Source organism: Clinocottus analis, unplaced genomic scaffold (assembly GCF_023055335.1).
Source record: "Clinocottus analis isolate CAN_PGR_092001 unplaced genomic scaffold, fCliAna1.0.p SCAF_4, whole genome shotgun sequence".
In the NCBI taxonomy this organism is placed as follows: domain Eukaryota; kingdom Metazoa; phylum Chordata; class Actinopteri; order Perciformes; family Cottidae; genus Clinocottus; species Clinocottus analis.
The window spans coordinates 17723860-17794818 of NW_027176153.1; the positions used below are offsets into that span (position 1 = coordinate 17723860).

Sequence of the window (70959 nt, forward strand, 5' to 3'; positions counted from 1 at the left end):
CTTCAACACTATACGACTAAGCGTTTTGCATGATTTCATGTAAATCCTGCACCCAAATACATGTTTTTAAACATGAAACTACTTTTAGCATCCTGCAATTTAACACCAGCAGGAAGTGAATGCATGAATATTTCTGAAATTATTAAGTGAACTGCTAATTTATATGTTTTCTGAATGCAGTTTAGCTCCAGTATCCACTGTGTTTCTGGCTCTGATCATTAGTAGGTATGAAAGACAGCTTTTCAAAGATCCCCCCAAGCACCCGTGCCCCCCCTCACACACACTCTCTCTCTCTCTCTCTCTCTCTCTCTCTCTCTCTCTCTCTCTCTCTCTCTCTCTCTCTCCCCCCTGTTGCTCGACACGCTATAACTTTGCGGACTGAAGCAGCGACAACAGAAGCTCCTTAATTTCAGCACATCTGGAACAGTGGAGAACCGACAACACAGTCTGAGTCTATTTGAGTCATCACTGACTGACAGCACCTAACTGCAGGTGAGAAATGTTCACAATTTACAGCACGCTTCCGCTTCCTGCTTGCCTCTTTCTGTATCTTATTTGCTATTCTTTTTACTTTCCTATACTACTTCTAGTCATGTTTTCCTAGTTGGGCTGCTGGAAAGATCTAAAAGGATATTTTTTACCACAAAAAAATGTCAATCAAGGCCTTTCACTTTCCTCTGTTTCACATCCTACTTCTTCAGCTTCACGTCTGTTTCTTTGAACCATTCTCAGTTCAGACTTATAGGTTGTTTTTTTTGGCGTATTGTTTATTGATTAATATATTAATGAATTAGTTTCCAGTAGAACTATATATGTGACCGACTTATTAATTAGTGAATATGTGACATTCCTGATAAAGTGATTATTTACTATTGTATTGTATACATGTTTTTAATATAATATCAACATATATGTATCCATCACCAGAACATCACAATTGTGGTGTCCGCAGTGAATAAGTTATGTTTGAGTTTGTGGTTAGTGTTACATTTTCTTTACAAAGAAAAACAATAGGGAGAGATGTAATTTGGTGTGGCCAAGCACACAAAGGAAGTGTGTCTATGTGTGATGAAAAATGTCACTTCCATATTCCATATAACACTACAACTCAGACATAGAGTCAGCAGTAGTGATGCAGAATGAGACAGACAGGCAGGGAGGTGGGAGGGTCTGCATGTCAGGAATGTGAATAAGGATGGACTGAAATGGGAGGGTCATGCTGGGAAACAGGCTGGGTAGAAACAGGCTGGGGTAGAAACAGGCTGGGGTAGAAACAGGCTGGGTAGAAACAGGCTGGGTAGAAACAGGCTGGGTAGAAACAGGCTGGGTAGAAACAGACAGGATCGCCCACATTCCACCAAGTTTAAGACTCCTCAGGAAAGTCACATTTCACATTACTTCCACACGGATGTCTTCAGTTTTCAAAAGAAAGCAAATAGCTTTGATAGCTAACAAAAAAAATGAATTCTTCCGGTATTTTCTGCTTTAATGCTGGATTGCTTGTCCTTTACAGAAACCACATAACCGGCGCGAGAGAAAATAATGTCTCAAAGCCAAAATTACAGGCCACCAAAGCTGAATGTTAAAATAGAGCAGTGTGTTAGAGCAGAAACTCACATGTGTTTGCTCAATGGTTGTGAAAAGTAATTAGTTCATTGGTTTATTTTTGTTGTTGTATGTAAAGCCTACCTACACATGTAAAAAGCTTTTAAACCACGTCAATGAAATGACATTTTAACTGTATTACTTGAAAGAATACACTATTGAAGCAACGTTCACAGCATTTTACTGTTTCTTTACCATCTAATTCTCTGTTAGCTATCCCTCTCTAAAACATAGTTGGAAAGCTGTTGTCACAGTGTGTTTTTGTGTCTGTGTTCATGCTGCATGCAAATACTAAAGGATGCCATCCTTTGGTGGAGGAAACAAGTGTAGCTGCTGTAAGAAGACAGTCTACACCGTGGAAGAGATCATCTGTGATGGGAAGAGCTTCCACAAGTCCTGCTTCTTGTGCAGTGAGTAAACTCTTTGCTTCTTCCTGTCATTGTCAACGTGGTTGCTAAAAAAGAGAAAAAAAATAATTAAGGGAAATGTTAATGTGTGTACTTATACGCGGGCGTCAATGTGAAACTTATATACTCCTGTTGTAGAAACACTAACAACATGTTTATATGTCTCAACTTGACAAATGTAGGTTGAGTTGTGAGAGTTATTTGTGTTGTAATGAAACATTTCTGTGATGGAATCTAGATGAGAATATGTTTCTTAAAACTGTTCCATAAAAGGAAACTTTTAGGAGCTTATATCTAAATATATCTATCTAATAGATGAACATGCTCAAAAATATGTGCACAAATATGCAAGAGAAAAAAATACATGTAAGTGTGTTTGTGTGCGTGCTACTGTTTTTGCAGTGGAGTGTAAGAAGAACTTGGACAGCACAACTGTAGCCGTTCATGAGGAAGAAGTACGGGCCAAAAGAGGGTACCACTTAGTAGAGAGCAGACCACTGAGCTCTTGTTGACATGTTTTCAGAAAGCTGCGCTGACTGTCTTCTTACAGCAGAGGGCAGAGTGCTGCCTGTAAACACACCTGACTACCTCAAAGTGGAGATAGGTCAGGGTCTTAACCCATACTTAATACTGAAACATGTCTCATCTGTTTCACGCTGCAATGAGTTGCAACTTCAGCTTTCTCCTCAATGAAAATGTCAGTATCGTATTAACAAGAGTGGATAAGTGCTGCTTTTTTGTGTTTTGTTATGCTTTCCACAAAATGAATGATAATAAACACAGTTGAAAGATTTTTGTGCCAATGTTTCTTCTTATTTGGGGCAGAAATTACACAATGACATATGAGGGAAGCTGTGTGTGTGTGTGTGTGTGTGTGTGTGTGTGTGTGTGTGTGTGTGTGTGTGTGTGTGTAAAGAATGTCACACTCTTATTGTATCCATTCTTCTCATTACATCATAGTGACACATCACGGTGCTGGTACGATAAATGCAGTATCTTGAGGGAAGTTGCGGGAATTACAGTTTCACTCCACCCATGAAGCTCATCGGTCACATGCCGTGCAGCCATCAAGGATGTGAAGAGTGACAAGACGTTGTAATGTGTCGTAATTAAGTTTTACCTCCAATGCCGACAGTGAAACTGCAGAGGAATCATCCAGGCCTTGAAGCTTTTAAACCAGTTTATCCACATCATTAGTTAGCTAGCTGTCATTGGTTTCAAACATGCCTTCATTTCAGGAGGTGTAGTCGTTTACTGTATAATGTATACATACATATACATATATTAAAGCATTTCTCAGAATGGAGATTGCACAAGGGAAAATACATTTAAGATTTTTTTTTCTTCTTTTCGGTTTATGCTGAACAAAGACATTTATTTCTTACATTGTGTTTCTCCCTCACACTCATACGTTGCAACATCTGACTTCTATCCGCCCTGCCACCCACTCGCATTCCAGCTCTCAAAAGAGACACAAGATAATGCAGCGAGCGTCAAATGTGATTTCAATATGATAAAAAAAAAAGAGTCTACTCAAAACTAATTTGAGTTACTATAAATAAACAGGTGCACTATGACCTGGAAGTGCAAAATCCATGACAGTATTTCACACAAACACAACGCACAGTGCTGTAAAATCAAACTCACTGACCCACGCGCGCGCGCACACACACACACACACACACACACACACACACACACACACACACACACACACACCCACACGCACCCACACGCACACAACAGGGAATTTCATTAACAGCCCGGATCTCCTCCTGCCGTCACCAGGAGGAGGCGGGGAAGGTCCACAGAGGAGCCGGGCATGTTCAAACATATCCAGGCAGACCAGCCTACCATCCTCCACGGAGTGTTTTCATTGCGCATGGTTTGACTTTATGGACACAGAATAGGATGTGTTGTATCGGCTGTTATTATTCATGACACAGCTCAAGCCGATATGTTTTCAGGAGTGACACTTCGCGCCGCACAGTGAGATATGTGTGTTTCATGGATACATCTTGGGACGCATCACTGCTGAAGACTTCCTAAATTTCGGCTCTGTCCGAAGACTCCGGCTCAGTGTGGCCATGTCTTTCACGGCCAAAGTGATGCGAGACGGGCTGCTGGAGAAGCGCAGCAGCGGGCTGCTCCAGCTGTGGAAGAAGAAGCGCTGCGTGCTTACCGAGGAAGGGCTGCGCCTGCATGACTGCAAAGGCGGCGGCGGCGGCGGCGGCGGCGGCGGTGATGCTCCGAGCTCGGCTTGGAGCGCCAAAGCCAAGGAGCTCCGTTTTGAGCGCATGGCCACTGTGGACTGCGTGGAGTACAAACGAGGGCTGGTGTATTTTACCGTGGTCATGGCTACGGGGAAGGAGATTGACTTTCGGTGTCCGCAGGACGGCACCGCGTGGTACGCGGAGATCGCGTTGGCACTGGTCCGCTATAAGAACCTGCAGGCCGTGCAGACGGGACGGAACAGGCACCTGTCCACAGCACACCTGGGCAGCACTGGGGAGGATGAGGAGCTCTGACATGATGGAGGTGAGTCGTCCGGTGAATTAGACTGGGGCTGTCATAACAGTTGGAAAATAGGTTTGAGGATGTTATTCTATGTATTGACTTATGTAGATTTACAAATGTATTTTGGGTGTGAGGGACAGTGTGGCACCACACACTCCCTTATAGCTGCAGTGTCTCAGGTTCAACTTTGTGTCACTGAGATTAACAGTGAGACCCAAGTCAAAGCATCCCTCAGACACATCAAGGGCAAGTGTATACGTTTTATGAATTGAAAACATGACAGATGTTCTTCACCATGTTCCATAAAACCTCCCCAAAAGTCTTGATTTCGTTCCACCACTGACTCCCATGATTATCTCCCCTTGAGACAAGGTGCAGATTGGATGGAATGAAAACAGCCAGACTCATGGGAAATGAGGTGGCACACGACTGAGAAGCACTCAAGCTGAAGGTCATTTACAAGTAGTGTTTGTGTGTAGATCGATGTAGATGTTCCACTCTAGTGTGAGAGTCGGGTCGGCTTTCATTACGATGGTCATCGGCCTTAACCGCACCACAGTCGTCTTAGGACACAAATGCTCTCTCACTTGAGGACATAATTAAGACGCAACGTGAGCCTCCAAAATAACATCTGCCTTCCTCTCCTTCACTAAGCAGCCAAGTATTTTTAAACACACACACACACACACTTAGTCTTATCTTATGTATTTAGTTGACATATTAGACAATTAGATTTTTGTGGTGAGGAGAGCTAGCCGCCCATACTTATATTGTTCTGCTTTCCCACATTTTGAACACAATCACTGGTGCCATCACATGACAACATGACACAAGTACTGAAACTGGTCACTGAGGTCTGAACTATGAGCTCATAGTCCAGGAATCCACAGCGATGCTTCCTTAAGAGAGCTGCAGTAGTCAAGTGCCCAAATTAACTCAGTAGCTGTGGTAACAGTGCAACAACTCACGACAAATGCACTTTGTAGCCGCCCCAGTGTCTAATATAGGAAGTAAGAATTGAATATTAGAACTCTGCTCTTGTCCTTTTCTCCAGGCGTTCTACTTTTTGGGAGTTAACCAATCAGAGTGGAGAAAGGGAGAGGACGCCAGACCCATCAGCTTGATTCTGTCGTGCACAGCATGACGGGATGTGCAGAACGGCCATCAGAACACGGATCGAAGGGCCGTGAACAAGTGCCACAGACACGCTTCTTGTGTTACTTCAAGAGCTCATCACACTGTCATACAAAGCCTAGGAATCTGATACTGCGTAAGCACTATATGGATAGAAGTATTTTTCTGAGGTCATTGTGAAGACCGCTGCATAAGTTTTAAAAAAAACCTAGCGTTGTTTGGACAGAGACAATGGAGCCGGGAAACTGTTCAACCTTTGTGCCTTGAGGTTTGAAAAATATATTCCAATTTTCTTCAACACTTTCAAATGTCTTCTGAAACAGGAGTCACTTTATTTTTTAAGTCTTGCTTTTGATGCTAACACATCACTGTTGGAACGGCTTGAAAAATAAATGTTCAAGACTGAACAGATCTACATGCTTTCGCTGAAGTTAAACATAAAGGAGAAATATTTTGCTCATATCATTGCACATTTTATTTTATATATATATATATATATATATATATATATATATATATATATATATATATATATATATATATATACATATACGTATAAATGTTGAAACCATGTACAGTATTACACTCTTAAAAAGATTAAATAAATGTTTTGTCAGTAATCCTGAAGTCTTTCTATTTCAGAACAATACTTCCAGTCCCTGGAACATATAATGACTTTCAGAGCTAAACAGTCAGCTGCAATTTATTACAGGTTCAGCCCATTAATTGCTAAGCTCGTCTGTTTCCAGTTGTGGTGGTGTAACCTTGCTGTTATAGCCTCTGGAAAATACACACATCCCCAGATATACACACACACACACACACACACACACTGTGGCACACACTCCTGCTCTTGCGTGTGTGCTGAAGTCAGAACACTTTTTGTTCTGAGCAGTGTGGAGGACTAATGAGAAGCACAGTGAGCCTGAGGCATGTGCACACAAACATCCACCCACACAGACTCACCTCCAGGATCCTTATGTGCACACCCAGCATGAGATTCAGCATCAGCAAACTCTAGTTAGGAGAGGCCTATATATATATATATATATATATATATATATATATATATATATATATATATATATATATATATATATATATATATATATATATATATATAGTTCATTCATGCATGTGTATGTATGTGTCAAGAACATAGCTGCGTGTGTGTGTGTGTGTGTGTGTGTGTGTGTGTGTGTGTGTGTGTGTGTGTGTGTGTGTGTGTCTGTGGAGCTCAGTACAGGTCATGAATAAAGGGTTGATTGTGTAGCGACTTCTCCCGTTACTGTGGAAAACCCCAAAGCTAGCCACACCACATGAGTCAGCAAGGGACCAGGAGCACCACAAGGAGCGGATACACCCAACGTTGGTCTAAACACACAAAGACACAAACCGAAACACAATGTTTATTGAAGATTCACAACTGGAAAAACTCAAATCAAAGCCCAGGTTTCCAGCTTTTCAGATGATGTATACCATGTGTATGTGGCATCAGCTGCTGAAGTGCTAGACCTGTGAAGATCACCTGACCTCCGTTAAAAAAGTCAAAATATATCCAATATATGGTAAAAGGGGTGGAATACGAGGTCCAGTCCTTCACAGTGTGTATGCTGACACTACTCCGTGGAATGCCCTGTCTAAACACCATAACCTTTGTCCAGGGTGTCTGGCTTTCTCAGCAGATAAACACACAGGCAGCGACTTACAGTTTCATAAACCAAATCCCTGGAACGTGAGCTGATCTGGAGTTGAATGGTTATTAGAGCAGGACAGACATTATGGCAAATCTGATCAGTTTAGTTTAGTTTATCAGTGCTTGTAGAAAGAAAGAAAAAAAGAAAAATGTGTGTCTGCGCACTTCTTTAACAAAGACTCAGAATCACTCTGTAAAAATGTTTTACCCGTCTTCTTCTGAGGCTTCAGCAAACAGAGCTTCTGTCTGCAGTGTGCGTGCTTAACCACTAGAGGTCAGGCTACCTCTAGTTGGGTAAAGATAGCTTCTCTCGTCACTGCTGTTTGGCTGGATGTGTGTGAACATTTTTGGCAAGTTTTCAGGTTAGTGCAGCCTCATAATTGCTGTTTTGACTACTATAATTTGTCTTTGTGTATCATATGTTTTGTGTGCGTCATTCTTTTGGTTTATATTCTCTTCAATCCACCTTCACCTACTTTCCAACATACTATAAACCTGACATGCTAGTGTTAGAAATGATCACACTTTTGTCCCTCGTTTTTCCTCTATAAGGTTGGTTGGACACTGATCTGTGATCTTTATGTTGTAGGTGCAATACGTTTGTTTATAGAATGAAGAATTGTCTCGCCAGCACACAAAAAATGAAAGATACCATGTTAACGTCATACAAATTCCCATAACTAAGTTAGCGTTATGGAATAATTTGAACATACACCTAGAACGTAAAATGTAAACATTTATGTTGAAAAGCATCCTAAAAAAAAGAATAAACCTCACCCCTAACAAAACTAACACAATGTCATTGCAATTCCAGCTTTATTCATTTGTGGATGTTAAGATATTATCAGCCTTTTTAATTGCTGATATTGAAATCTATTGAAAACATTGAGTTCAACAGTTCAAATATTCAATAAGTGAATTTTACTTTCAGATGAAACAAGCATTTCGTCTGGTCTGGATGGAAACACACCATCCTCAGAAAATGTAGAAACTGTAATTTAATTGTGATAAACAGCCAGCCAATTTGAAACGTTTAGCAAGTGTCAATTCTGTGGTCTGCGTTGCGACGGTGGGGCTTTACGTTGGTTTTCATTTGAGTTCGACAATGCAGAGAAGTTTCCATTTGTCTGTCAAGAGAGTCTGTCTGGCAGGCTTGATGTAAAGCATACAACTCCCAGGGGCCTTCCTGCAAGCATGTCTAGCATTTTGATCTTCCCTTTGAGGATTAAGTGTGGATAAACAAGACTACGAGACTACGGCCATGCCAGCGGCTCTGTGAGCTTGTACTTGGGCACAGCAGTGCTTTCAGCCAAATGCTAACGTCTGCTTGCTAAAGCTCACCTGGCAATGTTTGCTATGTTGGTCCTCTTAGTTTAGAGGGTTGCTGTGCCGACATTTGCAAATTAGCGATAAGCACGCAGTAAACAGCTGACACTATTGAGATTAGTTTCAAAGGTGTGTGGCCATAAAGTTTTGATCTGATGATTGCTGTAGACATACAAAGTCAGGGAATCACATGTGTTATTCCAATTAATCCTGAGGGAAATATTTCTGCCCCATGTTTCATACCAATGCCCCAACAGTCGTTGAGACATATCACTCGAAACCACAAAAGATAACCTCACGGTGGCACTACAGGATAAGTCAGGTGGTCATCAAAGACTTTATAATTCATTGCCTGGGCGTCATGAATGTCGGGTCAAAACTAAACGCACTTATTAGACATCAAGGCATTTAGGTAAACAGCAAAAAAAAAAATGAAACTCATGGTGGAGCGAGTGGAAAAAGTAATGGGATCATCAAAGAGTCCTCATGAGGCTCACAGATGTCTCCTCAAGTTGCATTCCATGTAAAAGCCGTCGAGATATTTCGGTCTCAAAGTGGTGGACTAACAGCAGGAAGTTGCAATCCATGGAGCCAGAAGTGTGGCTAAAAGAATACCACAATAACATCGGCGACTCCTATCATTACATGGCACAGGTATTGTTCCTCTTGCTCTCTTCAAGCACTTCTTACTGATTTACTCAAAAGTGTAAATTAGACTTATAGTTCATCATCTGAGTTGCCTTCATCAACCTGTGTTCATCTCTAACTCCTGGCCTCTGTAATGAATCTGCGAGAGACAAATGGACAGGGCAAGATTAGGCAGTAAGAGAGATGGGGTTGACTAATTATAGCCTCCAATAACAAAAGAGAAAGAGCAAGTGCAACAATAGGGTGGGGAGGGGGCGAGGGTGGGGTGCTTTTAAATAGAGGAACATCAGTTCGTTGGCCTCATCTCTGATCATCCTGCCTCTTCTGTGAACACATCTTTCTCTCTGCTGCTTCTGACATAGGTAAGGTCCCTTCATGTTGTTGTCTGTCAAGCTTTTGAGGTTTAGTGTTGTTTTTTTCCTTCTGTGCTCATATGGGCCACAAACTAGAAATATGGCAGTTTAAAGTGATATAAATGTGTCTTATACAACCATTTGTTTTTTTGCAAATGCGAAGCCTTTTTACAAGTTTTTCAAAAATTCCGGATGTATTGATTTTCGCAATGGAAATCTAATCCAACAGGATGATCAGTGCACAGAATGTGACGCCAATTCAGTTAATTGATATTAGCAGTGAACTTATATCAAGTGTTTGGATGTGAATTTGTCAATGGCAGGGGTCTTGTCACCATCGGGGCTGTGGCTAGACCTAAACCATAAGTGCGTCAGCCAAAACAGGATGATTAATTGAAACAAGCTGTTTGGTTTAAATCTGTACCAAAGCATCTCTGTTCAAATCCAAGGCTGACGTGAACTTTCCAAAGCCCCTCGGTCAGTTTTTTTTACTGCCAAATTGGCTGCACCACAGAGGCTCATGAGCATCATAAGCATCCATGAGTTACTGGCGGTAAATCCCTGATCCAGGCTGGGCACCGTAGCACACAATCACCCTCCACAGCTGTCTATCAGATGCCCCCTGGTCTATTTGGGGAGACAGGCCACTCTAAATTCTTCTCCCCGAGATAATCCCAATGAGAAAGATGGGGATGAGAGATGGAGAGATGTACGGGGGATGGCTATCAGTCTGGAATTTTCCTAATCCGTTGAAGCTGCCCCATCATGCAAGGAGGTCTTATGTGCTCTCATTCTCAACTGGAATCAACAAGTAAACTGGAATAGGGACATTAGGAGAGAAACAGTGAGAAGAGGCGAGACAGGGAAGGGTCGAGTGCTGTAAATCACTTGTTGATGTGATAAAGGCCAGCAGGCCATGAGGCTCTAGACAGAAGGGCTAAGATAATGTGAAAACAACTTTAGGAATGAGCTGACAAGAACACTTAATTAAATGGCAGTCTTATCTTATGGCCTCTTGTCAGGTAGTCAATATTTTCCAAGCAAAACGTTCCACCGTGAAGTCCAAGAATAAGTTTGAAAAACTGGGACATTGACTCCTGATTTCTTTTGCATTTTTCTAATACAAAAGAGTACAAAAAAATGCTCTTCACCTCTATTTCACGAGGGTTGATACAAGCATCCGCAGCAGTGATCTCATTTCCCTTAATACTTAACGTAAGAGCAGTGGTTTCAGATACCGTCACCTTTTATTTCAACCACGTAGCCTTCATTTTACCTCACACTTTTTATCTATTGGTTTAAAACATTTAACCAATATGTTAAGATAATTACATAAACTCTATATATTTATTTTCAGTTACAATGTATATCCATTACTTTTAGCTAACTGTGAAATCCATAACATCTACTTTCACATTTGACCTTCAACTGATGGTTAGAGGCAAAGATGAAACCATCTTTGCTTCAAACCATCATTTGAGCCACTTCCCAATATTTCCATCGTCCCCTCAAGCATCTCCAGAAGCAACCCCCGTGTGGAAAGAGTCCTCTGGGACTCAATGGATAGTCCAATGTGTGATTTGGGTGAACTGACTTTTAAAATCTCATCGGTCAAGAAATTCAGTCATGTGAAACTATGATTTTTCTACAACATGCAGAAATTAGTTTTTCTGAGACATGAAATGACACGCCCCACTTCTATGATGTATGACAAGATAGAAGTAGCTGTAACACTTATGAGAGCATTTAGAAACAGCTCACAAACATTGAAACAGAGCGCATCTGAGAGCGCGATCATAAGCGTGGAAAGATGATCTGGCCCTCCAAAGGCTACAAACAATGACAGATGTTCAGTGTGTGTGTGTGTGTGTGTGTGTGTGTGTGTGTGTGTGTTTCTAATCTCTTCCATGTCTCCTCCAGTTACATCGCATCAACAAGATGCCCGAGAATGTGTAAGTGATCGGGCCTTGTGGTCTCATTTTATGTGGTCTATAATTCACTCATTCATACACATGAAAGCATAACAAATATTGTTTCGCTTTGATTAGAAATAATTCCGTTTTTTCCTTTCCATTGAATCTTTTCTATTTCTCTTTTATAGGCAAGAGGTAAGACAATTGTTATCCCTACTAAAGTATTTCGGATTGCTAAAATGTACAATTTGTGTATAACTGTTTACATACACACACATATTCGTCTGTGTCAAATGTGTTGTCATGAATTATGCTCTCCATCCAAAGAGGAAGCCAAAGATCTCAGCTTCAAGGAAGCTGATGCTCAAGGTAAGAGAGATCATGGACCAAATGTGTCAACCAAACTATAATGCAGTACATGTGTTTGACCACAGGAGAGCAGCAGAGGTCACATTCTCAAACGCTGATACTTCTTCTGTACATGTAGAGTCTCTACTGCGAGACCTGTATGTTCAACAAAAAACACAAGTTACTTCCATAAATGTAATGTGCTGATGTACTTAACCAGAGCAATGTAAAAATAAAAACATCCAGTGTTAAATGTCGATTCATATTCGTGCAGAGTCTGATGGTGGCAAAAGCCAAAGAAGAATTGGAGCAGGAGGCTGAAGAGAAAGAGGGGGAGAAACAGAACTACCTGTCAGAGAGAGCTCCTCCTCTAAAAACCAGCGGCCTGAGCCTTGCACAGCTACAGGTAGCTAACCAAAACAATGCTGCTCCAAACAGAGTTTTCTACTTCAGCAAATTCTCTTAAATTGAAGGAATTCCAGGCCTGCAGTTTAGAGGATATAACAGGATGATGCTGTATCTGAAAGCTTTCCAGATGCACACATTTTAGGTTCTTTTGGAAATTAAATACAAAAGAGATTTGATCACTTCTATAAAAATACAAGTTTGTAACTTTAGTGTTTCATGTGTGTATACGTAAAGGACCTCTGCAGAGAGCTCCATGTCAAGATAGACGTGGTGGATGAGGAGCGCTACGACATTGAAGCTAAAGTCACTCTCAACAGACGTGAGGTATACACTTCCTCAGCCCATTTCCATGTGGGGCACGTAAAGATCATATCAGCAGATGCAGTGTCATAACTTTCGCCATGAGAAAGGTACTGATGGTAATTGCCATTCAATTATCCTTTCTTGATCCAGATTAAAGACCTAAACATTAAAGTGTTAGACCTCAGGGGGAAATTCAAGAGACCTAATCTTCGCCGTGTTCGCGTGTCTGCTGACGCCATCCTTCGCTCGCTGCTGGGCTCCAAGCACAAAGTGTCCATGGACCTCCGGGCCAACCTCAAGTCTGTCAAGAAAGAGGACACTGAGAAGGTGTGTGCAGAGGGAAATAAAAGACCAAATACACTCCGGCGTTTCACTTACAAAACACAAGCAAACCAGTGCAAGCAAGATGCGCACCTTCCTCAGGGCAACTGGAGCGTGTGTGAAGTTTCAGATACAAACATGAGGTCACAATCCAGTGCCATGAAACACCAGCAAAGTGTGTGTGAGAGGGTGTGTTTGAGATACCGAGCGGTAGGTCAGTGCAGGGTGTGACTCCGCGTGCTTGTGCGTGTGCGTATCTGTGTGCGTGTGAGAGACGAAGGACGGTACACAAAACAATGATCCCATTGTATAGAGAAGACTAGCTTTTGTGAGCGGTTCTGCTCCATGGAGTGTGTGTGTGTGTGTGTGTGTGTGTGCGTGTGTGTGTGTGTTCAGATTAACCAATGCAGGGGTGTATCTGTGCGTGTATGCCTGCATGGACGTGTGTTTCTCAGAGTGTATTAGGTGCTGTAAACTAGTTTTACTAGCCGGTTATGAAGCACTCTCAAAGGGAATTCCCAGATGACACCATGGGCCTTAAAGGCTTAGACACAACAATGAGGATAATACTTCCTCTACTCCACAGTCTTGTTAAAGAGAAACAGGAAAATAACTGCTCTCATTCTTGTATACAACTCATTTTCCACTGTATCCGTGTGCAGAAGAGGCCAGTCGAGGACAGTGACTGGAGGAAGAATGTGGAGGCCATGTCAGGGATGGAGGGAAGGAAGAAGATGTTCGATGCTGCTGCGGGTCCCGCCCAGTGAAAACAGAAGCTGAAGGGCTGGTGTTGTGTCAGCGGTGTCACATATCCTGCACCTGCTGCAGCTTCGACATTTCTGTTTAATGCTGTCCTTCTTGTGTACGGTCCTGCCATGTCCCCACACTCCTGAATGCTCTTCTCCACGTTCTTTAAGAACTGATCTGTTTGCGGTTTGTGGTTATATTGTTAAACATGTGTGTGCTATTTTCTATTATTTGTATTGTTCTCAGAACTGAACCCCAGAGATTTAGACTTATATTTGTACAGCAAAGTTTAAAAATAATGGGCTTGTATCTTTAGAAGTTAATTGTGGGTAGTATTGTAACTTAATAAGCAGTCAAAATAATATTATAGTTAATAACAATAATGTGACCTGACCAAATTGAACTGCATCTTTGATATTCTTGCTTAGTGATAAACTGTAAGCATGGTCTGTGGTTCTGTGAAGTGTAACAAAAGGGTGTGCATCAGCTGGATTTACAACAACAATTAAACACCAAAAGTATCTTCAATTCTTGGTGTTTTTCTCTGTGTAAATGTGTGCTAAGCTAAATGATCAATGTTCTTGACATGAATGCAAAGAAGGTAATCAAAGTCTTCTCATTACCGCTGTCTTCACTTTGCAGTAGAAGAAGCTTCGTATGTTGAAGATACACATCAAATACATACCATACAAATACAATAATACTGTTTCATACAGGATTTACCATCAACAGGTCAATACTTTGGTTAATGACCAAATATTTGTCAGAAAATGTCAGCAGATGGTGAACACAGTAACTGCTATGACAAAGCAACTAACATAGGACTTTGCAGATACTTTATATGAGAGGAATATAAAAGGAACATGAGGACAAATATGAACTCACGAGAGAGAACATTCCTGCTGATAGGCTCACAGCTGTCCACACCGGCATCCTGTCCACAGCTCCGGCTCCTCTCTCTGCTTTGCATGTCCATAAAACACAACGTGACAAGTGCTTCTGTAAAGCTGCTTTAATCATTAATGACTTAATCCTGCCGGATGCAAAGAAACTGCATTATTCCTGTGTCATGAAACTTTCCCCCCATATGTTCACTGCAGCAACACAAAACACAGACGCTTCACTTTCAACAATGACAGCACTAATGCGTGCGTTGTTTCTTTAGCCAGGGAGTGACGTAACAAGTCTTAAGCCAAATGTCTCCAAATGCTGTGTGAGTGAAGCAGGTTCATGCTTTAGTCCATTCACACAAAGGAAAGGATCTGAATAAGCATCAAGGAGCTTCCTCTCCATGACAGCAGCCCATCCTGTGTATTGTGGCCTCATGGTCTGCACTCTGCAGATCATGAAAGAAACAGGTACAGGTTTGGTAATAAAGCCAGGTGAGGTGAAAGGTGTGTGCGTAGGACTGAGCTCAAGTCTGGGTCAGAGTCCGACACACTGGGCCCAGAGGAGAGGACAGGTGTGGCCTCACTCAGCAGAGCAAACAATCTGAATCATACTGTAAAGAGACACACTGCCCAGTGTAACAAAGCATCAAAACGCAGTTTGACACACAACATAGTTACATTATTTTACTAGTGGACCATTCAAATCAATTGCCATTTCTTTAAATATATATATATATATATATATAATATATGTATATTCACAGATTGTGCATGTGTATTTGTATATAGAGTCTAATTTGTTGTTAACGTCCTGTGTGTTTGATATTGTGTGATTAATTGCTATGCAATCCTTTTTCTGAAGTGCTATAGAAAGTGCGAGACAACCTTTTTCTGCTTTGAATTTTAAATCACTCTTAAATTAGTGATTAATTAGTAATTGTGAGTAACTGTCTTCTACATATCACTTCTCATTATGGACATTTTACTGTGTTAAATTGTCATTACTGCATATTGTGTTAGCTCTCATGTTAGCGTTAAGTGTATTGCAGCAGCACGTAATAATCTTCCTCCCCCTTCTCTCCCCTCCCTCTTTCTGTCTCTCTCTCTCTCCTCTCTCTCTCTACCTCTCTCCTGGGTAGCTTACCTTTGTGGTCATGTGACGCCTCGGTGAGCTGCAACAGGGTAAAGGTGGACTGCTTTGTGCTGCACTGACTGTAATTCGACTGCCAGCCACAAAGTCAGTCGACTCTTTTCTGTCTGTGTAGAAAGTGCTCCTGGAAACTTTTATATTTGCAATATGTCCATCAGTCGGAAGAATTGGTCGGCCTTGTCCAGGTAAGATTACATCTGGATCACCTTTGTTTCAGAATAGCTGCAGCTGCTGCTTTTAGACAGTAGATGTTATGGAGTTTTAACTTTAGTCACTGGACTAGCATTAATGTAGCCTACTCTCAAGTAGAATTACTTTTTTAGACATAATATCTGTAGTTAGCAGCATTGTAAATCCACAGGAGCATTATGAAACACAGCTGTTTTCTCCAATAGTGTCATTATTACAGGCACTCTATCTTTTCTGTGATGTTTGAAGACTCCTATAAAGTCACAGTTGTCTTTTCTTCAGGTTAAAGTTGAGCGATAACTGGTTTTACGCTTGAATTTACGCGTTCCTCCAGAGGGAACATCAGCCCACTGAAACTGGCTGCACCACTAAACGTATAAATGTTATGTTGTTTTCTCCATACATCCCTGCATAATACTAGACTGACTGTTTGGTTTATTTAAAGTTGTTCAGACAAGCACCCAACTGTAACTCTACTCATAAACATTCGAAGAACAAGTATAGCAGGTTCTTTGTAATCGTTATAACGGAAAGCTCTCTCTTCCAACAGCCAAAACAAGCAGCTTACTGGATTCATTTCTGTATATTTCATGATGAACCTTCATGTTTAGTTTCTGACACCATTTTGTGTATCTCTGTCTCCATTTCATTTTCGTTTGTTACTTCCACCATGTCTGATTAGTATTTGCATCTCCTGTGTGCGTTATGACTCTGTCCTCAGCCTCGCGCGTCAGTGGACAGTGGAGGATGAGGAGGAGGTGGAAAGAGAGAAGAGGAGGAGGGTGAAGAGCTCCAGCAGCACCGCCGAACCCGATGCTGACTTCAGTCAAACGACCGGAGACACGCCAACAACCGACAGCCCCTTTGGGACAGATTCCACGAGTGGGATGTCCCAGGGCCCCAGCAGGTTATTCTCCTGATGTAGTAAAGTGCTTTATTCAACTTGTCAAAGCTTGATTTATAGATGTCTGAACAGGATTCTAACCCTAACCCTTTATGTATATGCTATGCTCTTCTCTCTGCTTGTTTACTATACATTGCTGATATCTATCTCTTCTTCGGTCTTTCTGTTTCATTTTCTCCATTCTTCCTCGCTTGTTAGAGGACCATAGACATGCTCATACGTACCCATCTACTTCAGTGGTACGCCTTGTTGGCAGATGGATTTCAGAGGCAGGCAGAGAGGATTCTTAAACGTTTGCCCCGTGGGAAGGTGTCATCTGTATACTTTTCAAACATATGAATCCTGATACCATGTGTGGAAAGTATCAAAAGCTATCAAAACACCACCAGCTGAGATCCTGGAGCAGAAGCCGTCTTCAAAGAGAGAGAGAGAGAAACTGTAGAGCCTTTCATTAGAGAAACCTGATCACACGAGACTGACAGGTCCTTTCCCTCAGTAGAGACCATGCATCATATCTATCGGTCATTCACGCGTGTGCATTTACTGTTTCTTTTCAGTGTGGAGCAAATGCAGCTGGACTTTGTGGAGATGCTGCGTGTGCGAGATGAAAAGCGGAGGATGAGGCACGTGGAGACGCTGAGACAACAGAAGGAAGAAGGGGAGGATGAAGCGGAGGCCTTCACCGGAGAGGCCAGGGTAGAGCTGCTGGGGGACGTAGATGAGGGTAGTGTGTTGACCTCTGTGAAAGCCTCATCTGGACCAAAACCACCAGTCAGAACCGTCTCCTCCAGCACCGCCAACAGCAGCGCCAGCAATACCAGCACTTACATCACAAGCAGACAAGTAGGACTGGAGTCACTTGTTGCCTTTTACTAGAGTGAAATACATATCTTGTTATCGTGGGCATTGTAGTACAACTCAACTCGACAAAGGCTGCACTAAGGTACAGCACACTTTGAGCTAATTGCTAATACGCTCACAATGACAATGCTAACATACTGGTACTTAGCTGGTGTGATAATTGCCTTGTCCACTACCTTACAGTCGGTTGGCATGCTAGCATTAGCTAATTATTGTAAAACACAGCTGATGGGAGTTTTGCAGACTTTTAAGCAACACTTTAAACAGATTTGACCATGCTGGATCACCAAAGTGATGAGGATAAGTCATCTGGGAATCAAATATGCTAATCTCGGCAGCAGATGTTGAAATATTTCAGGGAACATGTAAAAACGTTGGCTTGCCGGTGATGCTAAAGGAAAAGTCACAGAATCACCAACGTTTCTTGCGATTCATCCTCGGGGGCCATGAATGGCCAAGCAAAATGTCATAATTCAGTCTGTACTAAAGTGTTCGACTGACTGACCCACCTTCACTAAAATGATATGTACCGCCTTCACTGACAGATAAACACTCATAGTCAAACAACCCATGCTACCAGTAGTGCCACCTCGCAGTGTGGTAATCACACTTACCAGCTACCCCACGCAGAGGGAGAGTCAAGTTAATCATTTTCTAGATTGTACAACAACAACAACAGTTTTTCCGCTCAGGGTATACCGATGTTGCATGTCCTGTTACGATAGAACGACTCAGTGTGCATCACTAACAATATTTAGGCGAACAAAGCCAGATAGAGAGAGTGTAAGATGCTCACACACACATACATAGCCTACATATTTGCTAGTTATTAACAACTTCTGTATATTTTCTTTCAGTGTAAAGGCATCACAATGTAAAAATGATTGATAGAACTTGAGTTAATTAAGGAAAAGACTGTATGGTTGTATTACTGAACTGGACTGGCTCTCTTCCCGGGAATCAAGTAGCCATGCAAATCATCTATAAAACTTTTATATAGCATGCTTCAGGTCATAATATGAACTTTATCTTTTATTACACTCACAGGCAACTCTCATACAGTGTATCTGCAAATTAGGTCATAACTGTACAGTGTTATGTAATGTTAGGCGTGTCTCAGGTGGCTCTGTTCAAAAGCTTTTATGCTGTGCGCTCACATTGATTGTCTCTCCCGTTTCTTTCTTTGTTAGCATGAAAATGAAGAGTCGACGAGCAAAGAGCCCGATCCCAAGCCATCGTCCAACCCAGCTCGCAAGTTTGTCAGGTTAATGAGCACAATTTTCTGTTTATTCTTCTTCTCGTAGATGAGTCATCGGTAAAAAAGATCAAACATTTCTTTCAGATAAGATGAAGGTCATTGATTCCACACAGTGAAACTAAAGTGAAATTAAAAAGAGCAGTGTCGTAGAGCAGTAAAATGGCAACCAAAAGCAGACACACACACACACACACACACACACACACACACACACACACACACACACACACACACACACACACACACACACACACACACACACGTCCAATATTCTCTATGGAGTTTGGATAACAAGACATTGAGGCAGCATTGGTATCTCTGGTCTTCGGTTTGGATACAGAGAAGTTCCCCATGGCAAAATGTTATTGGTTTTAAGTATTATGAGCATTATGGGTGAACACAGATTGTAGAAAACAATATTTCAAAAGGTTGCAGTGAAGATTGTAATAAACTCTGCAGCTTTACTGTATTTCTGATCAATTGTTGCTTCCTCATATCTTCAACGGATGTTTTTGTTTTGATGTTGCAGTTCCGTTTCCATCTCATTCGATAAAAGCTCCTCTGCCAGCGGGTGTACAAGTCCCATGAGCCCTCTCTCCCCCACGGCCGCCGTCTCGCCACGAGAACACTGGCCATCGCCTTGCCAGAGCCCCTCTCCTCGTGGGCCTCAAAGCCCTGTCCAGAATGGACACACACAGGAGGTATTTACATTTACTAAATAACTATCTGTGCTTCATGCTTTGCTCGTCTCAGTTTGGCTGCAAAGTCTCGGCGCCGCTGCTCATCAGTTCAACACAGCAATAGCATCCTCTGGTGTTCAAAGAGTGAACGTAACAGTAGTTGTGCCCATACAAAATACTGTGTTATTGGCTCCATAGTTTTATCTGAAGCTTGCTCAAAGGAAACAGTTTTGAAGACCACAGGATATGCTAACTGGAGCTCATCCTCATGAAAATTTATAGATGTTATCCTAATTAGCAGTAATTTATATTTGACTTTTACTCAGACCACGATGAATGGCTCTTCCTCCAACGGCAACTTTGAACAGACGACCAAACCTGCGTTTGTCAGACAGAGCTCTAGGACTATATCTTTCAGGGTAAACACATCTAACACACACACACACACACACACACACGCATGCACACACGCATGCATGCACACATTCTCCCTTCTCAATGCCAACATTAACTTTTGCCTATTTGACTGTTAAAACCCGGTTTAATCTTGCATCAGCTATTGGACTATCAGCTCAGGGTAATTTGCTTGTATCACTCAAGCTTCTGGCTTATGCTGAAGCAACATTTACCAGCTTTTACTGCTGACTAGTTGCTTTGTTAACACATCACACAGACGACTGTCTGGTAACGTTCACATGCGCTTGGTTTCACACAGATGATGAGGAAGAAAGAAGAGGAGAGTGCACCGCTGCAGAGGAGGTAAGGAAACATTATTGTCTTTATTTTGATGCTCTTTATTTCCATCAATAGCCTTTTGATTGATGTCTTCTTTATTCTGTTGTAGTGCGAGTGTGAGGATGGCCTCCAAGAAGTTTGAAGCTAACACAGTAAGATTGTTGGCGTTATAGTTTTTTAATTTCTGAGTGAGATTTTCAGTCATCACTCCGCATGTTGGACAGGATGGGGTGCTTTCATTATTGGTTGAATAAAAGGATTGCAGATGTTTTGATAATAGTGAACCAAATTATCATTGAAAATAAAATGTATGATATTTGTTTTAAACTATACACAAATGATTTACAGTGTGTTATATGTTAATTCTTCAGGACCGAGAGGAAGATGAAGACAAAGCATCATCTTTCCAGAGAAAGTGAGTTTGTTCAACTAAATTATTGTTTTGTACTTTTCCGTGAAGTTTGAATTATTGTTATTCTAGTCAAAGTAAGTGTACAGAGATCAAACCAGGGATATGTTCCTTCTGCTGTGTCCAGCTCTAAGCAGAGGATTTCATCCAGGTCCATCCAGGAGAAGATGGAGAGACTGGCTCAGGCTGCACAGGTTAGACTCTCCACAACAAAACAGAAGTCAACTTAAATAATCTATTTCTTGCTTTATATTTTCCTGAACTCCTCAACTCTTCTCCGCATCCTATATGTTCGTAGAAGTCAGAAATGATGCGATCTCCAGACGTGACCCAAAGGACTCTGTTCCTGCTGGACGAGGTGTCTCGGAAGAGAGGCCTCTTTGAGAAGGAGCAGCAGGCAGCGAGCCTCACCAGCCCGGGAGTTTCCAGAAAGGTACAGTTACGCTCATCAGATCTGCATGTGGCATCAATGCAGCCGTTGAAATCATTAGCTTGTAGGGGTTATAATTATTTCACATCTCTGTCGGAAATTCACAGGAATTTAGGAGCTTCACATCAGGAATGTCAGACCGGATCAACCGCTGGCTCACCAAGAGCGACCACTGTGGGTCTGCACACAATCCAACTGTAAGGCATTTTGCATAGTCTGTGAAACTGCGTCATGTAATGAGGTATACAGGTGTCACATCTGGCAGCTAGAGGGTAGTGGTGCTCTGTAAACTATACTGTTTGTGACTGTTGTTCTGAGCGGGTATGTTGTTGTCTTCCTGCTTACATAGGATTAGTTAGCCCTGAAAAATATGTTTTCTCCTTTAGTTACAGCCACTGCGATAATTTATGATTAAATTCAAATTCATTATTATCTTTTATTCTGTTCTCCTATCGTCAGAGTGTTTGACTGGCTGTTCAAAAACGTGACATACTGAAAGCATTTGTGTTTATTTTATCTCTCTGTTGTGTTGAGGGTTGATTGTCTTGTAGAAATAAGTCTGAACATCTTACGTTTTCTATTTGTAGGACTTGAGACATGTGGACATCATCGGTAAGAGGAGCCTGTTTGAGAGCCGAGAGGAGGGCAGTGCCCCAAACACCAGCCCCGGAAAACTCTGCAAGTGAAAGATGTCCATTCATAATTCTCAACAGGTAAGATCAGATCACTGTCCCACACTGCACTTTAACATGACTTCATATTTAAATATACAATTAAAATGTGTGTAATGCTTTCTTCATTTTCTGTGCCCTTGTTTGTATTTAGTTGACGGTGAGACTACACAAAGAGAACTGGAAAATGAATGCCCTGACTGACTGATTATTTTTTTCATGCTTTTTTTCATCCTTTCCTGCCAAACTGGAGGAACAGACATGCCAAATAAAGAAAAAAGTGAGTTTTAGTTTTTAACTGAAATGGAGATCACTGCTTTTAAAGTTAGGATGCTTCAATCATACTACTGCATTGCTTCTTAATGTACAAATATGTCTTCTTTAAAACATCAAAACTATTTAATGTGAGAGGAAGAGTGAAAAGAAAAGTAGACATGAGAGGATATATTTGTTTTAAAGCTCTTTTTTGCCTTAACTTTGTGTAATTTTAAGCACTTTAAGCAGGTGAAGGTCTCTAGGCTAATAAAGCCTATTTTAGTAGTGAGAATTCTGGAATTGTAATTTTATGTTTTTGTGTAATCTGAAAAAATATAGTTTTTGTTCGCTGTCATTGTGGTCAAGAGGCTGCCTTTCTAACAAATAAAAGGTTTTATTACCACAAACGTCTGTCATAAATGTCTTTTGATTGCTCATTTACTCAACACAGAAACACTTTCTCGGCCCTAAAGCATACATACTCTGTCACATCACTTATCGCGGCAGAGGCAGTGTGTAGATAAGAGTTGGATGCCTGCGTTTTGTCAGCGACAGGTTGCGTTACAAGGGTCAGACAATGTGTATGTGGAACTGAAGCACTGTCTGGGAGCAACTGGGGCTTTATCTGGATCCTTTTGGCACCGCAAGCCACACTCGTGCACACAGTGGCCTTTTTTGGGAATGGTGATAATGGAGAGTACATGCTATCTAAAAAGTTATTAATAACACATTAGAGGGTGCTAAAGCATCTTCCCCACGATGCAGCCTGTCCCTTTACCCTCTGAGACCCACCTCACTTTCCTTTTGGTAAAAGTCACCTCTCCTCTGCTGCACACGGAGTCTCTTCATCAGCTTTCTCTCCTAATAACTCAGGTACGTTTCACTGATTATAAAGTTCCCTGCGTGTGCAACCACAATGATGTGTTTGTGCCGTAAAATGTGGTAATGAAACGGTGAAGAATTAGAAGGTGAACATGATTTCCAAGTGAACATATGGACTTGTGTTTCACGCTTAGATTCGCCGGAACGCTCCTCGCCATGTCTGACAACGAGGAAGTGGTGGAGGAGTACGAGGAGTAGGTCACATGTTTCAACGCTTCTGCTGGAATATCCTACAAGTGTCTTGTGTAGCTGCAAAAATAATCTGTTACATAACTGTAGTGTACATTGGCAGTAGTTTCTTGTATTGTGATGACAGTTTTACGTTGAAATGTGATGACAATTTGCTGTATTTTTAGTGTTTCTTCTACCAGCATAATAATGTATCTATGTGTTTGACTTTCCTAGGGAGGTGGAAGGTAAGAGTGTGTGTCATAACTCACCACATACATGACATGTACATGTACACGATCACTAACGCACTGAAAGATGCGATCTACGGTTGAAACTAAAGTCATGGGGTTTTTGCCAGATGTTTCTTTAAGTAATCCAGTGAGCTTAATGTAGTAAACCTGATACCACTCATGCTTACACACGGTGGATTTCAAAGGAATGTAAAGACATTCATATGAATGTCAAATTGATTCATAAATCAAATGTAAACGTGCAGCCTGTTTGTTGAGCTTTCTGCTTCCAAAACTGGGAATTCACAAAATGTAAATTGAAGCTTTTAAATTGAAGCTTTACAGAAAACGTTGTTGGATGTATATAACATGCATTGCTTTCTCATTGTGATTATTACATTTGTAAATCTCCTCTCTTGTGTATTTTCTTGGCTGTGTGATTTAGAGGAGGAGACTACTGAAGGTACGGGACTTGAATTTAATGAATGAATCTCTTGGTCATCGATGAATGATTTGTGGTCATATTTCAGTTTGACTTAGTCCGACAGTCTGTGGTTAAAATATCATTGCTGTGACCAGTAGTGAAAAAAAGTATTAGGATCCTAAAGTAAAAGTAGTAATATTCCAAGTAAATGTTCTGTAATACTATAAAAGTAAAAGTAAGTATAATCAGGAAAATGCTCTGAGGAGTATAACAAGTAAAAGTACTCATGCAGAAAAAAAGGCCACTGTAATAGATATATTAATATATATCATATCATTAGAATGTTATTACTTTGTTGAGCTATTTTTTTTACACTATTTTGTAAAGGATAACTATTTTTTATTTATATCATGGATCTAATCTGCTGATAATTTTCTCAATTTAATGGATGTTTTTGAAAATAATGATCACAAGATCCCAAAGTGACACCTTCAAAATGCATGTTTTGTGCAACCTATAGGCAAGAGTTTAAAATAAAATGATTGACAATAAAATAAAACTACTGCATTGATTGAAGATAAGGAACGAATCCTCACATTTGGTAAACTGGAACTATGAAGTGTTATTATTAAAATAGTTGCCAATAAATAATTCTGTCAATCTGCCTATCAATGAATTACATAATCAGCTCTAACTGTATGTATTATAGGGGAGCAGGGAGTAGAGGAAGAGGAGGAGGAGGCGGCAGAAGAAGGTATTGCATGTGCTCTGAGTCAAAAGCATTTTTTTTTAAAGATAAACCATAAAGTCGGCAAATGTCGCATGTTTTCCAGGACATGGTGAAAGTCCCAATGTTTTTTCTAAAATAATTCAGCATTCATGAACATGTGTATTTCTTTATTCATGATGAATAATTGTCATAATTTGTCTCTGACACAAAGTTTCCGGCTTGGCAGTGAAAGCTGCCAGAAGCCCAAACACAACATTGTCTGAGTCCAGGAAGGCATGTCTCCATTTGTCTTCAGTGATGTTTTATCACATGATTTTATAGCTCTCATGTCAGAGTTAAAAAGAAAGTGTGTCATCACGTGTACGGCTGCATCACATCTACAGCTGCAAATACACACATGCATGGCCCGAACGAACATAACAGACACACACACACACACACACACACACACACACACACACACACACACACACTCACTCAGGTGCTGTCTGCTTTAAATACCAGAGGTGGGTAGCTCATTCTGAAACAATCCCTTGTTATCTCTTGCAAGGCTTTCTACTCTGGGACACGAGGTCAATCCAACAACCAAACTAACATGATGCATTTTGGGAATGACCCCTCGCTACCTCTCAAATCTTCTGCACATTTCTCATAGCAACTGCCGTTTTAAGATCCAGTGACTTCATTAGGCTCATCATTCCAAAAGTCCATACTTTGTTTGGTCATAACGCCTTTCATTTTGCCGCTGCAAAGGACTGGAAGTCACTACGAAACACACTCAAACTAACAACTCTCACCTCTTAACATGTTCAAACAAAAGCTGTCATAGTTGACTGCTGTACTTCACTTCTCTCTCTCTCTCTCTCTCTCTCTCTCTCTCTCTCTCTCTCTCTCTCTCTCTCTCTCTCTCTCTCTCTCTCTCTCTCTCTCTCATTTTTACAAAGAACATCCAGTAATCCACCTTTTTTTGTACAGTTTTTATTTATTTACCTATGTTGTTTTTAGACATTTTCTCATGTTTGTCATACTGTATTGAACCTGTGCTGTTTGTGTCACTTGTGTGGACTGTGCTACTGCCTCTTAGCCAGATCATCACTGATTTTACCTGATTAAATAAAGGAAAAAAAAAATGATGTGAATACATCTCCAAACAACTCTAACAAGCTCCTGCATTAGCAATATTGACGAAAAATGAAATTAGGTTCAGCAGCTGTTGTCTCATTTAATTCCTTTCACTGTGAACTTCTGAAAAAAAAAAAAGACAGGTCACTGATAAGGAAGAGTGATGGCCCCAATAAGGCAAAGAGTCAATATCACACCTTGTGAGTGACAAGACTTCTCACTAATGTGCAATTATTTGCTGTTCAACTGTCTCCTCTGCCAGAGGCCGGGCAGGAAGTGGACGAACCTGCTGCAGAAGAGGAGGCCAACGAAGAACAAGGTGAGGAGCTGAGGGGAAAAACAGTGTTGTCTTGAGTGCAGACATGTCGTCATTGTGTTAAATGTGCCGGCTAAAGAAAACCTGTTGGGTATGTTTTGGCAACAGAGCAATTATGATAAATATATTCTGTCTGTAATCAATCAGAGCCAGACAGGGACTCACGTCATGTTGTATGTGTCAGTCTGCTGCAACTTGACAAGGTCCTATCTTTTTGTTTTCCCTTCCCGCTCACTCTTAGTCACACCACACATAGCACATGTTGTGAAAAAGCAATTCATGGCCCTCCCATCCCTAGTCCAAATTTGGTATTTTCTGTTCAACCAAATCAGCAATGTTAAGGCGTTTCTCTCTCTCTCTTGTCACCAGTCACATGAAACGGGAGGAACGTTAGTCATACTCTAAGTAATCTTTCTGTCTCCTCTTTGCTTTCAAATCAGCAAACGCCCTGTGAGCCACCTGTTAACTGTCACCTAAAGTGTTGCACAATGGGCAGGAGAGAGGGACTATTTTAACTTACCATATCATTTGTGCAGTTTTTATTAGCCATGCTCAGGCTGGCGTTTTCAATCCAACACTTAGTCCAGGCTGAAATATCTCAACAATCATTTGTTGGATTATCATTCTTTGCAGCCATTAATGGTGTCCAGGTGATGAGTCCCTCTCACGTTGGCGATACCCTTGACTTTCCCGCCATCAAGTTTTCACTCATCCAGTGAAATATCTGAACATCTACGAGTAGGACCAGCCCAAATTTTGCAGTTTTCAGACAATGCATACCAGTATGACTTTGGAGATATCCTGACTTCTTATTTAGAGCGACCATTGGCTCCATTTTAATTTGCGCAGTATTTTGGTTTCAACAAAACCTGAAAAAGTTACCAATTTCAGCCTCTTCATTTTGCCTTTTCAGCATTTTGTTTAACATTTTTTGGGTGTCATTGCACGGTGGTGTAGTGGCTAGCACTGACGCCTCACAGCAAGAGGGTCTGCGGTTCAGATCCTGGGCGGGGCGGGGTTCGGATACTGGTCTGGCAGGTCCTTCTGTGTGGAGTTTGCATGTTCTCCCCGTGGCAGCGTGGGTTCTCTCCGGGTTCTCCGGCTTCCTCCCACAGTCCAAAGACATGCTGCATAGGTTAATTGGACTCTAAATTGCCTGTAGATGTGAGTGTGAATGGTTGTCTGTCTCTATGTTTGCCCTGTGATGGACTGGCGACCTGTCCAGGGTGTACCTTGCCTTCGCCCCTTGACAGCTGGGATCGGCTCTAGCGCCCCGCGACCCTAATGAGGATAAGCGGTTAAGATAATGGATGGATGGAGGGTGTCATTCAGAGGTCACAGATGCCATACCTTCTTTAGTGAGTGGCCTATTAAGACAACTTGCTAATTAAGATAAGTATGCTAATTGTGATTGGTGACACTTTAATTCTGAGACACACCAACACATATTAGCAAACACTACCTGACTTTCTCAGTGCTTTATTTCGGCCTCTCTCTGCTTTTCATGGTCAGCATTCCTAAAGTACAACTATTTACTGTCCTCTATATCATTCAACACACACAAATTCACACAACTCTCTTAAGTTTCTTATTTTGGTTGCAGATGGAGAAGAGGAAATGGAGGAGGGAGAAGGTAACATTTCACGATCAATGTTGGCACACCTTAATACTGCAATATGTTTTTCTTGGATGTACTTAACATTAACCTCAATCATACCAGAGTTCACCTCAGTTGAACTCCCTGGTGAACACAGTCTCCATTGTTATAACTTGTGGACTATGTATTGGTGTGCTCTTGAGAAGTTTGTGTTATCTGTGTTAGCTCATTGTTTTTCAAACAGAATCTCCTATTTTCTTTCTAAACAGAGGAGGCCAAACCAAAATTCAAGTGAGTAACACTCACTGATGTATACACGCACGCCATTGAATTAAATTTAACATTTGGGGAAATGCATTTATTGGCTTTCTTCCAGAGAGTTATATGAGAAGATCCACGCCACTCTCATATGTGTATGTTCATGTATCATATTGCCAGCAGCCGGTTAGCTTAGCTTAGCACAAAGACTGGAAACAGGGGGTGCAGCTAGCCTAGCTTTGTCCAAAGCAGATCCAAAAGGTAACAAAGTCCTTCAAACAGCTCTAAACCTCACTTTCGTGGCTAATTGTCACAATACACATAGTTAAATAAAAGTAAACTAACAGCAAAGTGATTCAGATTTGAATGATTCTAAGTGTTTGTTTTTTTCCAGGCCATTTATCATGCCCAACCTCATCCCTCCTAAGATCCCAGATGGAGAGAAGGTGGATTTTGATGTGAGTGCCAGACTTACAGTAAACACCATGCATAGGTTTCTGCATAATGATGCAAAGCCAGTGACACATAGACCAATACCATAACATATATAAGACACACTGAACCCCTGTTTCTGTAGGATATACATCGTAAAAGGATGGAGAAAGACCTGATGGAGCTTCAGACTTTGATCGTGGTTCACTTTGAGAGCAGAAAGAAGGAAGAAGAAGACATCATCCAGCTCAAGGAACGAATTGTAAGAGCCTCACGCTGCAGTAACTCAAATGAGATCATTCACAACATTACATGTCTGGTTCAAGATTTGCTAAGATGATGATTTGTTGAGCAGGATAAGCGGCGTTCTGAGCGATCGGAACAGCAAAGAATCCGAAGTGAGAGAGATAAAGAGCGACAGAAGCGTCTTGAGGTATAGTCATGTTTAAGCTGCTGTAATGTTATGCATACTTCCTGCATCTACTGAATGATTCCCATTCTAACATGGCCCTCCTTGTCCTCTCTCTCTGGATTCATGTTTTTTAGGATGAGAGAGCTCGCAAGGAGGAGGAGGAGGCCAAGAGGAGAGCAGATGAGGATGCTAAAAAGAAGAAAACCCTCACCAGCCTCCACTTTGGAGGTTACATGCAGAAGTTGGTGAGTAGGTGGAGGGTTGATAGTAAAATGTTAATTCAAAAGTGAAGGATGAAGACCAGAGCTATGTTTGGTTTCACTTTCCTACAGACAGAAAAACGGAGTGGTAAGAGGCAAACTGAGAGGGAGAAGAAAAAGAAAATCCTGAGTGAGAGACGCAAATCTCTGGACATCGAGAAATTGAGCCAAGACCAACTCAAGTAGGTGGAAACACATCGTGACATTTTATTACAAGAAAGTTCTGATTTCTGATACACATGAGACAATGCAAATATTCCCAACCATACTGTCCCATGTATCCGTGTCTCACAGGGAGAAAGCTAAAGAGCTGTGGGAGTGGATGCAGGAGCTGGAGGCAGAAAAGTTTGAACTGCAATACCAGCTCACTGGACAGAAATATGAGGTGTTTGCAACAGGACACAACGTCTTAAATGTTGGCATAAGGCACAAGATATAGTGGACCTCGTTCAAGTAGCATTTGTGTGTTTGCTTTCTTCCAGATTAATGTACTGAGGAACCGCGTCAGCGACCATCAGAAAACGTAAGAATTAACTTTATATCAAATATTTTCTCTCTCTAATGCCACAAGCTTCATGCTCATGGGCGTCTGCCCACAGACTATGTTCATGAAGTAAACCTGAAGAGCCTCGCTGAGAGGCCTTTTCACTTTAGATATTTTGCCTTGCTAGAAGAGGGAAAGCTCAGGTGGAATAGATGACATTAATGATGGCTGCATTCATTTAGTGAGCGAGTTCCAAAGATCTGATATGTGAACGTTCACTTACTGGTGTGGTTTCTATGTACACTTAATGGAATGAAGCCATTGTTAAAGTTATTGTTTCCTGCTTTGCTAAGTCAAAAATTAAAATGCCAAACATTCTCCTAGTATTTCCCATAATGAATAAACTAAACTTTATGTGTAAAAATTGGTGGAGTGCTACTTTAAAGTTGGAGTTATAACCGGAGTAGTTTGTAGTTTTAACTAAATTAAAAAGTGTTTATACTCACACTTGATGGCGAAGTGAGTAAGTCATAATATTGCTGATGCGAAGATAAGTTATTTAAGGTTTTAGGAGACCTTGGATGCTCAGTTTACAAAATGTGTAATTGTGTCTTGGAATTTGTGTTCTAAGAACATATAAGTTCATGCTGCAGTTTTGTAAATAAAGGATCTGATAACAAGAATAATACACTTTCTTCAGACATAAACAGTCACATAGACATGTAGGAGAGTCACAAACACCACAGTTAATTGATCCACTGATGACAGCAAGTAACCCCACCTCTTACCCCTTCCCTGTCACAGCCCAGCTCTCATTTTGCATCACAGGCCCAATCTAAAGTAAATACATAATGTAAAATGACTTCTCATCTGTGAGGAAGACGTTCAAATCAGTGAATACAAAGAATAAAATAAATACACAATTGTACACAATATGTTTTTATGTAAAGCAAAGTTTGTCCCATTCGTGTTTACACCAGGTCAAGCCCTCACAGACTCTCACACTCAACCAGTTAGCAGCTGACGTCAGTGAGTGCCTGAGGGTTCAGGGCTTGAAGGTTTAGGGTGGAGATTGGGATCGGGCCACAGGCTCTGTGAGGCGTTTCACTCACTCAAACTGGGAGAGCTGGCTGTATGACTGGGTGTGGCAGGAGGTGTCACAGACTCACTGAAAGAGCACCTGTATGCCTCATAGTGTGCTGATAGCCTTGTTATCTTTACAATGGGTGATAGGGGATTCTGCACCGTCACAATAGTAAAGTGAAATGTTTTTGTGGACAGACATGTTGTCTTATACCTCATGTGTCCTTTTCTTGTTCTCAACAGATCGAAAAGAACCAAAAGAGGCCTGAGGAAATAAGTGCAGACGTTCAGATTAGGCAGTGTAACCATCAGTGTAACCATCAGCCCTGCAGCCACCGCCTCAAACCAAGCCCTGGCTTTCCTGCCACACCCTGGTCCCACCTGTTTCCTCAATACTGTCACGTACCAATTATATCCAGTTTTCCAGCTCCATCTCACTCTCCTGTATTCCGTTTATTACCAAACAATAAACTAGATCCTCTGTGTTTAAGGGTGTAAATAAAAAGGATCTTAGTTCAATCAAGTGCTATTTGACCTTTCAGACTTGTGTGTGTGTGTGTGTGTGTGTGTGTGTGTGTGTGTGTGTGTGTGTGTGTGTGTGTGTGTGTGTCCATGAGTTTACTGGCACTCAAAACTACACAAAGAGTTAAATTACATGAATGCAGAAAGCCTCAAGCTAATACAGGAAGAGACATCTTCTTACTCAGAGACAGGCTCTGACATGACTGAGACATGATGCTCTGCAGGCTAACGCCCAGACCTCCACCCAACAGACACATTCACACTAACTTTGAAGAGAATGAATCATTTCAATGTAACTGAAATCCAGGTGGAAACTCATTTAAAAAAAAACAAAAAAAAAACGCAGACAGTCTTCAACTTCTTCCAACCTCTTTTCAGAGTTAATCACAAACTCAAAAGTTGCCAAACCAAACACTGATTAGGACATTACTGTGGCTCTGATGTGACACCAGATATGGGAAAGTTACCTATAAGGAAACAAGCATACCATTCATAGGACGTGTGATTATGAATTTGTGGCCAGATTTGAGTATATTTATCACAAGTAATTTAAAAAAAAAAAAGTACTTGCTGTGGTCTTTATTATGCTCTATATCATTTCGCACCACTCAGGAATGGAACTATTTGCAAATCTACTCTATCCTAAAATAATCTAAATCCAACTCCACGCGGAATATTTCTGGTTCGAATTGATTTAAATCAATGAAACAATACCAAAATTGGCTACAACTGTAAAAAAAATATGAGGCACTGATGATGTGATTGTTCCGTAGCAGACCATGGCGTCAATGATAAGTGAGTCAGCAAACTGCATCTGCTGATTTCTTTCACTCCATTTCAGGACAGCGGTTGACGAAGGTTTACTGGAGCAAACACAATAATTAAAACTGATTTAGTGTTTCAGTGTTCAGTGTTTATGTTGGATAGTAGAAAGACGAGTGTGATTCACAGTTATTCACATTTTTTGTCACTGGTTTAGTCAACCTGAAAACAAAAAAGCTACCAGGACAAAACTATCAAAATCTAGATAATGTAAAATAGAAACAATTATTTTCAATGTATTGTGAATAAAAGAAATGATTGATGGATGTATTTTGTGAAAACAGTGCACATTTATGCTCAACTCGTGGGATTTGAATCTCACCAAACCTGCTTCGATCAGACCCTCACAGACAAGTTGGTAATTGGAGCTGAGAGGCTTCTCATTTTGTCTGCATACTTTTTCCTTTGTCAGAGAGCGCCATGCACACAGAATCCAGTGTTTTTCCAACATCCCTCGTCTACTTACATGGACATAGTATGAACCTTTTGTTGCACATTTATTCAATTACATTGGTTGTTGAAGAAAAGACCACCACTTACAATGCTGTCTTCATATCTGTTATTTATTCTATGTACAAAATGAGTGACAGGGAAAGCTCATTAATATGCCACACACATATCTTTCAAAACATACATTCCAAGCAATACTGACATCAACCTTCCCCGAGGCAAATGAGCCTGAGCAGGAACATATGTACAGGAAAACAATTTGTCTCAACCGTAAAAACAGTCCTCTGCGGTAAAATTGTTGCAGCCGTGAGAAATCCTCACGGCTGCAACCGCCTCATGTCTCTGCTATAGTGATTTGTGAGTTTAGTATTTGTTTCAGTAAAAAAAAGACTGTAGTTTGATTATGAGGACATATACCCTGTAACATGACCTTAAAACTGTAAAGGTAAAGTAGCAAAAAATGCATTTAAAATGTTTAGCTGAAGCATTATTAAAGCATTGGAACATATTGGAATGTGCAGCTCATCTGGCCTGAGGCGATGCATACAGATCAAACTCATTTGATTTATGTTTGAGGGCGCAGCCCCTTCGTCATCTCCTTAGTGACTTCTGTAAAATTACATTACACAACACTTAAACGACTATCAGTGTGCAGCCAGTAGCTACTCCTGTACATAGATGTGACATGTTGTGTACAACGTTCCAATACTTCTCTTCCTCCAATTCCTCAGTTTATGCAAGAAAACAATCAATAATGAAAAAAACAAACTAAACACACAGTTTGTAAATTTCAAGAGGCAACTTTATGACAAAGCGACAGAAAATACCAAGACTTTTAGTACTGCACTGTAAATGAATATTTTGATATTTTGAGAAATGTCCTGATTCACTTTTTCATTGAGAGTTAGATGACCAGATTGATGTCATATCTGATGAATATGAAGCGACTGCCAGCAGCTGGTTCGTAACTTAGCATGAAGCCTAGAAAGAATGAAAACAGCTCGTCCGGCTATGTCCAAAGGTAACATATTTCCAAGCCTTAACACCTTACCTCTTGTTTGTATAATCCACAAAGAAATGTGTGTAGACGTGACACATTGTGGTTTTACAGGGTCCATAAGGCCTGTAACACCACGATCTTGATAAAACAAACAAGAGTGCATGTGTATTGTATTGGGTTTGCGAGGTGCAGGGAGGTGGATCGTGTTACCTTTGGACAGAGACATACTTGCTCTTTCCTCTGTTTTCCAGTCTTTGTGCTAAGCTAAGCTACCTGGCTGCTGGTTGCACCTTTACATTCAATGTACAGAAATAACAGTGGTATCAATATGCTCAGCTACTCTCAGCAAGAAAACAAACAGGCCGGAAATGTAGAACTATTCCTTTAACTATTTAGGCAAGCTGTTCGTTCATTTTCTTTTTAAAAAACTAAACTTTGAACCCCAGAATGAAACAGAACAAAGTTAAAACTGGATGTACAAGAGTATTACACATACACAATATATTTTTGTTTTTAGCTTTTATATATTTTGTTATTACTTTCATTTTGGCTGCTCAGACTTCACAAAACTTCAAGATATTTGCATCTTTCCGCCAGTGCTGACACATTTGACGACGTCATTCACAAATCAAAATAATCACTGTGTGACTTCGGTAACTTTAACTGCAGATACCATTGTAGGGTGTATTGTAGCTCTCAGGCCAGAATTACTGAGTTTAAGCACATGCACACATCACCTAACAAAAACAAACTCGCCCCTTTATACACACAGACAGAAACATATCCAAGTGAAATACATAACACGCTGCAGGATCACTCATGACTCACTAAAGTATGTACAATGTATGATTCATTCTTAATTGATATGCTCTTTCAGCAAAGCAAGTGTGTGAAGAATATAATTTTACTCTTCTCGTTAAAAAGGGTGTGGCCACAGCAGTGTCTTAACATGCTGGTTTTCATCTGACATGCATGAGAACGTGCAGGAAAAGGGAAACACAGAGGGAAAAAGCTTGAATCCTCGTGACACAAATTCTGCTCATTTTGGTCCAACTGAGCCTTACAATCTGAACATATCCAGACACAAGCATTCAGAAACAAGTTATACCTTTCAGGTGCTGTGGTGCCGCTCCACTCATCCAGCACGCTCACTCAATAACTTGCATCGACTTGTACACTGCTGTGGTTTGGTCGTTGACAAAAAGTGATTTCCCCAACCCGAGCTGCAGATCAAAAATAAAAGGAAATGTATTAGTTGAAAGTGTCTCACAAGTACGCACACACACACACACACACACACACACACAAACACACACACGCACGCACACACTCACACTCACGCTCTAATTAAAAGGAAATGTACTGTGTCAGCAACTTAGAGGCGCCTTGCGCCAATCATGTGTAAAAACTGGGGTGTTTTCCTTCTTATGCAAACTGTTACTTTCCTTCTTGATTCATGGCATGTAAAAGTGTTGCTACTGTTCATATCATACATGTAAGCACCCTTGCTCATCGTCATATACAAACTTATGGAATATCTTTCATGAATTCTGATGAGCCTCTACCCTTCCTTTCTCTTCCATGTGTTACTCCTCCCATAATAGACAGTGAGCATCAAAAACCAGTCCGCCAAGATTCCTATGTGACTGTTTCTGTATTCACTAAACGTCTGGGTGTGGCAGGAGGGAAGGGAAAGTGATTGTGTGCGCCAGAGGAGTAATAATAAGCACACTCATTGCAGCTGGGCTCTCCTCCTTTTGCTCGTGTGCAGGTCTTAAGACTAAACTAGATAGACAGATACAATAGGTTCGTCTTGTGCCTTGAAGATTTAAACAGACAGTCAGTATCACAGCGTTCAGATTTACCTTTTTCACAGCGCCTTGAAAATTCTTCTCGTTCCATAAGCTGTAGAGCAGCCCGGAAGCTGCTTTGCTGGCTTTGGGAAAAGAGCTAAGGGGAAGAAAGAAGGGCAGAGGTTATTCAGAATGAGCACCAAAGTAAGGCAAACCTCCCCCAATTCTAAAGAAAAGAAGCACTTTAAGCACTAAAGATACCACCCGTCCAACTCATATTTGCAATACTATGACAGCAGAAGACAAAAGTTGACCGAGTGGCAATTTTTGTGTTGCAATAGCAACTGCATGCCGGTAGATTAAAAAGTTGCTTGATATGCACATATTGGTAAGAGGAAGAATGCCAGAAAGTGTTTACATTACATTGCATAGCCATAGAACATGCTGTTCAAAGTGATTCGAACACAAACAAATGCATTTAAGTTTGTCATAGCTGTGAAAGCTAAATCTTTAATACAGATGAACAATAAATAAAAACTCACTTGTTCTCGCTGATGTCAGCCAATGATGACACAAGTCCCTTGTTGATGACCTTCTTGCTGACCTCAGTGTCCGCTAACATTAAACTCCTGACTGTGTTGCAGGCTGTCACTATAGTTTCGTCTGAGTTTCCCAACTCTCGTGGGCCATCGGAGAGGAGGCTGGTGAGCTCAGGCAGGATCTGCTTTGCTGCAGCGAAGACAAAGGTAACATACACCTAATCAGTTTCATGTGGACTTACTCCACCTTCATGCTTTGTTCCTGCTGAATGCAAAACATCAATACTTCATGCTTTTCCTTACCCATGGAGGTCTGCAAACTGCTGGTCCGAGACATGTTACCCAGCAGGGACATGGCAGTCTTCTGCAGGCTCCGGTTAGGAGACTTAATAAGAGGGGCTATCTGCTGCAGACCCCCCAGCTTTTGAACCAGAATCTGACTCATTATACTGGAGCCCTGAAATAGACGTAAACAATTCAGAAGGAGGAAAACATGTTCGCTATCGCCCCCGTAGCGGTCAATATTTGCATCGTGATACTAAATCCAGCTGACTTTGTAAGTGTTTGACATTTGCATGCATCTCCCTTTCCCTTGTTCTAACTTCTTCTTTCTTTCTCAAGTAACCTCTGAATCCTTGGAGACAGAACTCCACCCTTTCTCACAAAACAAGTCAGTTCCTATTGCGAGTTCTGCTGATGTGACATTACTCCCACCACATCTCCGTCATTGTTGCTTCTCCCCTTTCCTTAGTCCATCTGAGGTCAGCTTGAATGTCCGTTGACGCCACACAAACGGTACGCCTAATAATGATCTCCTTTGTACTCACCATTCCCTTGTTGGCAGTGAGGTTCTGCAGGGCACCACAGCAGGCTTCCAGGGTCGCATCTTTCTTGGACGAGGACAACAGAGACATGTAGGCCTGCATGGCTTTGGGATGGCACAACCACTTCACACCTGATGGGGTGCTGTCATCCAGCATCCCCCGAACCGCGTCAAATGACAACTGAGGAGAAAGAAAGAGAGATTTAAGGAAAGGAAAATGCTGCCTTGATTCAAGGAGCATCATGATTTAGTCAACAAAAAAAAACATGAGGTGGAGGGTGTGGTGGTTGATGGCTACCTCTTTTTGAGCCTTGCTGCTCTTGGGGCTGAAGCATCCGACTGTGGGGCTTTTTCTACCCCCAGCTTGGCTCTCTGTCTGAGGCTGGAACTTCTTGAAGCATTCAGGGGACTCGTCCTCCAGTTGGTAGGTCAAATTATGGAGGATGCATGCACAGTTCTCCACAGACTAGAAGAGAGGAGATGTTAACTATATTGGTAGTACACTTCATAGCAAGCAGCTGTATGTCTTAATTTACCTGACATATCTACGTGCATTTGACAGTGTGTTTGAAGAGAAATTGGAGCAAATATGAGGATTACTTTTTGCAAGTTTTTCCATCTGCAAAGATGATTGTCATGTGTCATTATTCAATGCTATTGAATGAAAGAGAAGACTGGTTTAGTGGTTAATTATTCTATTCTCTGGATATCAAGGATATTAATTTCTGGATTTAAATCAAAAAGTAAAGTAACCAATTACATTTAAAAGTTGAATAGATACAGTGTATACTACTGAAACATGTATAGCATTAGCATGCATAAAGCTCAGCAACTGTCCTCATATATTACCACAATTGCTACAAAAAGATACCTTTACACTGTCATACTCCACTACTTCATTCAAAGAAACATGTGTTCCAGAGCAGGGTTTTCAACCTTTTTTGAGCCACAGCACATTTTCTAATAAAAAAAATCCTGTGGTATGGAACAACCAAAGGAGTTATAAAATGTCCCGTAGTAATAGAGCATAGGTAAGTGATTAATGCGCTACCTACTGGCATGGAAGAGTATTTAATTACTAGGCCCACCACTGTATTGCAGGCTCAGACGCTCAACAATGGAATAGTATCTGTGGCAACTAAATAATTTTTTTTTGGACCGATTAAGTGAAATTGGACATTTTCCCACGGCACACTGGTGTGACACGGCACAGTGGTTGAAAATCACTGTTCCAGAGTACTAGCACAAACATAGAACCAAATCAATGTATAAACATGCTGAGTCGGCCTGCAGCTTGTATGGACCTGCTTATATATGGGTGTGGGTGTGAGTTTGTGAACTTGTATTGTATTTGTGTGTGTGTGTGTGCTTAATAGTTTTAGTATTTAGACTGAACATATTTCTGGGTGAGAGACACATGAGACATACTCCACAGGAACTATGGGGGAAGCAGAACGTGTCACCAGACATACATCCAACAATAGTTGTTCTTGTCTGCTCACACATCCACAATTCAGTGTTAAAGGGACTGAGCAGTGGCTGAGAGCCAGAAAGACAAGCTGTGGCCTGATAAACAGACTAATCATCCATTGGCCAGTTGATTTTTACTTATTTGTGTTTTTTGTTTTTTTTATTTAATATTGAACCTCACATCTCCCTGTTAGCATTGTAGTAAAGATAAATGCAATTCTCTCTTCTCTGAAGCCCTTGATAATGATCTACCTATATAAAATATCTGAATGAAAATTAGATTTTTAAATTGCTAGTCCAATGTATTGTCCAGAAAACGGAAGATAGATAGTCTACAAAGATATAAAACAAAGAAAATTTGTAAATTGTGAAGGTGGAGTAAATTATTTTGAAATTTAAAGAATCAAGAATTTCAGTATAGACTAAAACAATCTTACTCTCGAACTTCCTCTGTAGCAGACGAACAGAGTACAACAAAATTGACCAATGTGATGGGTTAAAAATGTGTCTACCGAGCAACTCTGATGTCGTCTGTGGGCAGAGCGTTTTAATTTAGACAAATACTAGTGGTGGATGGGAAAAGGTACCTTACCTTGTCATCAGGGTTGTCCTCCGCCACACAGGACTGCATGTAACTCATGAGGGAGTCAATGAGGCCATGACACTCTCTCATTGCATTCCTCTCCTTCTGTTGGGAGCAGCTCAGGTTCCTAAACACACATTTAAATCATTTATTTAAATCCAAAAGGAAACACTTATTATATTCTAGACACAACATGTCTGGAATATAATAGTAGACACAGATCCCACCCTGTAAGCAAACTCAATCAAGGAAATGAGGCACCAGGTGCACATACGTTTCTAAAGCAGTACTAATAATAAGTGAGTTACAATGATAACTATTGTCAATAAGGACGCAACCTCTTCAATTCAGTCGAATGTTCAGTTGTGAATCACAAACTACTCAAGTAAAAAACTTGAACAGGTAATGTGTAAAAATAAAAAAAAATAAAAAAGAGAGAACTCCAGTTTGCCGGTTGTATGACTCCACCAACGTCACTTGTAGTTTCAATCTGTCCAAATTGTCATCACTTCCTCATCCTGATTCTATTAGCCAAACAAATCTATCATCAGAAGCAGTGATCATGTAAATGATCTCACCTCAGGCACCCCGTGGCGCTGTAAAAGACGTCAGGGTGTATGTTGTTGTTGGCACAGTTGTCCGACCAGCAGGTAAATGGCACCACCACATTCTCAGTCAGAGCAGGCAAAGCTGTGGCGATAAGTTCCCCCTTCAGCTCATCAGAGGAGGACAGGTTCCATAGCAGGCCTTCACATGGCAGGACAAGTACAGATTAAAAAAAGATCTGTATTTCTGATTAAATTTGTTTTTAAAAACAGAATGTTTTATGAAGAAATGGCTGGTCAGAGAACCTCAATCAAAAGTGAAGCGGATTGTGACTGTAAAATAAATGTACAATTGACAAAATGGTTGCTGAGTCCATGATTAGCTTACTCCTTGTTAGCATTAATAGCATACACACACAATGTAAGCCAAAACTTCAGCTAGTTAGCGTAAGAAATACAGTTATTTAGGGATAGGGCTTGCTATGTTTTGTAAACTATGTCACTCTTCTTCCCAATGTTTTGTCCCAATAAAAATATCCTACCGGTGATTTGTTTCTGGGTGTCAGTAGAATCCGTCTCCTTTAGTAGCTGCAGGGCCTTAGCTATTCCGCCAAAGTGCTGGACCTGCAGCTTGTTGTCCTTGTCTTTGAACACCAGGTTCCTCAGAGCTCCAGTAGCGGCCTGGTTCACTCCAGGGTTAGGGCTCCGCATCAGGGCCACAAGAGGGGGGATACCTCCGAGTTCGAAAACCTGTAATGCGAAAAATGTGGCAGGAATCTTTGTTGAAAATGGGGCAATGTATTTCCAACCAAAACATTAAAACATGCGTGGGTATAAGACAGGTTACAGAAAAGGTCTTCACCTTGCCTTTTCACTAACTGTATCGTAATTACAAGCTGGCCGTCACACAAATGTGATAGGAATAGACAACATCTATGTTAACATGTTGGGAGGGTGCGTGTTTAAACAGTTTATTTGAGTGCGAGTGCTCGGACCTCCTGTTTGGTGCCTTCCTCTTTAAAGGTGGTGTGGTGGATGAAGCTGGCTCCACACTGCTGGTAATTCTCTTCTGGGTGAGACAGGAACTCTACTGCTTGACTTAGTGTCATGTCTGACATGTTCACAGCGCCGTTGATCCTGCAGTAACAGGCACAGGAATAGAAGAGAAACTTGGAAATTAGATACTAAGAGTTAAACTCTGATGTTGTCACATTATATTACAAAATCCCAAACAAATTCAGGATTTATATCTTTTAGATACTCTTGGCTGCAATGAGAAGAACAGAAGGCTGCATACGAATCATCCAGCCAAAAATAACCTCCTGGTATGCGTTATCAAACTAACTGGTTGTTTTGGGTTTTTTTTAGCCGATTAGTTGTTCTTGCTTTTTTTTAAAAGATGAATTACTTATTTTCAAGACATTTGAGAACACATCTCTGGTAAACACTTTTTTTTAAAGTCTGGCTTCTGCGTGATTCTTTGCGGAGAAACTTTGTTTTACAGATTTGTCAATTAATTAAAACAATTGATTAGTTGAAAAAATTGCTAAGAGTGATAATTAATTTTCTTGTGGAAGGCTCGAGATTACTGAGCTGCAAATCAATGATAAATGAAATACACTTAATGTTAGAATTGGGTGCCACCTTAAGACATAAAAAACATATAAAATACCGCAAAAATGTATTAAGAGATAAAAGAGAGATACGATGAAATAAGATAATCCTTTATTAGTCCCTCAGTGGGGAAATTACAGGATTACAGCAGCCTTGCTCACAGTAAATTAAGAAAAAGATCAAGTAATATAAATAAACAGTAGAACAGTAATAAAACATGTCTATAAAATGTAACCCACTCTTCTTCCAAGTCCATACCAACCTCTTCTTATTGTCTGAAAATGTCAATCAAAGCCAGGGAAGTAGGTGAACTCACGCGGATGGCTGCTCTATCTTGGATGGTTTCATGGTGCCCATCTTGCCCTCAGTGCGAATCTGGGCAGAAGGCGGCTGGATGACGCGTGACTGGCTGTTGGTCAACTGTGTGCTGTTGGTGATAGAGTAGCTGCTGTTTCTATTTACTCGACTCTGGATGTTGCTCTGGCTCTGGTACCCCTGCCCTTTTGATCTCTAAAAAAAAAAGAAAAAGTTTTCAATGGTTATATAGTATGGCACTGTGGATAGCTTGTGATATTTGTTTGAGAAATTGGGTCCCGAAAAACAACATGAAATGGAACTTCAGGGACCCTGCAAATTAACATCAAAATGATTGATCACCATAACGGGTGCAGCAGAAAATGCAGGAGCCAAAGTAGGGTCACTGCGAGCAGATTTCAACCCATTGGGACTCTGGAGCCTGGAACCGTTGACTTGCTGTTCCCATGTGCTCGAGGAGCTGAAAAGTCTTCCTCCCGTGGCGTTACTGGACATTGTGCGACTTTTAGTATTTACCTAAAAAGAAGAAAATAATCCTCAGGAGGTTTTTACATAAAGCATTTCATGTGATATGGGAAAATCAAATATCACAATAACTTATTGTGACCAAATACTTCAATATTGACATTGCAACATTATGGTAGGGTAAGCTTTGGTGCTTTCACGAAAACAATTACGGAATGATATGTTTGACAAATAATCATCAGTAATAGAAAAAGACACATTTTAGGAAATATAGACTAGTCTTTGCTGGCAACGACAAACAGGAATACTAAATCACTGCATCAGTGTAATGTTTTTCCGTATCACAAATGCAAGTTACAGGGGAAAAAAACTGAAAGTACAAAGCCACTTTCCGCTTGAACAATTTCCAAAGAAGACAGTAATTTGACCCGATTCAAACCCCGCATACCTTCTTTCTACCTGCTGAAAGCAACAGACTGCAGCACACAAACCAAAGCAACATAATATCCGTCATTGGAGACCAACTCAAGCTGTTGTGTTAGAAGACGGCTGGCACGGTTGAGCGCTTTCTCACAGTGGATCTTTGTGAGTGCAAGTCAGACACAGGACCCGTTCAACCTTTCTTCCCAATCTTGACGCCACTGAGCCCCTTAATCTTACGCGATTACGTCGTGTTTGTGTATCAAATTATTTTGACTTGGATTGTGTTGCTTTGTCTGTGTGTAGGAAGCACACTGTTTAAGCTTCATAGCAAAAGAGAGAGCAAGAAATAAACTTGGCACCGCCTGAGCATAACGATAGGACATGTCGAGCTAATGCTTCAAAGATGAGTCATTCTCACAGCCAAGTCTTGTTCTCTTATTGGTGTATTTGAAAAACTACAGTCGAGCAACAATGCCATCACACACGCACACACACACACGGTTCTGTGTGACTCCTTCTTGTTTCAAACTGGCTTGTTGCTCATTTACCATCCAGCCGGGCTACAAAGCGGCAAAACCTTGACAGAGGAGGAATCTGTCAACAACCTGCTTGATAAGAACTAACTGTGCTCTCTTTCAAAGCAATAAACGCTTCCATTATTGGCTGCAGCCCTGACTCAGCCACATTCCTCATGTCACAGACAAGAGAGACGGATGTAAAGTCAGCAGGGCAAGAAGAACAATACCACATTAAGGAACACAAATGCAGTAAGAAACACCAACACGTGACTATTTGCTGTCATTGTTGCATTATTTCGATAGGTCGATAGGTCAGTAGGCCACAAACCACTCTGAACACTTGTGAGCACAAATCACTTGAGCACTATGAACACTTTAATTCATGTCCTGGTGCAATATTCCCTACATTTAAGTATATTTTACTACTTTTATACAAATTATTTATTCCATCTGTATATTTTTTATTCCTTCTGTATATTTTTTATTCCATCTGTATATTTAAAATGTTTTTTTACTGCTAATTCTTAATCTGTTTCTATTACCGTTCTACTGTTATTTATATTACTTGATTCTTTTTTTCTTATTTACTTGTGAGCAGTGCTGCTGTAGTCCTGTAATTTCCCCTCTGAGGGACTAATCAAGCATTATCTTATCTAATGTAAATAAGAGCAGGATATACCTGGAACTGAAAAATCCATTACAATCACTAATGTATAATTCATAATTGAGTCTGTTATAGTTGATTACTTGTGACGTAGTAGAAGTGATGGTGATGCAACGGAGGCACACCCACAGTACATGGCAGCCATACTTAAGGAAGAACAACATCCTTTAGGCTCCAACAAAATAACTTTTTTTAGTTTAGATGGAAAAACACAAAGTGATGTATGATCATTATGATCTGGATCACGTGCCGTTTACATTGCGTTTCTGACTTTTGGTTTGTATTGTGCTAGCTAAAGTGGCTTCTGGTGGAGCGTTATGACGATACGTACGTAAAGATGACAGTTAACAGCAATTTGTCAACCATCAAAGACTTTCCTATAGCGTTTAGACCCAAATATTATTTTTTTCAAGTATCTAACTGACAGACATTCCCTCTCATATTCATGGGGGTCCGGTACCTAGCTCAAGGGCAGTGCCCAGAAGATGAACTCACACTTCTCCAGCTATCACAACACAATCCCTTCTTGAATTTCAACTGGCAAACAGTAAAGAGCTCAATATTGAACATGTTATAACAAGTTTTTTTACATCCATACAAAAAACAAAACACAAAGGCCTCTTCAGTTGACAGTGAACTCAACAGAAGCAGAGTAACACAATGAAAACACAATGTGGCGCTAGGTGGGATAGCATGAAATGGTAAGTCACCACACTCCCTCGACATGCCTCAACTCCCTGTCAGTAGGTCAGGCCAACCCAGAGTAAATGCATTCACACACTCACACACATGCAAAGCTTAGTGACAAAACTGAAATTGAGTGACAAAAAAAAAGGATCAGAATATTTTTCCATTACCAAAAGATAGTAGTTGTGATTATAGTAAAACCACTGATCTGGTCCTCAAGAGATCTGTTCTGGCTTACTGTAGAAAAAAGCGGTACAACCTGGAAGACCCTGTGAAAAAGAGCCACTGTCTGAGTAGATATGACAGATTCATAGCTTCAGGTTTTAGTTTCATACGCCAATGAAAACAGAGTTATATAACAACATTATGCTGCACACTGCACCTTAAATGTTGAGTCTGTGAAAGGGATGGGCACTTTTGCTCTGACTATCTGTAAAACATCAACCTGGGCTTATTCATGAGAGAAACATTTACCGATCTGTTGTAGCCGCTTGACAGACTGGAGTTGTTGCGGCTGAACGTGCCATTTGATTTAGTCGGAGAAAACTTGAAGGCTCCAAACTCGTATGTCGGAAGTTGGCCTGTTGGAGGAGGAGAAAGACAATAACTGAAATAAACAACGGAGTCACACAGAGAAGAATAAGAATACAAGATTGTCTATCTATTAATCAACCAGATGTTACTCAGGCCTGTATGACAAAAACAAAGACATCTGGAACACGCCTAAACTGATAAGGTTATCACGGTGATAACACCTCTAGTAAGCACACAAAGAGTGTTGCCGAAATTGTTTATGGGCTTCAGTTTTACAATGTGTGTTTTACTCGCCATTCTGTATATAATTTATATAAAATAAATGAGTCCACCACAATAATAATAAAGATGTGAATTGCTCTGATAAAGAAAGATGTGAATTGCTCTGATTTGAAAACGTATTATAAAGTTAACAATATGGTTATATATATATATATATATATATATATATATATATATATATATATATATATATATATATATATATATATATATATATTTTACTTAATTTTAAACCGATCTCCAGATAATGTATTAAACTATAATAGGTTCCAAACATTTTTATTTTCTGTTTTCCAACTTTTTATATTAAATGGCTTTGTTTTGACAACATTTCCATAAATCTGCCCAAAGTAGTATCATTATATCATAGTGCATGATTTTTTTTTTTATTTCAGTCATTTATGAATCATTAGATCAATTAATTTACTGATCGATTAAAATATTTTGTATTAGGCTTTTTATGAAGTTGCAGTCTAAAATATACAAAGCTGAATTGGTTTATCATTGGCACTTTAATGTAAGTTCATAATCAAGTAATGAATGGCAAATACTTATCCTCTGTGTCATAAAAAACAGCTGAGAAAACCTTTCCACACACACATTACAGGTGTTTGTAGACGTGACATGTCACTCACAGGTCAGAGGCTTTGCGTTGCACCATGTGTGTAAACTTAGGAACAACCCGTCTTTACACAGCCAACATGTTTTACCACCTTTGTTTGTCTGACTCGTTGGGTGATTCATGGGAAGGGGAGACCCGCAGCCATATTGTGTCAAAATGTAAGTCTGAGACTTCACCATTACAGGATTATGGTTGTCAAAACAATGGCACATCATCGTTATCATACCTTAAGACGGCACAGAAAAGAAAACAGAAACTTGAATTCAATAACATTGCTTAACGTGTATTACAATTAAGAGCAGCCTCAGGGCCTGTGTCCAACACTAACGTTGTGGTTGTTTATTTCTTAATTTTAGTGTTTGACTACAGTCATGTTTTTGATAGCAATTAGCCCTGGGCAAAGTATTGCTAGATCATCAGCCTACTTTTAGGTAACTTACTTTTTAGACTATTGACTTTCTCCTAAATAAAGACTGTTGAACAAAAGACAGAATGACAAATTAGTAGCTTTGGGGGAAAAACCAATAAACGGGTAATTTCGAAGCTCTTTCTTTTGTGGACTACAAATAAAAGCGTGTCTTCAGGAAGGAGTTTGTCTTCTGTAATGACTGTTTGCTGTAAGCTTCTTGTGGGCAACATTTTCCTGTCTCTACTGGAAAATACAATCATTAATGGAGGGCCAGCCACCTTTTAAAAGGCCAGAGGTGTCCTTATCGTGCGCACCACAAACTTCATAATCACTTTAGGCGTCGTCAGTAAAAGAGTAAAATAGCATGAACAACACAGCTTGCAATACTTTATAGATAACACAATCTACTGATAAATACCTGTGTTTCTATTTAACGTGCATCCATTTCACAAGATACACATGCTTAATGTCTCTTTTTTTTGTGGATCGTTGTAACGCCTGTTGCACTAAAAGCCAAATGACAGAGTTGTGTTGACTTCAATTTTGTTTTCTAAATGTGCGTAGTACGCCCGTGCGCTGCATTTTCCTACCTGACGTAGAGAAACCACTGGGGCATGCTCAGGGGAAGTAGGATGCGTCTCTGACAGTATCATAGAAATTGAACCAGCAAAAATCTATTTTTTTTTTGTGAAATAGCAGCAATGGCTCACTTTTCTAACCGGTGTCATGGCCAATAACAGGGGCCTATTTTGGAGTTGACGACACACCTCTGATGTGTATACTTTCACCTTTCAAGGCGGAACAAACAACCAACGATGAACAAATACATTTCTACAATTGCCCTCTCTGGCACACAGTTGACAAGTACACTGGAAAGGAATGCTGATCACCAGTTTTAGCCCAGACAAAGAAAGAAGGATGCAACTTCTGGGGACGTGGGATGACGCATAAATCCTCAGGAAACACAAGAACATTAGATAACAAGAACAAAAGCGCTAACAGCCGATTAGGAAGCGCCAGAGTCAACAACACTGTCCAAATAAAGAGGCTGCCTATGAGTTGGTCATATCCAGAACGATCGTATGCTGCATGAAGTCATTTTCCATACCTGTAGGCGAGGGTGACGATGCGCCATTCTTCCCCGATTTGGACTTGCTCCTCTTGATGGTGTGCACTTGATCCAGCACGCGCTGCGGCCCCATGCGCAGCTTGCTGTCGGAGGGCACCGCGAGCGACGTGTCGTCCGGACCCCGGATCGTCATCGCTGAACGCAGCGGATCCATCATCTTCCCCAACACGGTGCGCTTCCCGACACAGGTACGGCAGAAGGCAAAAGTTTCCAAATAAAGTGTGGGACCCGCAGCAGGAGTGCGGCTCGTCTCGGTTCAGCGGTGCGAGGACTGCAGCTGACAGCGCCGAGTATGGAGTGCGCCAAACGTTCGTGGAGCCGCGGCGGTGGACTCCACCCTCAGGTCCGCGCCCTGTCGAGGTGCGACCGGGAGGGACCGATTGGGTACGATCCGTGCGGAATGAAGGGAGGGGCCGAGGCACACACGCATGCACGAGAGTGCTGAGGTGCAATGTCTGCACAGCTGAGGTGCAAAAGAAGGGATTAGAATAAACACTTTGAGGTGTGAGGGTGGAAAATGCAATGAAACTTTTCAGTTGAAATATTTACAGGAAAGCAAAATGTCTTTTCTCTCTTTGTGCCGACAGACTGCAGACAGACTACTTTTTTTGAGGTACTACATATGGTACTTTCTATTTCTATTGTACTTTTTATTCCACTACATTGAGAGCCATTCTTAACACTTTACATATTAATATTTTACATAAAAACACACAACATAGAATGCCATTCAGGATTTTTAATTGAAATGGAGTATTCATATATTGCAGTATGGCAATATATGTGTGTTGAGGATGTGAAGACTTCCTCCACCAATTTATTTTATGGCCCACTTCTACTCCACTACATTTATGCATTACATTTACATTCTGAACATTTCACTCGTTTGACATTTGTCAGACTCTTCTGATCAAAACGTGACATACATAACAGTAAGATTGTAAAATATAACACATTCTTACAGCATTACTGTACATCACATGCAAGTACCACTTTTTAATAAGGCCCACTTATACTAAAAAACTTTTTGCTGATAATACTTTACCCATGTAAACTCATGTGTTTGATGACTTGTTGCTTCAACTAAGCGGTCGCCAAAAAGTAAGAAGTGGATACATGGTCATTTAAATTTCACCTTATAAAGTTTGATCTGATTCTTAAATGTAGGATTACTAGATGTATTTATTCCTATAATGGACACTGCCTCTTCATGCAGTTTTTCTGGTTTCATGATGAGTATTCAGTTAAGAAAAGTAATGAAGAGGGAAAAAGGGAAGAGATGGGGGAAAGGTGATACAAGCCACATGCTCTCTGTGTAACCGGATTATTTTGGCTCAGTTTCTGCAGTTGACATTTTCCCACCACACCCTTTGTCTCACCGCTGCCAAGTTAATAAATATTGTGTGTGTAATGCACCTGTGATGTATGATAATATATGGATGCATATATCTCTATCCCCGGAGGCTTTATCTGAGAGAAGAGGACAGAACACGAGTCAAATGTTTGTTTGACATACTGATAATGTAAATACCTCCGAAGAGCTGAGATTAAAGGCTCAGGACAAAGAAGTATTGTTTGAAAGAAAAATAGACAAATGTAGTTGGTAGTTTTTAAACCAGCTTCATCACATTTTAAAGTGATACCGGATGAAAGTAAAACTTGATTAGTGCTCCTCTGGCTAAATCATTAACGGATTTTCAGCCGTGAGCAACCACTGAAATGATATATTCTGCACTGCTGCCATGTGGGGAGGCTTATGCAGTAAGTACCACGCCCAGCGTGAGGACTTAGCGTGTCACTGCTTCAACCTTCCTGCAGACAGATATCACTGACTAATGTCTACCAAAAGAACCACCATAAAAGTGGAAGGAATACTGGAAATGAACATAGCTCATGCATGAGTCACAGTGACACCATAACAGTTACAGCACGTCTGTATAACGCCAAATGTTATTTTAAAGCTTTGCCATAATTTCTTTAATGTTAGACTCTGAGTTGAAAACACCTTAAATTCAAAGCACACAGAGTTAACATTGTCACCACAACTTTATTGCTTGGATATAGATTAAGACTGTAAAAAACACTCTTATCACTGACACTTTATCATGTATGCCTTGAGGGTTGACAACATACAGTGTGCAATTTATTACAAACACTTTTGAAAGATCCTGAAAAAGTTTGATCTTACAAATTGATTGACAGTGTATAGGTTATTAATTGAAGGGCATATGTAGGTAGTATGTAGCTGCAATTTAAATTGTCTAAGCTTGGAGATGCATTTAATGTGATCTGAGATTGCAGAGACTTTGTTGGAGGATTTCAAAAATGGTCCTCGAGAAGCAGCAGTCTGTTGTGTAGGTATAAAGCATGGATTAGTGTGGTAGAGGTCCGTAAGTTGAACACCCTTTGATTTTTCAATTTACTACATTTCTCTTTCAGTGGTGCACATTTTGTGCCCTACCCTAACCCTAAGCAGACAATATAAATATAGAGCAACAAATGTACCTCTTATCATCCAGGAATCATTGATATAATTAGCATTTGGTTGTCTAAACGTATTACCCATGGGATTGTGTGACTATCTTAAGTAACAAGGGAAACACCTAACGTGTCACTCAAACATATGAATGCACACAGATTATGGATAGAAATGGTAAAGCCTCCATATGTCAGTGCTACAGATACAGAGGGCTTTTAAATTGAGGACACCTCCATCTAGTGGGCCAAATAAGAATTGCAACCTATGTAACGTGACACTTTTAATATACTTTTGAGTGTATGTCCGCAAGAATAATTAATCTGAGACAACAAAAGTGACTAAAACCGTTCAAAAGGCTAAACAAATTTTTTTTTAAAAACCTATGTGGGCAAATGCCTTGGAGATAGGGATACAGTTTTCACAGCATTTTGACTTATGGTGAATAACAAGCAATGGCAATCTTTTTTTGTTTCTCACCTTTGTCTTTTGCTACTGTGGCAATTCAAAATGTCTGATTTGGAAAAAAGTCCATTCGGACTAGGGCTGGACAGCAGGGCCTTAACAATACCAAAGTCTTGACACAGAGACAAACCCACTTTTCCCCACAATGTTTTGAAGAAATCCCTTTAACAAATCCACCAATTGAATCAGATGTTACTTCTTGTACTAAAACTAAACCCGTTACAAAAGCTTTGCCTGAATAAAAGCAGGATGTATTTCAAAAAGGTCTTATTTTCTTCCTCCACTGGTAGAAATATAACCAACATTCAATGCCAACTATTATTAATAAAAGTTTGATACACGAGTGTTTGACAAATATAGCATATTACCTAACTAGGATAATACAAGTTTAAAATGGTATTTAAAAGATATTAAGGATGATGTCCTCTCTTATGCAGCTACGTTTTTACGATGAATACATGATTCTGCAAACACCATGTGGTTTTATTGGTATAGCATGAAGGCACAGATTTCATTCACTGAGCAGACTGGACCAAAAAAGGGATGAGGCACAGCCAACCAGAGTACATTGATGGGAAAAATAAACAGATACACATTTTGGCTGACCACACAGTGAATATGTTTTTTTAAACCAGTTGGCTTTTACTTTCATGATAATAGGTAAAAGATAATCCTGCCAGGAGAGGGCGTAATACAGTCAATTAACATTTACTATATAAAAAATGCTGGTAGCAATGTTTACCAGAAACAAAAAACGATACATCGACCAAAACAGAAAGAAAGCAAGTGTAAGCTGGATAATTTGTTAGTGTTATCAGACATAAATCTACCCCAGTGCACTGTGGGTAACCTTAGTGTGGTCTGTACCATACATCATTTTGCAGACACCAAAAGATACAACCAAAACACCCACCATTTCTGATGTTTAGAGTAAAACTTCTAGCTGTGCTGGTAAAATACAAAGAAAGATAGTTCATCTTTACAAAAACAAGTCTATTTACCTTGTTTTGGCTTATAAACAGTACCATTACAAGTGTAGTGTACACGTCCTATACATCAGTGCTCCTCAGGTTACGGCTTTATGAACCAAAGCACATTCTTATCCCAACTCACGCGGAGGTAGAAATACTGCAGCGAACCAACGCAGTTAGACTAAAACAGTATTGTGTAAATGAACAGTAAAAGATCATTATTTCATTCAAAATGCTGGACTGAATCCGAAACTGGCTGGGATCTACTTTGTTTCCCAAAATATGGGAGTCAAAAATTAAAACACCTCTTTAACATGGGAACAAACAATCCCCTCTCCCCCCCACACACTGTACCACTGGAAACCTTTGAACAGCAAATACACCATAAAGGGTGGCCCTTTTTACACTTTGACAATGTGTTTCAAATATAAATACGACTTTTACGTCTTCACATGTAGTGAATTGCATTCTCGGAAAAAAGGCACACTCTTTCTGTCTTGTGATCCTAACAGTTTTGATTAAACCAACTGGAGTACAATGATTCTCCACACTGAGCAGTGACAGAGGATACGCCATTATAGGCTCAATCAATTCCTACCTTGCAACGCTACAAATAAGCATGGTGGAAGAGTTAGATTAACACTGGTTAAATGATTTGATTGCCACCCTATATTCAAACTTGTCTCACATCAGTCACACCCATGATGTATATTCATATGCTTGGAAAACTCCCTGGAGAAGAGAACATCCATTTTCAGTGCACCACAGCTAGATTGTCATTGTATTTAATGTATATGACGGAAGAAAATAACATATTTAACTTGATGAAGTGTAGTTTGGCTCTTTTGCTGGTTTCATTGTGTCAATGAATTTAATTTCTTATTAAAAAGATAAATGTTACACCCAGACTGACAATGAGAGTTGTGCACACTCAGATTCACTAGGTGATTATGTAATTATTCAGCCAGTCGACTGAATAATTACATTGAATAACATTACAACACGTACTGATAATTACGCCACATTTTGGTAAAAACCTATAAACAATTATTTTAAAATTTAGTGTTTAAGTCATGGGATGTTAGGAAATGTGTGCATAGTTTGCAGTGATGGAAATGCATACACAGTGTGACTACAGTGTGACTGTTGGTCTGTTAAAACTAGTGTGTATTTAGAGTAGAGGAGTGTTGATTCTCTGTGTTTGAGCTGGAAATAGTGTTTATGCTGTATATATAAAAAAAGTCTGTAAAGAGTCTCTGCATGCACGCAGCGTGCTGCTAGTCATTAACTAGTCGATACACATGGTACTGTGCACCATGTTCACTGGTGGACACTTCAAACACAAAAGCGATGCACAGTAGAGTCTCCTGAGTCTCTCTGTTGGACACCACCTGGCAAGAGAAAGAGGGGAAAGAGGAAAACGTTGTCAGGATTTAAGGATTAAACATACAAACACCGGGCCAGAGTTACAGATGTGGAATGTAATAGAGATGCACACACAAATACATACACACCTGTAGGATGGTGAAGTTCTCCAGTACACTGTTCATCATGTATTTCTCTGGCAGGTGTTTGAGCTTGTGGATGAAGTTGATCATATATTCACACATGGGTGAACGATTGATGCGGAACACATACTTTCCTCCTTCCATGTGTGCATATTCTGTCTGAATGGGAGAAATCCACACATACGTGTCACAATTTAACCACGTTAATATGGTGGACAAGAGATTCTTTATTCGCGCTTTGAAAAAAAAAAAAAGAAATGTTCCCTTTCTTACCTCAACCTTCTCGACCACCTGTTTGCCAAAGGAGCAGACCTTTGTTGAGACACTGATGGTGATGTTTTCTGTACCACTGTACTGGCTGCTCACGCCGTAGAACACACCAGCGCCCTCCTCGATGTCACTGCTCAGGTCAGCCTGGAACAGGCACAGAAAGATGGACAGATGGTAAGTGTCAAAAAGAACAAAAACAAACACACCCATCTTCTATGTGTCTAGTCTAGCACACACCTGTATCAGGAAGGAAATACATCCACTATATGTATTTTGCTGAGTACCAATGTAAAAAAAACTCAGCGTAAACCAAAATGGTTTTTCTTTACAAGAAAACTCTACAGGTTTGGACTCTCGAGGTGAATAAGGAAAAGAAATGTATTCCCCCCTGATTTGATTTTATTCTTAACAAAGCAACAAGGCTTTCCTTCCCCTGTGTGGTGCATCTTGTGATAATTTATAAAGCAATGCATTTCTGTCCTGCAGCAGACTTTGCAAAGTTCTCAGCTTAAAATGATTTTATCAGGCAGAAAACTGCTTTTCTTTACTGACCCAGAACTTGACGAGGAAGAATGCGTTGTGAGGCCCTTTTTCATACAGCTCCTTCAGGCCTCCTTTCTTCTCAGAGAACTTGTCGTAAATCTGCCTCACATCTATGGACTCCAATACGGGGTCACTGTAGCCGGGGTTTGATGGGCCAATGAGTACGAAAAGGTGTTTATACTGTAGGGAAGAAAGGATAAGTGATTATAGAGCGGAGACATAGTTTTAGCAATTACTTATAGATCAATAAATTATATAAATGTATGGACGTCGTTACCGTCTCCCTGTCTCTCTGGATCTCCATAAAAGCAGAGTACTCCAGGAGCCGTAGTTTTGCTGAGGCGATGGTTCTGTCTTGCCATACAGGAGCTGCTATAGCTGCAGGCCGTGGGGGAGGCAAGGGCTCGTAGCCTACAAAACATTTAGATCAGAAAAGAACAATGACATACCAATAATCATTGCTATTTACTCAAATCAGTGAGTTTGTGTTCACACTTACTGATAGGTGCAGGGACAGCAGCTGGTAGTGTAGTGTATGGTGGCTGTGCAAAGGGCTTGATGCTGCAAAAAGGAAGAGGAGGAACAACACAAAATGAGCAACTGTACGAGCAAAAGCACAAGATGTACTCCAATTTTAACAAACCAAACCAGCGAGTCTGCCACTTACTCCTGAGAATGTCCAGGCTGTCCTGGCATTGGGCCGGGCCAAAACTGAACAAAGGGAAAGAAAGGAAACAGAACAGACAGTATTACTCAGAGTTTTACCCAGAAGGTAGAAAAGAACAGCTGTGTGTATGTATTTGTTTTTGTGTGTCTCACTCTGACTGGTGGTGGGAACGGAGTCTGGGGTTTCATTACACTAGCAGACACAATCTGAGCTGATGAGAGATTGGCTACTGTCTGCAATGCTTTATCTTTGGATACCTGGTCCTGAATGAGAAAGAAAAAAGTAATACACAATGAAAACTTGCAATTTCAAAAATAAAACACAGTAAAATATAGGTTCCACACTCCAAATTCAGACAACCTTCAAGGCCAGTTTAGACAGCCAGCCAGTCAACTTATTATAGAGTACTTCAGCGTGATGCAGTAACTACGAGGGAAGACAGGACAGAGTGCAAAGCAGATACAGGGGGATGCCAAAGCAGGACACGCACCAAGCTAGCAGGCTAGGAGAGCTAACTGGACCATCACCAGTATTTAACTAAAGCCACTAAAAACAAAAGTATTGTGCAGGTTTTTTGAGTTTGGCAGTAGAACTGCATTGTGGACTAGCAGTTATGTGATGCCAACCACAAAGCACAAAGCCTGAAGCAGAAGATTGTAATTGTATCAAAACTTACCAAGTTCATGGCCTATGGCAAAGAAGACACGTTAATAATTACCTTCAGTACATGCAAAACAACAGCAGGTCATAGATTCACTATTAGGTGATGAGGGAAAAACACCTTCCTCAGTGCGTATACATCTTTGAAATGACTCCACCTCTGACCTACCTTGACAAACGCACTCACAAACAAAAGGTATCTTACGTTGACAGAACACGCTACATCCTATGAATCTGGGAGGCGTAAAAGCTGACGTTTATACCAGGAAAGATACTGACCTGGAAATCTTAACAAGTTCTCCAAATGTGTATTAGAGTGCAGCAAGTTAAATGCATTTCGGGCAAAATTATGTCACAAAGAACGTTTATTACAGTGAATGGTAAAACCACAAGAAGACCGCTTCAACGGAAAAGATATAAAGTCTGAGGAAAATGTCTTAAGAGTGAGAACGGGGAGATCAGAAATGATTTTAAAAGAGAAATCTTGAAATTCGTAATATGTGCACATAGATGAGGGGCACCTTTAAAACTCCCTAAATGTCTGTGTGTATGGAAGCGTTTATGTATATTACTACTGCCATGCACATGCTGAGGTCAACAGAGCCTGCTATTAACTCTAATATAATTATCTACGTCCATAGCCACAAGCCTCTTAAACTAAGTACACTGCTCAACATTAATGCCATGCATTATAACAAAAAATATATTTTCCACAAATTATGATACACTGAAGCCTTCAAGAAATCTCTCTTTTGCAATAAGCAACGCCAGACGACATTGAACACTGACAGAAAGCAATGTTTTAAAATATAACAGGTTTGCAAAGCCTGTCATGTTCCCATGGCCATCAACTAACACTATCTCAGTGCCCTCATGGCGGCATTACATACACATCATGCACATAACTTTTTGTGAACTGGAATTTGAAAAACTGAATTTTTATATTTCATCAAGTTGTTCCAGTGGTCCTGCCTTAGATAGAGCCTTATCTGATCCTCCCCACTACACTAAATGCATATGTCATGCTATCTCATTAAATGGTTCCTTCCCTTGTAGTACATACAGTAACTCAACAGAGAAGCATACATCTGCCATAAGCTCTGACAAAGACTTCTGAGGTGATTTAATGTTTACGTTAGCTTGGATTTGGGTCACATGCAGAGCGAAGCAGCTAGCATGATAAAGTCAGTGAGCGTGTGTACCTTGAGCTTAGACTGAATCTCACGAGACTTTCTCTTGGCCAAGACTTGCAGGTGACTAGAGACCTGACAAAAGACAGGACGAAGGACAGAGGATGGGAGGAAAAAGGAAAGGAAAAAGAAGAGGGGATGTGACTACAGAGGGAAGGGAGAGTTGATTCAGCAGGGACCCACCTTGATGCTGGTCTGGTATTCTCGTACCCTCTTACGTGCCAGAACCTGAATGTGACTAGACACCTATGAAAGCAGGGTTACCCCCATGAAAAAAACAAATATTCACAGGGTGATTTTGCCATTTAAACAAAACCATGGTCCATTAATTATCAATTTAAAAAGGTGAATGGGTAAATTATAATAAAATACAAATAAACACTTTAGGAGATATGGCCCCCAGATACTGGATGTAAACACTGTGGTCCTGAATAGCAGCTGAGCATACCTGTTTGCGTGTGCGCGTCTTTCCTGTTCGTAGCTTGATATAGCGAGCTATCAGCTCATTTCGACCTAAAATTGAGAAGGCAAAAGAATACAATCAGAGTGGAGCACTTATAACTCAAATTTGAATAGTCACTAGAATATATCTTCTTTACATTATATGTCTTAGGCGTGTAGGACCCTATGACTATTTATAATGGTCTAAAAATGTCTAGCAGAGTCTAAATCAGTAACACATTGTGCTCCTACATTGTGCAATGTAGCCTTGTCTGTGGTTTGTCCACAAAATGTGCCTTTGTATTTTAAATTACACCACTCTGACCGCTGGTGCAACCAATATCATTCGTTCACTGAAACAGAAATGACCCTAAGAGGCAATGACGACATGATTAAGTGCTCTGACACAGCAATTGATCTCAAGTCTACTGCAACACAGCAAGCCACACAGCCTTTAATTTGCATCTTACAACATTAATTTGAAGTACAATCAGAACACACCCGGTAAGACCGTGAATCCGTCGTGTTTGTCAGCCCGGGGGGGAGATTTTATGCTGTGTATTTTGTACTAAAATCAATCTTTGCATGAAAAAAACAAACATGAAGATGCCATCCCATTTGAAATAAAGCTAGAATACTATAAAAGTTTAATGCAAATGCACTTTTAGTGGGAGATGGTGAGGCTACTCGTGTAGTTAACAGGCTTCACAAATGTGGTCACCACAAAGTGCACCATCAGTCATTTCTTTCTGCGCCTCCCCCAGCTCCAACCCACACCAGATGATCTGCTGGTGAACAACTCACTATTTACACGGCTGCAGATGTCAGAATTAGACAAAGGCTAAAGATAACCAAACGAAGCCTAACAGACCGCTTACACCGCTTTTATCTTTTAATCACAGAATGCACTAACATCCTTAACTTCACCATCCTCTTTCTGGGAAGTGGTGTGATGCTGTGGGGACTGAGGTCACATCACGCTGAGTCACATCAGCTCTGGCGTTACCAGAACACAGAATCCCCCAAAATCAACAGATGTGTCTGACTCAGATCAGGCAGTCAGCTCCAATTCCCAAAACAGGACACATGTGCTTTCCTGCAGCCTACCACATAAGGCCAAACTCATTTTCATCAGAATTCCAATCAAAGTTCCATTTGTTTTATGTGTGTTATGTACTCCTCATTTAGGAAACACCGCCCGTTCAACATGTAGATATATCTCTCCGTTTCCTCTTTCTGTCACATAAATCTAGGGATGCACCAATCCAACTTTTTCAGTGCTGTGTTATCTTTTGCAGTGCTTATTTAAATGAACAGTGTGCAACATTCAGGGGGATTAATTGGCAGGAATAGAAGATAGGACTATGTTTTTATTAGTGTACAATGAAAACTGAAACTAAAAATGCTTAGGTTTTATTTAGCTTAGAAAAAGCCATTTATATTTACATAGGAAGCGGGTCCTCTTCTCCGGCTCTTTCTCTTCTCCTCTTTCTACAGCAGCCCAGAATGGACATTTATCAGTCTGGAATGTGCTGTTTGTGCCTTTGCTTTACTTTGAGTAGCTGGCCACCAAACTCCGTATTAATGCAACTGGTGCTTTTTAATAGTACTTTTAATGTTTCAGAATAACTTATTTGGTCGCGCATGTGGTGGTAATGTAAATCAGGTGAAGTAAAGATTACTCGAGTTGACAGCAATTACTGTTACTGCGATACTACTTATACGAGTAAATAGACAATACTTTATCAAGACAACTCTTCAACAAGCACGACATGTAAACAAATGTGAAACCTAATTCAATCTGCTGTCCACAGTCTATAATCCACGGCCGCTTTGTTTACACAAGCATAGAAAGCACGATCGGCCAAAAGCCTTTTTATTTTTACGGTGTGAAACAGAAGTCTGTCTTTAGTCTGTTTATCTTAGTTTGTTCCTGTAAACTTCTTTACTGGCTGAGACAAAGCAGACAAGTGATACCTTGTGATGTCTGTGTTATTCATTATTGATTATTATCATTTATAAACTCCACTCATTTTAGATTTGTGACTTTGCTGTTGTAAAGACTACTTTTGCTGCTCTAGAAACTATATTTAAAATATATTGTTTTCAAAATTCTAGATGTGTTTTTAAGAGCAATCATTTAGCTCCTTGCAGTAATAAAATCCCTAAAGATACCTATCCCTACCTGTGAGGGCCACTGTAGTTCTCAAGATACACTTTGAAAGGGAGTCATATTGTTGCTTGCAATCTGAAACCTTACAACTAGATGCAACTAAATCTCACACACTGTTCCTTTGATAAGATGTACGCCTCACTGTGTGGACTGAGATCATTCTTTTATGGGAAGGCCAATACTAGTTTTGACTTAAGCATTGCTTTGTTCACTTAAAACAACATGTACTAAATAACGACATAGCCTACTAAATTATTATCTATTATTCCAATAATAAATCACACACGAGCAACTTCAAAATGAACAGGAATCAAAATTCCAGTATATGTTTGTATACAGTATATGTGTTTATATATAAACAGAAATGAATTGAATACATCAACCCCATCACAATAACTGATCCATCTGATTAAATTAGTATATCGCTCATTCAACATTTTTTTTGGCATGAAATTAGGAATTACATTTTCATCAAAAGAGAGAAAGAGAAATTATAACGAAAACTAAACAAACTTGAATCTAACTTTATTTGGTTATCATTTCAATGGGGCTACACAATTAAAAATAAGAGGGAAAGACCAAAATGACCCCAAAGAAATTCAACCACATGCTAAAGCAGATTTGATTTAGCTTCATTTACCAGGGCCTGTATTTACAATTTTACTCCCATCAGAAAGCTAAGAATGAAAGCTAGTCCTCAAATTTCTTTGGACTATAAGATTTGAGAGAGAAAATGTTTTGGAAGAATTGTAAACTAGATCATTGGTTGTGATGCATAATTAATTAGCTATGGCACTATGAATAATTCAGAATGGCTTTTAGATTGTTTCCTTTACAACGCGTTTCCAGTTATTTAATCTCCATTTTGTACATATTCTAAATTAAATGTTTATTGATGTCACCTATTAATTGCTACTGAAATTATGAAGGATTCAAAATGTGATTTTACCCCCAACATACACATCACTCAGTAAAGTGTAAGTATTTAAACAATATGACAGATGTTACTCTTGATAAATATGTCTTATTCTTCACATTCTGGGTAGAACCTTGTTAATACAAAATTGTTTCTCTTAAAAGTACATTCTTAGTTTGATAAATAGAGAATCCAAAATAGATTGTGCAATTAAAAAAATAGCATCAACATGATGCTATAATAACAATAGCACCCTCTATTTCTTCCGTGTCATTCTGTGAGTGCAATCTCCTGAGATGGTGATCTGTCCGCTGATCATCCTAATTTGGGAATACATGCTTGACACCTTAATCCAGGGTGATATCATAGTAGCTACAAATCACTGAGAGCATAGGTTCAAATACAACTGGCCGAGATTAGCAGAAGAGGCACATGTATTCTTGCATGCATTGAAGTAAAACTGATATTTTGATACGAGTGTAAGTAGAGTGGGATTTTAAATAGTATAACATTGGTATGCTAGTTTAAACGTATTTTCTTGGTTTTAACAGCTGCACTAAGTGATCCAATCTTCTCAATATAAGTTTGGGGAAATAAGCAGGAAATGGTTCCGACAGCTTGACTGCTATATCCATATCTACTTTTAAGTTACTTTTAGACATGAACTGTTATCCATAAATTATCTGCCAAGTTGACAAGCCAGTTGACTTCGTGTTTCAGAGGGACTTCAGTTCATTAATGTGTTAAATATGCATCGGTTATGACTATTTTGGACCGAGTGTTATTATCTTTTGCAACAGTCACACTACAAATGGGCACAAGAATAAACATTAAAGTTATAGTATACAAACTCACAAATGGCTATGTGTTTACTCCCCTTGACCTACTGGAGGATGTTGTGATGTAGGATGGGTGTATTTAAGGACAGGTGATCATGATATGGGTGGTGAAGCTAAGACAGAATTCTTGATGAAATATCACACCATAAGTTGACAAGTGAAGAAGTTTTGATTTGTTCTGTAAAGAAACTGATATGTTTTTTACTAAGTTCTAAAATTAAAAAATATGCAAAGTTTTAAAACTAAAATGGGACATTCAAAGTTAAACACATTGATAACAGTCACAGTCGATATTAATAGGCAGTGACTCAAACGTTTGGGGCTTGAAAATGAGAGACTTGAGGGTTAATGTAAGAGTGAGGATTATGTTCAATCTCAGTGTAGCTTTCCAAAGTGTGAATGTGTGTACCGCTGGGACTGTCCTTGTTTATTTAGATAAGAGTGGGGGTGGTCAACACAGCAAGCCCACACTTCCACAAAAGGAGACAATGCTGCTGCAACGCTGAAACAAACTTTCCCTTTCTGTCGCATGGGATCACATATCTTGCTAACCTCAGAACACACACTCACACAAATGCACGACACAGGCTGCTACAGGCAGCATGCCAACACTCAGCCAAAAAAGCTAGGAATGTTGGGTGCTCGCCAAGATTCTATAAGGTAGGAAGAAACCACCAAATACGTCAAAGCTGTAGTCACAGGCTCCTGAACAGATCCTAACTACATAAGCAGTTGTTCATGCGGTCTAATTGACCAATACAAATTAGTCTTAAAGCAATTAGTGACCGGAGGAATTGGTGATGAAGCAACTTCTTCATCTTCTTACCCAAACCTGACCTAAAATTTTAACCTGCTCCCCCTTTTAATCCTGTCATTTCACCTCAAACTAAACAGCCATCTCCAAAAAAATACCTGCATGCAGATCACCTGAGCAAAAACAGGACAAGAATGAGCCTCTGGGTTTCCAAATGGTCCCAGTTCCCAACACTGGCTTTTGAGGGACGTCCTTCGAAAACCAAACCATATCAGGCAAAGTTTCCGTTTCATATAACTCTTTAAAACTTAAGACTGATAGAGAGTTTGTGCAGATCGTTCACTTTGGCCATTATACTTCATGGTAGTGGTGTAACGGACTGTCGTCAATCTGCAATCTTTAAGGATTCCTCCCCCCACAGTTTGGCACACCTGTGAAGTACGGATTAATTGCACTGAAATGTGAATGTGAAACTAAGTTTTACCAGCAATTGTTTTTGGTCGATATTCAGTAAAAAAAAAAAAATGTGATCGAGAGATTGACATTGATGCTTTCTAGTTGAAGATAAAGTATAATGCTACATGGCCACATCAACAAATCGCGTCAGAATTGGCAGGAGGACAGCTTGTAACTTTGGCTGCACCGGAGCGAACCGCTAACATACGGAGGTTCCATACCGGTATAAGGATTGGGCAAAAGTAAATTATAATGTTATCATGTGTTCAAATGAATAAATCAATTTAGTTTTTGGTGTTAAATTTGAATACTTACAGTTGTTTTAATATATACAGCAATGTATAGATATTTAAGAATGAATCATGGCCTGTTAAACTTTTAAACACTAGCTCAAAGCAATGTATATTAAGTACTTATGCTAAGAGTTCTTTAAAACAATAAAATAACAATCTTTAATTGTCTTGTTGTTATGCAAATAACAATTAAAACAAGTATATTTACACAAACTTCAGGACAATAGAACATATATGTTGGCAATAGTCTGGAGCCTTGTATACCAGCTGCTTGAACAAACCAACAACCAAAACGATCTGAAGAGGCTGAAATGGTTTATCTGCGAATTGCAATTTGTATCAATAGGAGAGAAAGAACGTGACTGGGGCATCTCTAAAAAGTTATATTGTCTCTCTTTTTTACTGATTTCACTAAACATGAGCCGTATACAAATTACTTAAGTGTAATGTGTTGTTTACAGTGGTAAGTGGCTTTACAGTGGCTGAAGATTGGAAGTTTCATTCCCTACTGGTACTGCTGCAAACATTGATATACTGTATATTGGAATATTGAAGTCATCAGCATAAACAAAGGTGGATATGATGGCTGACTGGATGATAGCATCATTACATCAGGTCAGAAATGTCCTGTTCCTCACCATACATCTTCCCCTCGTCAGAAAGTATGATCTTCCTCCTGCCGCAGGGAGGGTAGATGGCCAGAGCTTCGTGAAAGCTCTGCTCAATGTCTGGACTCCAAACTCCCTCAGGGTCGCCATCCAATCCACGGTCCGCCCCATCTGCCACTCCTTCTCCATCGGCGCCGTCCTCCTGCGCCCCGTCAGGGCTGCCACGGCAACTCCACTCCGACGCAATGATGACGGCTCCTGACCACAACACACCTAGAACATATAGGATAAGACATTTTCTAAAGATTTCACATCCTTTCAATTGCTGTTGCTACGCCTGTCAAACTTTCCGTTCTCCCTTAGTATTCAATTTTCAACGACAATACTCAAAATGTCGTAATATATAATGCGAAATAGGAATGTTTTAGATTTGGTGTGGATAGGATCATCATAGAGATTGTGATTTTTATTGCACAAATGATTTACTTTTGATCTTAAAAGATCGTCAGTATGTTATCTTGTTCTTTTATAACCCTGTCTTGCTGATTAATTTGTTAAATGTAAGACTACTTGGGTTAACACTCTCTATGCTTGCACTGAATCCATGTTTTGATATATTAAAACAGCATTACACCAAAACATGTGCCACAATGTTGAGAGCACAGAGCAGCATTTGTTTTGATAGCTGATGAATTTAGAAAAAAAGCCATGGCAATCAGCGAGGACTAAAGAAATTAATACAGCCGTCTTCCGGATGTTTTGAAAACATAGCATTCAGCTTGAAATGATCTATTACAACAAAACACAACCCCTAAAGTGTATAGTCTGTGAACAAGAAATAATAAACAAAATACATTGTTGTGGTTACAATCATTTTTTAATCTTCAACCCACCAAAGTACTTGCTCTTTGGTAGATTGGGGGAAAAAAATCGGCTCTCAACCACACATACTCCTCCCTACAACAATAGCAGCCTGGAAATCATTGTTTCTTTAAAGAAACACGTTGTAATCCACATGAAACCCCATTGATCTTAAATTCAATGGCCGTTTAAGGATTTTGGAAGTAACTCACTTTAAAAAAATACTGTTGTGTCTGTTTATAAACAAACTCCTGACTGAATGTATTTTAATGTATGTTTTTTGGTGTGAGAAGTAGAGAAGCAGTACAGAGCATGGGACTGAATGAATGAGGCATCCCCACTGAAGCACACAGGTGATGAAGTTATTAAATTAAGTTTAAAAACAAATTACAAGCACAAGGGTTAGTTAGAATTTAGAGTCTGGGGTATTAAAGCCAAACTCCAAGGTTATCCATTTGCTAATAGACTAGTTTCTAGCTTTTCAAATGTGGCGATATGACACTTTTCTTTTATTACATCAGATAAAACAAAGAATTTGAAAATGCCAACTCAGGCTCTGGGAAATGATAATGGCCAATTTCACTATTTTCATGCATTTTATAGAAAATAATTACTACATGAATCAATAAAGAAAATTATTGTTATTCACTGCATATGACAATGAGGCCACTCTATTCACGTCAATTCTATGTTTATACTAGAATTTGTTTAAATTTGCACCAATTAGTTGCTGCATTAAAAAGGGTTGACGCTTGAATTGTGAGTCCTATTCAAGTTGCTGGTGTACGACGTCTTAGTTTAATAATAAATAACAATTAAATAAATGTATATTATCTTTATGATATTTTGTTTTACAAAGTTAAGAAAGCAATATTAAGGTCAAGCCTTGATTAATACAGCTTATTTATTAAACACTGGTAATAAATCAACACTTGCTATCAGCCGATAACCAAAGCCCAGGTTCAGTATCGAGACAAAAAAAAAACAACTGTTCATCCCGAGTTCTTAATTTGTACAATGCACATATGAGTTGAGCCCTGCGTGTTTTGAATGAGACCCAAACAAAAAATGGTCACACACTTTATTCATTCAAAGACATTGACAGACGGGACCAGGGTTAACTTTGTGGCTGTGACAGATTTCCTGGACTCCAAATATCTCCACACATCACAGTGAGAGATCAGATTCATCTGAAGTCATTTACAGCCTCCATGTACACAGGGCATATTAATAGCCCTGGCATCTGGGGGATAAAGACCTGACAAGCAAAATGGCAAAACTTTAGGAGCTTGTGAATTTACAAATACACTGGCCAAGGTCAATGAAGACACTACCGGTTGGTTGAGATATTACGGTTATACCAGTTAGTGATGCCAAGACCAGATAGTCATTTTCCTTCCACAATCCAACCTAGACAAAACTACTTTAAGAGGCAGTACTTGAGCCATATGCACTTCCCAGAAGCCTGCAACCTAAGGCTACATGAGGAAATTACACATTCTTCTGTTATTGTTGAAGATGCTCCAAGTCTCCTCAAACACATGCACACATATGCAACATTAATACCGCTTGGTGTAATGTTTTCCAGAGTGTGTGTAACATGGTCCCTGCCACAGAAGAACCACAGAGGATCAGTGTGGTCGCAAGAGCTTCCCCTGCTGTGGTGGGCTTATTGGACACTCTGCACAGGGCCTTCCCAGTTTGAATCACTGCTGAAGGGCCTGTGCTGTTGCCATAGCGATAAGACAGGCCCTTGTGATATGGTCAGGGGAGAGCAATGGCTGAAGCAACATTAAAACGTTCAACTCCTCTTGAATATCACGATCGCTGAGAAGTCAGCGACAGGGAAGATGTTTCTAGATATACTCCACAATGCAACAGAAGTTCCCAACCTGTGGGTGATTCATCTGAGGGGTCACAAGAGGCTTCAATGATTTTCAACTAATCTTTGCTATTTGTTCTTGTGAAATCTTTTGTATCCTCACTTACTCAGGCCTAGAAAGGATTTCAAATAAAAGATGGAAGGAAACATCCTACCCAACTACTCAAAGCTCATGTTCACACAAATCTCGAAACTCAAAAGATTCCAATATCCTATTTTTAAAAAAAACAACAAAAGAACGCGACTTAAAAGCAAAGAAGCAAAAGAAAAGTTTGCCTTCTGACTGTAAGACTCTTTTTAAAAAAAATCAAAACTTCCAGCAAACCTCTTTATCCTAGAGCTCATGGAGAAAGTGCACTGGCTTTTATTCAATTTTTCTCTGATCATCATGATCTCTTTCTCAAAGTAAGTCTATGGAAAAAAAAAATGTTTTGTGTCTAATTGCATTACGTGGCAAATTCTAGTGATGGCGTCATGGTGTTGATATGCAAGGTGGATGCACTGCTTATAGTTCAATTATATGTACGCTAGACAAAAAAATTGGTTCGTCACAGTCAGCCATTTGTTTAGGTCGTGCACCTGGAAAGCTTGGAGGGAAAAATATAAATGGAAGTTCTGACTTCCGACTAGAATGCAGCACAAGGCCACAACCTGTGGCGATTGCTCTGAGGTATTCAATTATTCAATGCTAAGGGGTCCCAAACTTTGGAGACCACTAATACATGTGATAACATAGGGTACATTTCTTTGTCTCTGAGCGGCTTGTTGGCACAAAAAAAGGAATATAGATTGGGTTATTCAACATGTAGCTGTTAATAGACTCTGTGTATGTGTTGTATTAACAATGCTTTATGGTAATTTCAATATTGTGCCAAGGACACTGTAAGCAAAAAGCTAGTTCAATACTTTTCTGCATATATAGTTAAATAAGGTCAGAGCAAACTTGTACACACATTTGTAATTCCTACAAATGAATAATGAAGCAAAGCTAAGAAAACTATAATTAAAATGTATAAGTGTAGTAAGAACATGGCCAGGGAGTACATACATCAGGACTGATGGTATGGAAACGTTGCTTTGCCTAACATTGTAACTGAAGCAGCAGTTACAGTGTGTAATGCAAAGTTAGGACAGTGTGCACTTAAGGCATATGTGGCCCCTGTCAGTTTCAATATAACTCCCAGTGGCCAAAAGGTCAGATGTTTAGTGCAGAGAAGCCAGAGCATTGAGCTAAATAAAGCTATGAGCTCAGCTAACATTGACAAGAGACATGCACATAACGGCCTGCCTTCTGCTCCAATGGGACCAGTGACATTATGATTAACAGCACTAGATCTCATCACAGTACTTTAAGATTAACATGGCCACCTCAGCTGACGACTACTACTACTACTATTACTACTACAACAACTACTACTACTACAACATACTCTAGTAGCTTGACTGCAAATCAATCCGATTGTAAGCTCTTCGTAGGAGCCTAAAGATTAAATCATACAGAAAGTGGATAACTCAGTCGGGATGTGAGTGCTGGAGACGAACAAAAGGTGTTTCTTCACTACTGTCTTCTGCTAAACCCGTAAGACCAGTCTCACATGTTAGTGGCACTTTTATAACAACAGCAGAGGATTCCTATCTGCTAGCATGTAACGTCATAGCTCGCGAAGAGGGGAGAAAAAAAAATCACACTCAACGGTTGGAAGCCGTTTAGCCAACTGTGAGTTGGCAAAATCTGCTTTTGAATCAAAGTGTAGTGAACAAACTATGCCCAGCTGTTGTTAAAGCACTGTAACACACGATAAAGTGGAAAAGGCGGTGCTATTTTACATACTTCAGTGGCTATTTTACAGTCGAGCGCCTGATAACACACTCGAGCTGGCATGCTAGTCGGTTAGCTCGCGAGCTAATAATACCTCAACAAACTCCAAACTAAGTCCAAGAGACGCCTGGGAAGTCACGGCGAGCACGGCCACGAGAAGCGGAGGACACGCAGAAAAGGGAGCTCGCTGCTCAACACAAGGAGCCTCTGATTCAGCAACGCGGCAGCGAGGGGGGGAAATGCGAAATATGTCAAATATCCCAAAACTTCAAGCACACACGAAGCGAAGCAGCTGCCGCAGCGTGAAAGTTTCAAGCACACAACAAAGAACTATGTGAGAGCGCACTCACCTTACTATGGCTTCCCTGCCCCGCTGCTGCTACAGGCACACACTCGTCCCCCGTGCGGGTTTCCTTTTCCTTAAAGCAGTTCGGTTTCACTGTACCGCGAGTATTTTTTCCTCGGTACAAATAACCGTGTTTGACAGAAAAAAAGGCGGAATGCCAAGTATGAGTTTTGGTATGAAATCAACGCGCGGAGGAAAACGCACAGAGGCGTGGCGTCGAAACACGCGCACACGCAAAAGTTTTGGGTGTCCCAACGCAAACTCCTCCCATGACACCAGACTCCTGGTGGAGGAGGACAAAAAAGGGGGATAGGGAGGGATGTTAGTGTTGAGTGTAGGTCACGTCGATGACTCCTCTCCCTCAAATTGCGATTATTCACATGTATGCCCTGATAGTGGAGAAGGAAGAATCTATTATAAGTTTTAAGACAAAAATGCTCCTTCGCTTTTTGGGCTAAATAAAGAGAGCAACAGGCTAAATCCGTGTCAACAGGTTTGTGCAAATACAACTTTGCATGTATTACAAAATCGTGAGGTCACCTTCCTATATTATTGTGTTTAATCATATTACTATACATATCTGAAAAAGCGATTTATTTTACAGTCAACACTGATTTATCTAAATTTAAAACAAAATTCAAAACAATTCAAACAATGCTTTCTTTTTTTCACAGGACCAATATCAATCCATTAACCCAACACAGCTGTACAGTTATTATTTATTATATTTAATATCTAAATGAATGTAGCTATTCAAACTGTTTTTATTCATCAGGCACCATCATGGGAAACATGGTGACATGAGGTTAATTGATAATTTTTCAGGCAACTATTGTGTATTTTAGTTAGGTATTTCATTCAAATATAGTCTATACTAATTATATATTTTTGCATACGAAGAAACATTTAGTGTAAATTCTCTCTTATGTCATATTCATGTTACATATTCTTAAAGTATTCACTTGGACACTAGGAGGGAGGCGGGAGAGGGGGCGGAGGGGCGGGGGGGTCGAGAGGGCTGACAAAGCTGCTAGGGGATCTAGATAGGCTTGGGTAAGCCCTGGTTAATGATTTACATCTCCTACAGTATTATTCTCCTATACTGACAAGGTGAGAGTAATTAGAGGAAAGGGCCCTGCTATGCAGTCGACATGTAACAGTGAATCTATTGTAAAAGGAGATGTAATGGGCTCTGGATGAAATGTCACGAGACTGACAAAGAGACTTAAACACCCTTATTCTCAACTGCTGACAGTAAGCTCCTGTTTAATGGTACAGATTAAATGCTGATACCTGAGCAGGAATCTTGCGTTACATCTATTTCCAACAGTTGGTGTTGGATCAGAAGTGATCAGTGAGGGTTGATGCTGGACTCCCACCATTATCATTATCATCCCAATATATTTAAGATCTACAAGAACCTGCACCTACATGAAAAGGCTCTTGTCACCCACTCGATGTCCGATTGGAATGATGTTATCCCTCCATATGGCCACTAGAGGGCAATATTATCACAGGCATGAGTATATCACGATCTAATGGCACTAGCAGAACATACATATAACTTGATGAAAAAGTAGGTGTCATTAACAACCAATAAAGAAGCTTTTTGGGAGGTAAATGTTGTATTTGGCTTATCGCTGAGAATGTATCAAGATGCTCAGAAAAAAAGGCTATTCATTCTTTTCATTGGATCAAGATGAATAACCAAGCCAAAACTTTTAAATTAGTTTTTTAAACATTTATTTGGTGCAAACAAAAGTTATCAAGGTAATTATTCGGATAAAGATGACGGACTGGCCTCAGAGGGAAATAGATAGACGGTAAATGACTGCCTAACATCAAGTGGATTTACATGTACAAACATGTCCACCGGCGGTTACAAAGTGTTCTCCTTTCCCCAGTGAGGTCTGCGGCATCAATGGAGGTTGGGTAGTTATTTTCTCTCACAGTTTCTAGAGAGAGACAGAATGAAAAGGAAAAGGGAAAAAGGGATTTCAAAATTAAAATTCTGTCAGAATTAAAAGCCACAATGCATCTTGGCATTGCCATGAACTGCAAAAAGGTCAACTCTGTTAAAATATAGAAAGTATATCAAAAGTAAGCGTGGCTCTCTTTTTATCCTTCAAGATTTTTCACTTCTGGTCAATCACTCTGGAAGGGCAGAGCGCTGGGGGGCAGAATCTTCAGGATTTTTAATTCCAGTCAGGACGAGGTTAGGCTGCTCATCATTATGGAAACAAAGAGGAAGATGTTTAATGGTCATTCCAGCGCTCCATCTCTTTAAGTCTGTTTTCTCTTTTCCAATTCTAATACAATTGAATCATGAGTCCTAAGCCCCAAACCACACACACACACACACACACACACACACACACACACACACACACACACACACACACACACACGCACCATGTGCAGTGCATTGCAAATAATATCTAATCTGAACCCAGCACCTTGTTATAATTTGCTAAAATGTAATTTGTTTTCTTTCCACCCAAATATTTGCTTGACTTGTTATCTATGTCTTATTTACCATCTGCATGGGTTACTGTCTGTCTTTTTTTCTCTTGAGTTTTCCGTTTCATGGATCATGTTTAAAATAAAATAAATATCTTTGTTACAGTGTGTGAACTAGTTCCAGGAATCACATTAATAGATAGTGGAGACATACAATCTCATCTCACAGTAGAGGAACTCACACGCATGAGAGGCAACTAGAATATATATAAATACATTTTTTAAAACAGCATCTTCATAAAAGTGGGATTATTCCTCAAGCGATGCTTCTATGGCTCACAAATTACATTTACACAAGTTGTCCACTAGATGGGGCGCCTAATCTAACTAGTATATAATGAGAGTCAGTGATAGTGACGTCTTTTTCATGAGCGGATGTTCTGTTACAACATGGATACGCTGTTTAGGTTTTAATCTCAGTATTACTGACTTCTGTTGATGAACAAGGTAATGCATTTATATACCAAGCCCCCCAAAAAGAAAGAAAGAAACCATAGCACCTTCTGTGACACTGTAGTCTCACAGAAGACATATATATTTAAATGCTACAATTATCGATGCCGCCAGAGATATCACACTGTGATTGGTTACAGTTTCTACCAATGAGCCAATCAGAGCAAAGTACAAACTGCATAAAGCCACCTGTTAAACAGGTAGTGCGTATACACTTGTACTTATTATCTAAAACGTGAAAAAGTCGTCCTTTAGGGCCTCTGCGGATTCAGTTATTACTTACATTGTGAAATAGTGTATAAAGCTAGTTACATTATGAAACATATTTTATGTAGATATTCCCCCTCACTAAATTATGCAGATTGTTTACGACATGCAGTATTGTTTTGCCGCACGAGCTGGCAGAGCCTTGAAGCAGGGTAAGCAGCGGTCTGGTTTTCTAAAGTGTATTTAGCCCGTGCTGTTTTTTGTGTGTGTAAAGTTTAGCATTTTCAGGAGTCCTAACTTTTCCCCAACTAGCTAAACACTTCTTTTATCGGGCAAGCTAGTAGCCTTTAGCTTGTAACGTTAGCTAGGCCGTAGCCCATCTTTTTAGTCAAGTACATCTTATTTATTTAGCCCAATATATATATATATATATATATATATATATATATATATATATATATATATATATATATATATATATATATATACATTTTTCTAAAAGAAGCATTTTTTTCGTCAGCCTTTAAATCATTTTAGCATTTATTTTGAAATGGAATAATTCAGCTACTGTAGGCCACACTAAATAAAGAATATTGGGTCCTGTAATTGGAGAGCATTATTAGTAAATTAAAATTTTAGTTTACATTTAAATACATACATTTTAAGGCTACTTTTAATGATAAACCACCTTAACTTTACAATATTTTAAACCCTTGTGCCCGAAGTTGAGGTGAGTAAATCAGTAACATTCTTCATGCGTGTAACCGTGTACTGAAGCAATAAAAACGGAGAGCCCAGTTAGCTTTATCTTTTTAAATAATGTCAATATTTAGTTTCATATCCTCCCAGTGCATGTGTAAATCTGTCTGTACT

At 40.1% G+C, this 70959-nt stretch overlaps 6 protein-coding genes across 8 annotated transcripts; 4 read left to right on the forward strand and 2 right to left on the reverse strand.

Moving 5' to 3' along the window:
- The first annotated feature begins 3951 nt into the window (after positions 1-3951).
- phlda3 (pleckstrin homology-like domain, family A, member 3) lies at positions 3952-6128 on the forward strand. Its single transcript, XM_068597322.1, has 2 exons — positions 3952-4550; positions 5584-6128. Exon 1 carries the CDS (start codon positions 4100-4102, stop codon positions 4538-4540), a length of 441 nt encoding a protein of 146 aa, XP_068453423.1. The 5' UTR covers positions 3952-4099; the 3' UTR covers positions 4541-4550; positions 5584-6128.
- Positions 6129-11897: 5769 nt separating this feature from the next.
- LOC137800212 (troponin I, slow skeletal muscle-like) lies at positions 11898-14254 on the forward strand. Its single transcript, XM_068597296.1, has 5 exons — positions 11898-11968; positions 12222-12353; positions 12590-12679; positions 12809-12985; positions 13642-14254. Exons 1-5 carry the CDS (start codon positions 11903-11905, stop codon positions 13744-13746), a joined length of 570 nt encoding a protein of 189 aa, XP_068453397.1. The 5' UTR covers positions 11898-11902; the 3' UTR covers positions 13747-14254.
- Positions 14255-15854: 1600 nt separating this feature from the next.
- lad1 (ladinin) lies at positions 15855-22319 on the forward strand. Its single transcript, XM_068598482.1, has 14 exons — positions 15855-15951; positions 16677-16862; positions 17417-17702; positions 18911-18984; positions 19508-19679; positions 19985-20077; positions 20374-20417; positions 20503-20545; positions 20765-20808; positions 20930-20996; positions 21101-21235; positions 21340-21429; positions 21820-21945; positions 22058-22319. Exons 1-13 carry the CDS (start codon positions 15914-15916, stop codon positions 21916-21918), a joined length of 1371 nt encoding a protein of 456 aa, XP_068454583.1. The 5' UTR covers positions 15855-15913; the 3' UTR covers positions 21919-21945; positions 22058-22319.
- Positions 22320-23196: 877 nt separating this feature from the next.
- tnnt2a (troponin T type 2a (cardiac)) lies at positions 23197-30857 on the forward strand. The gene is made up of 9 exons (XM_068597255.1): positions 23197-23225; positions 28241-28346; positions 28466-28582; positions 28676-28753; positions 28867-28977; positions 29065-29174; positions 29287-29377; positions 29475-29515; positions 30803-30857. The coding sequence occupies exons 1-9, from the start codon at positions 23197-23199 to the stop codon at positions 30834-30836; spliced, it is 717 nt and encodes a 238-aa protein (XP_068453356.1). The 3' UTR covers positions 30837-30857.
- Positions 30858-32452: 1595 nt separating this feature from the next.
- On the reverse strand, positions 32453-47053 carry LOC137801140 (plakophilin-1). The gene is made up of 14 exons (XM_068598571.1): positions 46748-47053; positions 44267-44373; positions 41378-41551; positions 41037-41230; positions 40102-40243; positions 39649-39856; positions 39140-39308; positions 38571-38688; positions 36807-36974; positions 36513-36689; positions 35989-36142; positions 35689-35875; positions 35219-35303; positions 32453-34576 (listed from the first exon to the last, which is right to left on the reverse strand). Exons 1-14 carry the CDS (start codon positions 46923-46925, stop codon positions 34502-34504), a joined length of 2136 nt encoding a protein of 711 aa, XP_068454672.1. The 5' UTR covers positions 46926-47053; the 3' UTR covers positions 32453-34501.
- Positions 47054-50171: 3118 nt separating this feature from the next.
- On the reverse strand, positions 50172-67116 carry tead3a (TEA domain family member 3 a). Of its 3 annotated transcripts, XM_068597561.1 has the most exons (13): positions 66911-67116; positions 62029-62271; positions 55967-56031; positions 55702-55764; positions 55531-55593; positions 53821-53931; positions 53669-53712; positions 53501-53562; positions 53279-53412; positions 53011-53181; positions 52462-52602; positions 52195-52347; positions 50172-52071 (listed from the first exon to the last, which is right to left on the reverse strand). In XM_068597561.1, exons 2-13 carry the CDS (start codon positions 62033-62035, stop codon positions 51958-51960), a joined length of 1128 nt encoding a protein of 375 aa, XP_068453662.1. In that variant the 5' UTR covers positions 62036-62271; positions 66911-67116; the 3' UTR covers positions 50172-51957. The 3 variants fall into 3 exon arrangements, with proteins under 3 accessions (XP_068453662.1, XP_068453663.1, XP_068453664.1); XM_068597562.1 differs by lacking the exon at positions 55531-55593; XM_068597563.1 differs by lacking the exon at positions 66911-67116 and having other exon boundaries at positions 54345-55764; positions 62029-62050.
- Between the last annotated feature and the right edge of the window lie 3843 nt (positions 67117-70959).

Excerpts from the sequence above, each read along its gene's own strand:
- phlda3 (XM_068597322.1), top strand. The coding sequence starts at position 4,100 with ATGTCTTTCACGGCCAAAGTGATGCGAGACGGGCTGCTGGAGAAGCGC.
- LOC137800212 (XM_068597296.1), top strand. The coding sequence starts at position 11,903 with ATGAATTATGCTCTCCATCCAAAGAGGAAGCCAAAGATCTCAGCTTCA. Across the intron at positions 12,680-12,808 it reads TCACTCTCAACAGACGTGAG|ATTAAAGACCTAAACATTAA; the intron begins GTATACACTTCC and ends TTCTTGATCCAG. Across the intron at positions 12,986-13,641 it reads AGAAAGAGGACACTGAGAAG|AAGAGGCCAGTCGAGGACAG; the intron begins GTGTGTGCAGAG and ends ATCCGTGTGCAG.
- lad1 (XM_068598482.1), top strand. The coding sequence starts at position 15,914 with ATGTCCATCAGTCGGAAGAATTGGTCGGCCTTGTCCAG. Across the intron at positions 20,546-20,764 it reads AGAAGTTTGAAGCTAACACA|GACCGAGAGGAAGATGAAGA; the intron begins GTAAGATTGTTG and ends TTAATTCTTCAG. Across the intron at positions 20,997-21,100 it reads GACTGGCTCAGGCTGCACAG|AAGTCAGAAATGATGCGATC; the intron begins GTTAGACTCTCC and ends ATATGTTCGTAG.
- tnnt2a (XM_068597255.1), top strand. The coding sequence starts at position 23,197 with ATGTCTGACAACGAGGAAGTGGTGGAGGA. Across the intron at positions 29,175-29,286 it reads TTGAGCCAAGACCAACTCAA|GGAGAAAGCTAAAGAGCTGT; the intron begins GTAGGTGGAAAC and ends CGTGTCTCACAG. Across the intron at positions 29,516-30,802 it reads GTCAGCGACCATCAGAAAAC|ATCGAAAAGAACCAAAAGAG; the intron begins GTAAGAATTAAC and ends TGTTCTCAACAG.
- LOC137801140 (XM_068598571.1), bottom strand. The coding sequence starts at position 46,925 with ATGATGGATCCGCTGCGTTCAGCGATGACGATCCGGGGTCCGGACGAC. Across the intron at positions 44,374-46,747 it reads ATCGTCACCCTCGCCTACAG|GCCAACTTCCGACATACGAG; the intron begins GTATGGAAAATG and ends CTCCTCCAACAG. Across the intron at positions 41,231-41,377 it reads TTTCTGCTGCACCCGTTATG|AGATCAAAAGGGCAGGGGTA; the intron begins GTGATCAATCAT and ends TTTTTTTTTTAG.
- tead3a (XM_068597561.1), bottom strand. Across the intron at positions 53,563-53,668 it reads CAGCCTGGACATTCTCAGGA|CATCAAGCCCTTTGCACAGC; the intron begins GTAAGTGGCAGA and ends TCCTTTTTGCAG. Across the intron at positions 52,603-53,010 it reads TCTTCCTCGTCAAGTTCTGG|GCTGACCTGAGCAGTGACAT; the intron begins GTCAGTAAAGAA and ends TGCCTGTTCCAG.